General features: G+C 41.0%; 1 protein-coding gene across 1 annotated transcript; it reads left to right on the forward strand.

Annotated features, from left to right (window-relative positions):
- The first annotated feature begins 34,548 nt into the window (after nucleotides 1-34,548).
- LOC110604434 (AP-4 complex subunit epsilon) lies at nucleotides 34,549-48,865 on the forward strand. The gene is made up of 11 exons (XM_021742591.2): nucleotides 34,549-35,390; nucleotides 37,221-37,406; nucleotides 38,948-39,163; nucleotides 39,276-39,386; nucleotides 40,244-40,441; nucleotides 40,540-40,671; nucleotides 41,771-41,827; nucleotides 41,922-42,038; nucleotides 44,151-44,228; nucleotides 46,598-46,741; nucleotides 47,221-48,865. The coding sequence occupies exons 1-11, from the start codon at nucleotides 34,788-34,790 to the stop codon at nucleotides 48,307-48,309; spliced, it is 2,931 nt and encodes a 976-aa protein (XP_021598283.1). The 5' UTR covers nucleotides 34,549-34,787; the 3' UTR covers nucleotides 48,310-48,865.
- Nucleotides 48,866-55,308: the final 6,443 nt, after the last annotated feature.

The raw sequence follows: 55,308 nt of genomic DNA on the forward strand, positions 1-55,308 counted from the left end.
ATTGTAGGCGAACTCTACTAAGGGTAGATGTTGCCTCCAAGAACCGTCAAAATCTAGCACACACATTCTAAGCATATCTTCTATTGTCTGGATGGTCCTCTCTGACTGCCCATCAGTCTGGGGATGGAAGGCAGTACTGAAGTCTAACCTGGTACCCATAGCACTCTGCAGACTCCGCCAAAACCTGGAAGTGAACTGGGGCCCTCTATCTGACACTATAGAAACAGGAACCCCATGCAGCCTGACAATCTCATCCACATACACCTGCGCCAACTTGTCCACAGAGTAGCCACTCCTGACAGGGAGGAAGTGAGCAGATTTGGTGAGTCTGTCCACAATCACCCATATGGAGTCCAATCTGTTGGACGTCACCGGTAACCCTACTACGAAGTCCATAGCTATGTTTTCCCATTTCCATTCTGGAATCGGTAGTGGGTTAAGCATTCCAGCTGGCTTCTGATGTTCCAGCTTCACCCTCTGACACACTTCGCAGACTGACACGAACTGTGCCACTTCTTTCTTCATCGCTGGCCACCAATAAACTTTCTTCAAATCTTGATACATCTTGGTGGCTCCAGGGTGAATGCTGTATCTTGCATTATGAGCCTCTCTCATAATGTCTCCTTTCAGCCCTATGTCATCCGGTACACATAATCGACTCCCATAGCGGAGGATCCCCTTGTCGTCAAATCTGAACTCATCATTCTTGCCTGACTGAACAGTCCTGGCAATCTTCACTAACTCGGGGTCCTCATGTTGTTTCTGAGCGACTTGCTCAAGGAACACGGGTGTCACTTTCATTTGAGCCAACAAGGCACCTGTACCCGACAACTCTAACTGTAGCCCTTCTTCGATGAGCTTGTAGAACTCCTTTACTACTGGTCTTCGTTCTGCTATGATGTGGGATAGACTGCCGAGTGATTTCCGGCTTAAGGCATCAGCTACAACATTAGCCTTACCCGGATGATACTGAATCTTGCAATCATAGTCACTTAGCAGTTCTACCCATCTTCTCTGTCTCAAATTCAAATCTCTCTGACTCAGGATGTACTGCAGGCTCTTATGATCTGTAAAGATCTCACATTTTACCCCATAGAGGTAGTGCCTCCACATCTTGAGTGCAAAGATTACTGCTACCATCTCCAGGTCATGTGTGGGGTAATTCAACTCATGCTTCTTCAGCTGCCTAGAAGCATAAGCGATCACCCTCTCATTCTGCATCAGTACACAACCCAGTCCCACACGGGACGCATCACAAAAGACTGTAAAGTCCTCTCCACTAGATGGCAGTGCTAACACTGGTGCTGAAGTCAACCTCCTCTTAAGCTCTTCAAAACTCTCTTCGCATTGGTCGGTCCACAGAAATTTCTGATTCTTCCTGGTTAGTCTGGTCAGAGGAGCTGCTATCTTTGAGAAGTCCTGAACGAACCTCCTGTAGTAACCTGCCAAACCCAAGAAACTCCTGATCTCCGTCACTGAAGTGGGTCTAGGCCAGTTAACCACAGTCTCTGTCTTCTTGGGGTCTACCTCTATCCCATTCTCTGACACTACATGCCCCAAGAACGAAATGCTCCTTAGCCAGAACTCACATTTAGAGAACTTGGCATACAAGCCATGTTCCCTCAGAGTCTGCAAGACCAACCGCAGATGATGGGTATGCTCTTCTGCATTCCTGGAATACACTAAGATATCATCTATGAAGACAATAACGAAGTGATCCAGGTATTGACTAAATACTCTGTTCATGAGATCCATGAATGCTGCAGGGGCGTTAGTTAACCCGAACGGCATCACAAGGAACTCAAAATGCCCATATCTGGTCCTGAATGCTGTCTTTGGCACATCTTCATCTCTGATCCTTAGCTGATGATACCCAGATCTCAGATCTATTTTGGAGAAACAACCTGCTCCTGCTAGCTGGTCGAATAGATCATCGATCCTAGGCAACGGGTATTTGTTCTTGGTAGTAACCTTGTTCAACTGTCTATAGTCGATACAAAGTCTGAGGGATCCATCCTTCTTTTTCACGAACAACACTGGAGCACCCCAAGGTGAGGCACTCGGTTGGATGAAACCCCTGTCTACCAGCTCTTGCAACTGTTCTTTAAGCTCTTTCAGCTCTGCTGGCGCCATCCTGTAGGGAGGGATAGAGATCGGTCTGGTTCCTGGCATCAATTCTATTTCGAACTCTATCTCCCTAGGAGGCGGTAAACCTGGCAGCTCGTCTGGGAAAACATCTAAGAACTCTCTAACCACAGGCACTGAGGCGGGCTCTCTGACATCTCTGTCTAGCTCTCTCACATGAGCTAGATAACCCTGACAACCCCTCCTGAGCAGCCTACGAGCCTGTAGGGTTGATATCAAACCTCTAGGTGTACTCCCCCTGTCTCCTCTAAAGACAACCTCTGACCCATCCTGACATCTGAACTTAACTACCTTGTCTCTGCAATCCAAGGTAGCACCATGGGTAGATAGCCAATCCATCCCTAGAATGACGTCAAAATTTGTCAAGTCTAGAACCACTAGGTCGGCGGATAGGCATCTCCCCTCTATGAAAACTGGACTGTACTGGCAGACTGACTCTACCACTGACGGGTCACATTTGGGTCCGCTAACCCATAGGGGACACTCTAACCCAGAGACCATCAAACCCAACCTCTCGACCGCTCTCGGAGAAACAAAAGAATGGGATGCACCCGGGTCCATTAAGGCATAAACATCTGAACAACCAATGATGATATTACCTGACACCACGGTGTTGGATGCGTTTGCCTCCTGCTGCGTCATTGTGAAGATCCGTGCTGGAGCTGACGGACCTTCCCCTCTGTAAACTGATGAAGAAGAGGCTGACCCTCTCCCTCGGCCTCTGCCACTAGCCTGTGTTGCGGCTGAAGCTGCTGGCTGTGCTACGCTACCAGAAGTTGTCTGCTGGGGCTGTGCCGTAGAAACTGCCCTCGGACACTCCCAAGACATGTGTCCCTCTTGCCCACACCTATAGCAGGCTGTTGTCCCAAACCGGCATACCCCCCTGTGTAGCCTACCACACCTTGCACACACTGCATTATCAGCACCAGAGCTTGAGCCACTTCCTAATCCCAGACCTGATTTGATCTTGCTCCAGAACTTATTCTTCTTTGGTTTCTTAGTGGTACTGCCCCACTTCTTACTAGCTGAACTCAAGGATGAAGGGTCTATCCTTCCCCCACCTGGGGTCTTAGAACCAGAAGGCTGTGCCACTGACTGCTTGACTTTTCCCTCTATTACGGCACTAGCCTCCATTCTCCTGGCCATGTCTATAATGGCATGGAAACTTTCTCTATCAGCTGACTGAATCAAAGAGGAATACCTGGAATTGAGCCTCATGACATACCTCCTCGATTTCTTCGGATCTGTGTCCAGATGTTGCCCAGCAAACAGCAACAACTCTAAGAATCTATCGGTGTACTCATCGACACCCATCTCATCTGTCTGCTTCAGCTGTTCAAACTCAATCACCTTCAGCTCCCTGGAACTGTCAGGGAAAGCCCATCCTGCGAATTCATTCGCAAACTCCTCCCATGACAAATTGTCCACCTTTGGTTTCACATAGTTCTTGAACCACTCTCGTGCCTTCTTGCATTTCAGAGTGAAACCAGCCATCTGAATGGCTCTACTGTCATCAGCCCCTATCTCATCTGTAATTGTTTTGACCTTCTCCAGGTACACAAACGGATCATCACCGGTATCAAACTGGGGAGCACCCAACTTCATATAGTCGGTCATCTTGGCCTTGCTCCCCCCAGATGAGGTAGGTTGAGGTCTTTGGTTTTCTGTAACTGCGGTTTCTGCTGGTGGTGGAGGTGCGGCATCCCCTGGGATAGGGTTTGCTGTGCCTGGATGGAAGGATGGAGGTGGGTACATAGGGTACTGTGGATACTGTGGGTAAAAAGGTGGGTATGGCATGTGAGAAGGGTAAGGATTAACACTGGGGTAATCCGATGTACCTCCCATCGAATACCCGGGGTATGGTGAAAAAGGTGGGTACTGGGGTGGTGGAATAAACCCCGAGGCCTGAGTGCCTCCCTGAGACTCACCCATGCCCTCTTCTGGCATGCTCACACCAAGACTACCATCCCTCCTCTGGTCCACATCCATCTCTTCTCCCACATCCACTGACCTGCCTCCTTGAACCGTTCCTCTTACTGATCTGTTTCTACCCAGATCCAGAGATCTTCTAGGATCTCCCACTGCTCTGTCCCTGTGGGACCTACTTGACATTGCCCTTGGCAACGCTGGAGGACGGGCGCTCGTGCCCTCATCCTCCGGTGGTACTCTAGCCAATCTAGCTGATCGACGAGTTCCTCGCATTCTGTTTACTGAAACACAGCACAGATAACAAAACATTAGCATCCAATGGTTCATGTGGAAACACATGAACCCACATCATATACATAGCATATCTCATGGCATATCATACTTTCATTCTAGACAGGACTCTACATCCTATCCTAGTGGACATGATTTCCTATTGTGCTTGACTTTCTATCACATCTATGAGCCCGTCACTCTAGGTCCGACCATATGAACCTAGGGCTCTGATACCACTCTGTAACGACCCGAAAATCAGGCCGCCACCGGCGCTAGGATCCAGATCGGCTTAAGGCCGCCGGGACCCGTAGCAAGCCAAACATACATCCTGTGAACCTGTTTAATCCCATACATGGTCAACAACATACATAAAAAAATTAAAAACTTTTTCTTTCATTCAAACATTTCTTTGCCAAGCCTAGCCTGTGCATGCACAACATAACATAAATCTCTCATTGGAGTCCTCATCAAATACTCCAATGGGGTAACATAACATAACATAGGCTTGGATTACATAATCATCATAGAAACATTATATCTCATACAAGACCATGTGTACAGGGAATACAACAGACTCTAGTCAAGCACATTATCAAACTTACATTACATTACCAACAAACCATGTCCACAGCTAAGCTATTACATAAACTTCTCTTACTCTGATGACTCCTCTAGCTACTCTGCACCTGCAAAACTGGGGTTAGGGGAGAGGGGGTGAGCTATAAAGCCCAATGAGCGGAAACTAAAAATATTTGCTTTAATTCCACCCTTTTTAGGTATATTATTATTCATTTTATTGTTATTATAGTTCCTCCATTTTTAGGTATATTATTTTTCTTTTTATTATTATTATTATTAAACTTTTTCTTTCTTTTTCTTATTCATGCTTTCATGAAATGCAACACATCACAGCTAATCACATAAAGGATGGTATTGTCACCATTAGTCCTCAACATCTCCAAATGCCAGGGGCGTAGAATGGGCCTCACTGGTCTTTCTCTTACATATCATAACATTCCAAATGCCAGGGGCGTAGAATGGGCCTCGCTGGTCTTTCTCTTTCATAGTGCCAGGGGCGTAGAATGGGCCTCGCTGGTCTTCCATACATATCATCATAATATATCATCAGAGGACTATGGATCACCCAACAACCATCCACATCAACATCAATTTATGCAATGCAGCATATTCGTGAATTCTAATGCAAACATCCTGAAATATTGCATGGCATAATGATGCATGGGCAATGCTTTATGATTCATTCATTTATTCATTTATTCATTTACTTTACTTTAAAACTTAAGGAGTTGTTCCACTCACCTGGTGACTGAAGCTGTAACAACGAACTCTGAACGACTATCTCACAACCGGGGGTCTCGGTTCCTCGGGTCCGAACCTACACAGGTGGACTCAAATGAGGCACCAAACAACAAGAACATAACTCTAAACATACCCCCAAAAACCTCCTAAAAACACCTCAAAACACTCCTAGGAAGCATGCAAGAAAAGGCTGGACAGGGCACTTTCGGCGGCACCTTCGGCGGCCGAAAGTCCCTCCAGAGACGAAAGTCAGGCAGGTTCGGCGGCACCTTCGGCGGCCGAAACTCCCAGACAGAGACGAAACTCATGCATGTTCGGCGGCACCTTCGGCGGCCGAAAGTCTCGGACAGAGCCGAAACTCAAACTTTCGGGGGCAAGCTTCGGCAGCCTAAAGCTGCCTCTCAAGCCATGTTCGGCGGCCGAAAGTGCCTTCGGCTGCCGAACCTGGTTTCTGCCAAAGGGCAGAAACTTTGGCTCCTCAATGCACATTTGCCTCCCAACTCTCACATCATGCATATACTTCACCCAAATCAAGCATACAAGTTCCTAGGGGCCTCAAAACATCAAATACCCCAACTACAACACTTCAAGCATACTCAAACATCATACATTGATCATAAATCACTTAAAACCTAACATTTGCTTAAAAACTCATACAACCCTATACATGCCATTCTACCCCATAAAATCACTTAAAACTTACTTAAAACACATGAGGAGCTTAAGATCGGCTCTTACCTCTTGAAGATCGAGGGTTGAGGAGATCTAAACTTGGAGATGGGAGAAGTTTCAACTTTTGGTCTCCAAGCTCCAAAACTCATTCTAAGCTCAAAGATCTTCAAAACCAAAGTTATAAACTTGTAAAGATCATGGAAAAAGGAAGGAAAAACTCAAGATTGGAGAAGGATGGCGGAATGCTCACCTTGGCCGAAATGGGGAGAAAAAGCTCGCCCATTTTCGGCTAAGGGACCCTTTTATAGTGGCTGGCCAGGCCACGTTCGGGGGCCGAATGTGCCTCCGCATCCATGCAAATGTTCGGCGGCCGAACTTGACTTTCGGCGGCCGAACCTGAACTTCCCTAACTCATGCTTTCGGGGGCCTAACGTGCCTCCAAAACGCATGCATGTTCGGCGGCCGAACTTGACTTTCGGCGGCCGAACCTGGGTTTTCCTCCAATGCTATTTTCATGCAAAACTCATTTAGTTTCATACTTTAAAACCATTAAAATCCTGAAAACATTTTATAAAACATGTCTTTACCCTTCTAGAAGTTCCCGACATCCGAAATTCCACCGGACGGTAGGAATTCCGATACCGGAGTCTAGCCGGGTATTACAGGTGCGACCTCAGCACCAGCTTCTTGGATGCCCTCACCAGCTTCTTGGACACCCTCACCAGCTGGGACGACCTCCATCTCACCCTCGGAAGCCCTCCTTTCAGATGGAAAGACCTCGAACTTCTCCTCAGGGACATCCTCAGAAGATGGAGCAATATCTGCCCTCGCAAGCCCCAGGTCCTCAATTGGCTTGTCAGTTACCTTGGGCACAACCTCCATCCTCGCGATAGAGGCCTGTTGGGATCCAGAGGCCGGGGAAGATCGAGAAAAAGAGCTAGACCTGCTGTGGCTGGAAGCCTTGGAGGCCCTAACAGCCCTGGAGCTCGGCTTAGGAGCTCGAGATGGAACTAGAGTTGGGGATACAGATCGGCCCGCCGACCTGGAGGAAATAACCTGGGCCACTTCCTGAGTAGCTTCAGACATGGATCGCCCAGCTCGGAAAGCGTCTAGGGCGGCTTTCATGCTCTCCCGAGACAGAGTAAAATTCTTGGGAGGCTTGATCTTGTCCATTGGTACTTGAAAAGCTGCAGAGACCCAAAACCAAACAAGTTAAAAAAAAAAGAAGAAAAACAAAGCAATTAAACGAAACGAAATACCCGCATCCCTGCAGTCCTGACGACTAGACACAAACATGCATTTTTCGACATCATACTTCTTCTCAACAGAAGTCAGTCGAAGGTACCCGACTTGTTTAGAAAGGCTTAGTTGGGGCAGATCATTGCAGCCTAAAGGGACATCCTCCCAGGAGAGCTCCACCTCCCAAGACAACTCGGAGTTCTTTTTCAGCTCTACCACTGTGAACCCCTCTACCCAGCCTTTTATTGAGTCCTTGTGACCTGAAAATATGGACAGCCCTCCGAGAGGGGCAAAATAGTAAAAGTCCTGACTCGCCCTAACTAGCCGAAAGAAGGTAACGAATAGACGCGCTGTGGGCGTGAACCCCCAGCTTAGGCAAATGGACTCGAATGAGCACATGAATAGAATAGAATTAGGAGACAGCATCCGAGGGGTTATCCCAAAATATCGGAAGACCTCAATGAAAAAGGGGGAGAAGTGAAAGGTCATACCATACTCTCGTTGTTTCACAAAGAAGACCAAACTGCGGTCTCTCTGAGTGTCGATTAGACCAGAGGGAGGAGGATCGGGAAGGACGATCCTCTCATTTCGATAGGGAGCCCGGATATGAAAAAGAGGGGTATCCAGATACTCCCGAGAAAAGAAATTTTTTAGGGTGGACGGAGTAATATAAGACTCTTGATTAATGACATCATGAAGTTTCGGGCTATCCATGGTGAAGTAAAAAGCGCACCTTGAAAACGATGGGGGCAGAAGGACAGAGCAAGCGGAACGCGCAGAGAATAGAGAAGAATAAGAGTTCTGTGAAGGCTAAGCAAATTCGAATTTTGAAACAGTAAAGAGAAGAAAAGACGTTTTAAGGGGGATAGTCCTCGGGCCGCGCAGTCATAATGGGTTCTCGATATTTACCTCCTCATCATTCATGTAGTAACTAATGAGAAGGTAAATGGGCAATTGATGACAGCCCTAGTCCAAGGTTCACGAAGTCTCTTAAATGGGCCGGCCTAGACCATTCGGCCTTGAGATTAGGCCTCTCTTGGACCTCAGCTCGGTCAGGATGCCTAGCAGGAGAAGGGATAACCGGCCCACTCACCTAATATATCTGTTTACACGCGTGCCAAGGAGAGAATTAAATGGTCGTTCAGTATGGAGCAGACGTCTGACGCTTTTGTACGTATGTATCCATTTGATAGAGACAGTTGGCCCAGTAGCAGCGAGGCCATTGGACGTCACTAACAGAAAAAAGAAAGGAATAAAAGGGGAGGAGCACCCTCCTCTCAGACTAAACTTATTCAACCATTGTAAACCCTATTTTCTCTGGATCTCAGATTATCAGGTATGAAATCAAGTGAGTCCTTATTGACATGAAAAGCTCGATAAACCTTCTGATATGAGCACAAGAAGGTTAATTATTTTCAACAATTAAAGGCTTCAAAATATAGAAGATCAAAGAGTGCTCTAGTTATTCATACTGAATATTATGCTTGGAAGACAAGAAAAAAAGAATGGGACATATTTTTCTTAAAATTTATAGGTCCCATTTCAGCCATCATTTATTCACCTTTATAAACTCATATATGACATATTTTAATTTTTTTTTATGTCTTTTATGATCTTATATAGATTAGGAGTCAAATTGATATCATTGACTAATAAAATTCTCCTATATGAAGAAAGATTTTGGTTTACTAAAAGGATGGACGAATTTCGAAGTCCTAAATCAAGTCGAAGAATTTTAATATTTTCTTATCCTTCTAGAAGTGGAATTTATGAAAGAAAGTGGAGTTGATTTGTATCTTAATTAGGTTATAGTTTTATTTTTATTATTATTCTTGTACTAGTAGGATTAGAATAATTTCTAGTTTAAAAAGGATTTCCTATTTCAACTATAATTTGTTTTATTTTTCTTTTTCAATTAAGATTTATTTTATTTTTCTACTAGGATTAGGAAGATTTTTTTACTATCAATAAACTTTATTCTATACATAAGTGGAATAAGTTAAAGTTAATATTTTCATTATAATGAGAATTTCCTATAAGTTGAATTCATGTTCTTCTTTTATCCATCATAAAGATGGTTAATCCTTTGTGTCTCCATGTTTAGCAGCTTATCAAGATTTAGCTTTGTGACATTCTAATATGAATTTTTATAGTTTGATTATCTTCATCTCTAGTCACATTTATTGATTAAGGGTGGAGTAGAGCGACTCTTGGAAATTATCTTTGCCTCGTTCGTTGTCAACTCGTGTGATGGATTTTTTTTTTATCATAAGTTGACCTTGAGCTCTGCATCACCTTCTTGATCTTGAGGTTTTTGATAAGTTAGATTTAGACAAAAATAATTTAATCAAGGTCTCCTACCCTTTAGTTGGATTAGGAGACAAAACCTTGACTGTCTAGGGAAGTCATTCTTTTGGAGCAGCATAAAGAGATTTAAAATAACATTTCAAGATGGTACCAAGGACAAGCTAATATAAATTCTGAAAGAGATGAAATCCACCTTTTCTTAGAGCCTAGAGGAAATGAAACTTTTAAACCAGTCCAGCAAAAGAAAATGAGGTTTACCCTTGAAAGACAATAGGTAATTAAGGAAGAAATTGATAGACTTTTGTTTGCAAGATTAATTAAGGAGGTGCAATATACCACACGGTTGACTAATGTAGTCCTAGTCAAGAAAGTAAATGAGAAATAATAGAGGTATGTAGACTTCATAGATCTTAATAAGGCCTACCTAAAGGACCATTTTCCACTCCCGACCATTGACAAGTTGGTTGATTCTACAGCTTGACATCTTGAAACTGCATTTGTAATACCCGGCTAGAGTCCGGCATCCGAATTCTACTTTTCGGTGGAATCCAAGATGTCGGAATCCTCTAACAGGGTAAGATTTATGTTTTTCTAAAGAGTTTTGGTATGTTTTATAGTTTTAAAGTAAAAAGAAAATGAGTTTTCAAAAGAAAATAACCAAGGCAGAAATGCCAGGTTCGGCCGCCGAAAGTGAGGTTCGGCCGCCGAACATGCATGAGTTTTGGTTTCACGTTTGGCCGCCGAAGGTGGTCTGACCAGCCACCTATAAAGGGCCCTCAGTCGGTGAATGGATAAGAATTGCTTTTCATTTCACAGACAGAGGTGAGACCATGTCTTCCTTGGGTAATCTTCATGTTTTCATCAAATCTTGCTAAGTTTTTATTAGTTTTGATGTTGTGTTGAAGCTTTTGAGCTAAAACCTCAAGTTTTGGAAGTTGGGAGACATTGGAAGAGAGTTACTCCATATCTCCACATTGGGATCGCTCATCTTCTTGTTTTCAAGAGGTAAGTGAAGATCCTGAACTTCTTTTCATGATTTTTTGAAGGTTTTATGGAGTTTTATGGGTAGAGATGCATGATTAGGTTAAATAGAGTTTTTGGTGATTTATTGATGAAAGCATGGATAGATGTTGTGTTGTGTTGTTTGTTGGGGTTTTAAGGTAGTTTTGGACCCCTTTGTACATATACTTGAGTATATGTATGTTAAGAATTGTGGTTTGCATGTTTAGGTAGGTTTTGGTGAAGGTTGGCATGAGGCAGAGCAAGGTTTTGCCATACTGGAGAACCCAGCTTCGGCCGCCGAAGGAAGGTTCGGCCGCCGAACATGCTGAGGAGGTGGCTTCGGCTACCTAAGCTTGCCCCCAAAAGTTTGGACTATCGGCTCTGGAGAGGACTTTCGGCCGCCGAAGGTGCTGCCGAAAGTGCTTGAGTTTCGGCTCTGGAAAGGACATTCGGCCGCCGAACCTGCCGCCGAAAGTGCCCTGTCCAGCCTTCTCTTGCATGTTTTCCTTGATTATTTTAGGATATTTTAGGGGGTTTATGGGGAGTATTCTAGAGTTGTTCTTGAGTTAGTTTGGTCCCTCAGTTGAGTCCATCTGTGTAGGAACGGACCAGAGGAATCGAAGAGAGCAGCAGTGAGCACTGCTTCAGAGTTTGCAGAGTTAGGTCAGAGTCAGGTCAGAGATAGCCAGAGGTGAGTGGAACTAAACTCAATTCTTTTTCCTTGAGAACTCAAATGCTTTTAGCATGTTTCATGCACCATGAATATGCAATAGGTTGATTGCATTAGAACACGAATATGTTGCATTGCATTCTTTGTTATTGATGTGGATGATAGTGGATGATCCAATAGTCTCTGAGAAAGACCAGGTGCCCATTCTATGCCCTGGCACGGTATATGAGTAAAACCAGGTGCCCATTCTATGCCCTGGCACGGTTATCAGGTAAGATAGGAAGACTAGGTGCCCATTCTACGCCCTGGCATGGTAGAGCCGTCGGGACTATTGGTGATATGTTCATCCTTGTTGTGAATTGTCTGTGATATGATGCATTTCATTTGAGCATGTTTCATAACATGGTTTACTGTTCGACTCACTGGGCTATAGTAGCTCATCCCACTCCCTTAACCCCAGTTTTGCAGGATTAGAGTGCAGGGGGAGTCTAGTGAAGGCATGAAGAGTAAAAGAGTTTTGTAATAGCATAGTGTGGACATGTATTATTTGTAAAGCGATGTATAGAGTTCAGTAGTGTGCTTGACCTATTTGTATTGTCAATCCCTTTTTATGCTTGGTCTGTTTATTTTATGCAAATGTTTTGATGAATGTAAAAAATCAGGCATAACATCGTATGAGATTAACCCGTCTAGAGCATTGATGAGAGCTCTAGTAAGGGGTTACAGAGAGCCTTGGTACAGAGTACAGTTTTATGTTTTTTAGAAAATGCATGACCATGTATGGGATTTTACAGGTATTCAGAGAGTATAGCAGGCTTGCTACGGGTCTAGGCGACCTTATGTCGACCCGAATCCTAGCACCGGTGGAGGTCCGATTTTCGGGTCGTTACAGATTGGTATCAGAGCCCTAGGTTCATATGGTCGGACCTATAGAGAGTGTCGGGCTCATAGAGGTTAGAGGAGGTCAAGCACAATAGGAAATCATATCCATTAGGATAGGATGTTGAGTCCTATCTATTTGATGCTGTGAAATGCATTGTTGTTATGTGTTGTTTATATGCTAATGTGTTATGTTATGTGTTGTTTTCCATAGTGAAGATGAGAGGAACTCGTCGATTAGCACGATTGACTGGAGTCCCACCAGTGAATGAGGGTTCAGATGCTCGTCCTCTTGTGTTGCCAAGGGCGATGTCTCAGAGAGCAAGCAGGGAGGGTACGTCAAGGGACCTTAGAAGGTCTTTTGACGAGAGCAGAAGAGGAACAGTTAGAGGAGGGAGGTCAGAGGAAGTGAGGGAGGCTATGGCTGTTGATCAGCAAGAAGAGGAAAGTATGGGTATGGGCAGATCTGAAGAGGGTATGGGCAGATCTGAAGAGGGTATGGGAGAATCTCAGGGAGGCGCTCAGGCCTCGGAATCTGGTTATCCACCCCACTATCCACCCTTCCCACAGGGCCCAGGGTATCCGCTGGGAGGTACGTCGGAGTACTCGAGTTTTGCCCCATATCCTACGTACATGCCTTATATGCCTTATCCTCCTTTTTACCCACCATATCCCATGTATCCACCCTCACCTATCCATCCAAGTACAGCATACCCAGAGCCAAGTGATACAGTACCTCCTCCACCACCTGAACCAGTAGTCCCTATTGTCCAAGCACCTCAACCTAGCTCATCTGGGGGAAGCAAAGTGAAGATGACAGAGTACCTGAAATTGGATGCTCCTAAATTCAATACGGGAGATGATCCATTTGAGTACCTCAGAACAGTTAAGATGATAACCGATGAGTTGGGAGCTGATGAGAGCAGAGCCATTGAAATGGCAGGGTTCACACTAAAGTGTAAGAAAGCTCGAGAGTGGTTCAAGAATTATGTGGAACCCAGGGTGGACAGCATGTCATGGGGAGAGTTCGTTGGGTGGGCTTTTCCTGACAGTTCCAGGGAGATGAAAGTCATAGAATTTGAACAGTTGAGGCAGACGGAAGAGATGAGTGTTGATGAATTTACAGATAAGTTCCTGGATCTGCTTCAGTATGTGGGTCAGGCTTATGATACTGATCAGAAGAAGGCAAGGAGATATACTATGAGACTGCATCCCAGGTATTCCTCCTTGATTCTTCTAGCAGAGAAGGAGAGTTTCCACTCTATAGTGGATGCCGCCAGAAAAATGGAGGCAAGTGCCATCATTCAGGGGACAGTTAAACAGTCCAAGGCACAGTCTTCAAGATCCAAGCTCGATCCCTCTTCTCAGAATACAGCAGCTGCGGGCAGCAAGAGATGGGGAAAGGCAAAAGTTAAAAAGAATAAGTTCTGGAGCAAGATCAAATCTGGTCTGGGTTTGGGTAGTGGTTCGAGCTCTGGCACAGATAGTCCAGTATGTTTGAGATGTGGGAGACCACACAGAGGAGCTTGTCGGTTGGGATTTACAGCTTGTTATAACTGTGGGCAGGAAGGGCATTTTGCTCGGGAATGTCCGCAGGTGACCTTAATGGCACCATCCCAGCAGATGACTTCTGGTAGTGTGGCTTAGCCAGCAGCGCCAGCCATGACTCAGAGTAGTGGCAGAGGTAGAGGGAGAGGGTCAGCCTCTTCTTCAGCAGCAGGTTCCCGAGGTGGAGGTCCGATAGCCCCAGCACGGATTTTCACTGTGACTCAGGAGGAAGCAAACACTTCGAACACAGTGGTGTCAGGTAACCTCATCATTAGGTGTTCTAATGTGTATGCTTTGATGGACCCCGGTGCTTCTCACTCTTTTATTGCTTCGAGAGCCATAGAGAGATTGAGTCTGATCATTTCTGAGTTAGAGTGTCCTCTCTGGGTCAGTGGACCCAAATGTGACCCATCAGTGGCAATGTCAGTCTGTCGCTTCAGTCCAGTGTTCATAGAGGGTAGATGCCTTCCAGCTGACCTTGTGGTTCTAGATTTGACGGATTTTGATGTCATTCTAGGGATGGATTGGCTATCTACGCATGGTGCTACTTTGGACTGTAGAGACAAGGTAGTTAGTCTCAGAGACCAGGATGGGTCAGAGTGTGTCTTCAGAGGAGACAGGAGGGGGACACCTAGAGGTTTGATTTCAGCCCTTCAGGCTCGTCGTTTGCTTAGGAGGGGTTGTCAGGGGTTTCTAGCTCATGTCAGGGAGCTAGATAGTCAGATTAAGGAACCAGCCTCAATACCAGTAGTCCGAGAATTTCCAGACATCTTCCCAGACGAGCTTCCAGGACTACCACCTGATAGGGAGATAGCGTTTGAAGTAGAATTGCTGTCTGGTACCAGACCTATCTCTATTCCTCCCTACAAGATGGCGCCAGCAGAGTTAAAAGAGCTGAAAGAGCAATTGCAGGAGTTGGTAGATAAGGGTTTCATCCGCCCTAGTACCTCACCTTGGGGTGCTCCAGTGCTGTTTGTCAGAAAGAAGGATGGATCCCTCAGGCTTTGTATCGACTACAGGCAGTTGAACAAGATCACTACCAAGAATAAGTATCCTCTACCTAGGATCGATGATCTGTTCGACCAGCTAGCTGGAGCAGGTTGTTTTTCTAAAATAGATCTGAGATCTGGGTATCATCAGCTGAGAGTTAGAGAGGTAGATGTACCAAAGACAGCTTTCAGGACCAGATATGGGCATTATGAGTTCTTAGTAATGCCGTTCGGGTTAACTAACGCCCCTACAGCATTCATGGATCTCATGAACAGAGTTTTCAGCGAGTATCTGGATCACTTTGTTATTGTTTTCATCCATGATATCTTAGTGTATTCCAGAGATGCAGAGGAGCATGCCCAGCATCTGAGGATAGTTCTGCAGACACTGAGAGAGCATGGTTTATATGCCAAGTTCTCTAAGTGTGAGTTTTGGTTAATGAGCATTGCGTTCTTGGGGCATGTAGTGTCAGCAGAAGGGATTGAGGTAGACCCCAAGAAAATAGAGGTTGTAGCTAGCTGGCCCAGACCCACTTCAGTGACAGAGATTAAAAGCTTTTTGGGACTGGCAGGCTACTACAGGAGGTTCGTTCAGGACTTCTCGAAGATAGCTGCTCCTATAACCAAACTGACTAAGAAGAATCAGTGGTTCGAGTGGTCGGACCAGTGTGACGAGAGCTTTGAAGAGCTAAAGAGAAGATTAACATCAGCACCGGTGTTAGCTCTGCCCATCAGTAATGAGGACTTCACAGTGTTCTGTGATGCGTCTCGTGTGGGATTGGGTTGTGTTTTGATGCAGAATGACAGGGTGATTGCTTATGCTCCGAGACAGTTGAAGAAGCACGAGTTGAATTACCCCACCCATGACCTAGAGATGGCGGCAGTTATCTTTGCACTCAAGATGTGGAGGCATTACCTTTATGGGGTTAAATGCGAGATGTTCATCGATCACAAGAGTTTGCAGTACATCTTGAGCCAGAAAGAGCTGAATTTGAGGCAGAGAAGATGGGTAGAACTGCTCAGTGACTATGATTGTAAGATCCAGTATCATCCGGGTAAGGCGAATGTTGTAGCAGACGCCCTAAGCCGGAAATCACTAGGCAGTTTGTCCCATATAGCAGCAGAGAGAAGACCAGTGGTGATGGAGCTTTATAAGCTCATCGACGAAGGGCTACAGCTAGGGTTTTCTGGTACGGGTGCATTGATAGCACAGATAAGAGTGATCCCAGTGTTTCTAGAGCAGGTGGCTCAGAAACAGCATGAGGACCCTGAGTTAGTTAAAATTGCCTGGACTGTTCAGTCAGGTAACCGTGCCGAGTTCAGATTTGACAGCAAAGAGATTCTCCGCTATGGGAATCGACTATGTGTACCAGATGACATCAGATTGAAAGGAGACATTATGAGAGAAGCTCATAATGCAAGGTACAGTGTTCACCCTGGAGCCACCAAGATGTATCAGGATCTAAAGAAGGTGTATTGGTGGCCAACTATGAAGAAAGAAGTGGCACAGTCTGTGTTCGCCTGTGAAGTTTGTCAGAGGGTGAAACTAGAACATCAGAAGCTGGCTGGAATGCTTAATCCACTGCCGATTCCAGAGTGGAAATGGGAGAGCATAGCTATGGATTTTGTAGTGGGCTTACCGCCAACGTCCAACAGGTTAGACTCCATATGGGTGATTGTGGACAGATTGACTAAATCTGCTCATTTCATCCCTGTTAGGAGTAGTTATTTGGTGGATAAGTTGGCACAGGTTTATGTGGAGGAGATAGTAAAGTTGCATAGGGTTCCAGTGTCTATAGTGTCAGACAGAGGACCTCAGTTCACCTCCAGGTTTTGGCGGAGTTTGCAGAGTGCTATGAGCACCAGGTTGGATTTCAGCACTGCTTTCCATCCACAGACTGATAGACAGTCAGAGAGGACCATCCAGACCATAGAGGATATGCTCAGAATGTGTGTATTAGATTTTGGCGGTTCTTGGAGGCAGCATCTACCTTTGGTGGAGTTTGCCTACAATAACAGCCATCATGCTAGCATAGGCATGGCTCCTTATGAAGTGTTGTATGGGAGGAAGTGCAGATCACCTGTTTGCTGGGAGGAAGTGGGAGAAAAGGCTCTTGCAGGGCCAGAGTTAGTGGAGATTACCAGCAGAGTGGTGCCTATTATCAGAGAGAGGATCAGAACTGCTCAGAGCAGACAGAAAAGCTATGCAGATATTCGCCGGAAGCAGATAAAGTTTCAGGAAGGAGATGTGGTGTTGCTGAAGGTGTCTCCAATGAAGGGAGTGGTTCGGTTTGGCAAGAAGGGTAAGCTAGCTCCACGATACATCGGACCCTTTGAGATCTTACAGAAGATCGGAAATGTGTCATATAAGCTGGATTTACCTGCTTCTATGGAAAGAATTCACCCGGTATTCCATGTTTCTATGCTTCGAAAGTTTGTGTCAGATCCGAGTAAGGTTTTTAGTGAGCCTAATATAGAGATCCTTGGAGATCTCACCTATGTAGAGCAGCCAGTGCGGATCCTAGACACGCAGATCAGGCAGCTGAGGAACAAGGAAATTCCAATGGTGAAAGTCCTTTAGAACCACCACAACTTAGAAGAGTGCACGTGGGAGACACGGGAGTTTATGCTCCAGCAATATCCATATCTATTTTGAGGTTAGGTTTCTTCCTTTTATGTGTTTAATTGTTTGAGGAACATTCGGGGACGAATGTTCTTAAGGGGGTAGAATGTAATACCCGGCTAGAGTCCGGCATCAGAATTCTACTTTCCGGTGGAATCCAGGATGTCGGAATCCTCTAACAGGGTAAGATTTATGTTTTTCTAAAGAGTTTTGGTATGTTTTATAGTTTTAAAGTAAAAAGGAAATGAGTTTTCGAAAGAAAAGAACCAAGGCAGAAATGCCAGGTTCGGCCGCCGAAAGTGAGGTTTGGCCGCCGAACATGCATGAGTTTTGGTTTCACGTTTGGCCGCCGAAGGTGGTCTAGCCAGCCACCTATAAAGGGCCCTCAGTCGGTGAATGGATAAGAATTGCTTTTCATTTCACAGACAGAGGTGAGACCATGTCTTCCTTGGGTAATCTTCATGTTTTCATCAAATCTTGCTAAGTTTTGATTAATTTTGATGTTGTGTTGAAGCTTTTGAGCTAAAACCTCAAGTTTTGGAAGTTGGGAGACTTTGGAAGAGAGTTACTCCATATCTCCACGTTGGGATCGCTCATCTTCTTGTTTTCAAGAGGTAAGTGAAGATCCTGAACTTCTTTTCATGATTTTTTGAAGGTTTATGGAGTTTTATGGGTAGAGATGCATGATTAGGTTAAATAGAGTTTTTGGTGATTTATTGATGAAAGCATGGATAGATGTTGTGTTGTGTTGTTTGTTGGGGTTTTAAGGTAGTTTTGGACCCCTTTGTACATATACTTGAGTATATGTATGTTAAGAATTGTGGTTTGCATGTTTAGGTAGGTTTTGGTGAAGGTTGGCATGAGGCAGAGCAAGGTTCTGCCATACTGGAGAACCCAGCTTCGGCAGCCGAAGGAAGGTTCGGCCGCCGAACATGCTGAGGAGGTGGCTTCGGCTGCCTAAGCTTGCCCCCGAAAGTTTGGACTTTCGGCCATCGAAGGTGCCGCCGAAAGTGCTTGAGTTTCGGCTCTGGAAGGGACATTCGGCCGCCGAACCTGCTGCCGAAAGTGCCCTGTCCAACCTTCTCTTGCATGTTTTCCTTGATTGTTTTAGGGGGTTTATGGGGAGTATTCTAGAGTTGTTCTTGAGTTAGTTTGATCCCTCAGTTGAGTCCACCTGTGTAGGAACGAACCAGAGGAACCGAAGAGAGCAGCAGTGAGCACTGCTTCAGAGTTTGCAGAGTCAGGTCAGAGTCAGGTCAGAGATAGCCAGAGGTGAGTGGAACTAAACTCAATTCTTTTTACTTGAGAACTCAAATGCTTTTAGCATGTTTCATGCACCATGAATATGCAATAGGTTGATTGCATTAGAACACGAATATGTTGCATTGCATTCTTTATTGTTGATGTGGATGATAGTGGATGATCCAATAGTCTCTGAGAAAGATCAGGTGCCCATTCTACGCCCTGGCACGGTATATGAGTAAGACCAGGTGCCCATTCTATGCCCTGGCACGGTTATCAGGTAAGACAGGAAGACCAGGTGCCCATTCTACGCCCTGGCACGGTAGAGGCGTCGGGACTATTGGTGACATGTTCATCCTTGCTGTGAATTGTCTGTGATATGATGCATTTCATTTGAGCATGTTTCATAACATGGTTTACTGTTCGAATCACTGGGCTATAGTAGCTCATCCCACTCCCTTAACCCCAGTTTTGCAGGATCAAAATACAGGGGGAGTCTAGTGAAGGCATGAAGAGTAAAAGAGTTTTGTAATAGCATAGTGTGGACATGTATTATTTGTAAAGCGATGTATAGAGTTCAGTAGTGTACTTGACCTATTTGTATTGTCAATCCCTTTTTATGCTTGGTCTGTTTATTTTATGCAAATGTTTTGATGAATATAAAAAACCAGGCTTAACATCATATGAGATTAACCTGTCTAGAGCATTGATGAGAGCTCTAGTAAGGGGTTACAGAGAGCCTTGATACAGAGTACAGTTTTATGTTTTTCAAAAAATGCATGACCATGTATGGGATTTTACAGGTATTCAGAGAGTATAGCAGGCTTGCTACGGGTCTCGGCGACCTTATGTCGACTCAGATCCTAGCGCCGGTGGCGGTCCGATTTTTGGGTCGTTACAGCATTGTTGTCCTAAAGATCATCAGGTGACTCCTGAGATCTGCGATTCCATCGTATTTGTCCAAACTTAGAAGTTTGAACTTGACGAGAAATATTTCTGCCAATATCTCTTCTGATAGGGGTAAAACATCGTGTAGCCCATAAACTTCCTCTTGCTCTTTCTAGTACCTTTTCATGGCTCGTATCAGCTTCTAGTCGACATCCTTTGAAGTCTCGTCCAACAACTCCTCTTTCTCCAGCTTTGCCTTCCTCTTGGATTGCGTTTGGATTACTTCTGTCCGAGTCCTTGGAGTGTTAATGGAAACTTCCTCCATTATCCTGGGAGCCATGAAAGAGGCTTCCTCTCGAGTTTTATACTACTCGATAGTGGCCTGTAGCCTTTTTATGTATTGAAGTATCGATGGGGTGTTTTTTCCACTATCAGGAATGGAGAAAATATTTACGTCCTTGTTGGTAGCAGCCTTAACAGCATCTCGTGAATAGTCAGCCATTTTAGCATATAGAAGAGGGAAAATATTACTTTTTTAAGAGAAAATAAAAGATCGGTTTCTAATCCAATTGAACAGAGATAATCCAATGGAGATCTCGGTAATGGAATCAAATGATGTGACTGAAAGGAAGTTATGCTAGGATTGGCCAGTCTGTGAAAAAGAGAATGTGAGGTGTGTAACGACCCGAAAATCGGACCGCTACCGGCGCTAGGATCCAGATCGGCTTAAGGCCGCCGAGACCCGTAGCAAACCTAACATACATCCTGTATACCTGTTTAATCCCATACATGATCAACATATACATAAAATTTTTTGAACTTTCTCATTCATTTACCAAACTTAACCTGTGCATGCACAACACATAAGCATAAACATCAAACCCCACACTGGAGTCCTCATTAAATACTTCAATGGGGTAACATAATATATGTTAAGCTTTGTAACGACCCAAAAATCGGACCGCTACCGGCGCTAGGATCCGGGTCGACTTAAGGCCGCCGGGACCCGTAGCAAGCCTAACATGCATCCTGTGAACCTGCTTAATCCCATACATGATCAACAACATAGATAAAAATTAAAACTTTTCTTTCCATATACATCAACCAAACTCAACCTGTGCATATACATATACTTAACATGATCATAACATTGATCCCTCAATGGGATCTCATCAGTGCCCCCAATGGGTGACACAACATATGCTGAGTTGGTTTACATAATGACATAAAATAACCAAGATCATGTATTAAGAGGGATTACAACATCTATGGTCAAGCACACCTCTAATTATCTATAAACATCAATACATAACTATACTGTACTTAAGACATTACATTACAATTTGATCATGTCCATTGCTAGCTATTACATAAGCAAGACTTCTTTACTCTATCTGGACTCCCGCACTATATCGTACCTGCAAACTTGGGGGTAAAGGGAGAGGGGTGAGCTAAAAGCCCAGTGAGTAGGACTATAAAATATATTAACACTATGCTCTATGAAATGCATCATAACACAGACAATTCACATAAGGGTTGGGTGAACTTGTCACCAATTAGTCCAAGCTAACATTGTGCCAGGCCGTAGCATGGGGTCCTGATCTTCCTGTCATAACATACATTACTTACCATTGCCCCAGGGCCTCCTCTGGGCTCCTGGTCTTCGAGTCCCATAACCGTGCCAGGCCGTAGAATGGGGTCCTGGTCTTTCCTTACATAGTGCCAGGCCGTAGAATGGGGTCCTGGTCTTCCTGTCATGGACTAATTGGGTCATCCAACATTCACCCACATCAACAACAATCGATGCAATGCGGCATATTAATGAAACTAATGCAATCATCCTATTGCATAATCATGATGCATGAAACATGATAAAACATTTAATTTAAAAGATTAAGTTTAGTTCCACTCACCTCTGGCTGACTCTGACAACACCGAAGCAGCTGAACTCACTGCTGTGGTCCTCGGTTCCTCGGGTCCGAACCTACACAGGTGGACTCAAATGAGGGACCAAACATACTAGAACATATCTCTAAACTACTCCCCAAAAACCCCCTAAAACAACATGAAACAACCATAGAAAAACATGCAAAGGAGGCCTGGACAGGGCACTTTCGGCGGCAGGTTCGGCGGCCGAAAGTCCCTCCAGAGCCGAAAGTCAGGCAGGTTCGGCGGCACCTTCGGCGGTCGAAACTCCCAGACAGAGACGAAACTCATGCATGTTCGGCGGCACCTTCAGCGGCCGAAACTGCCAGACAGAGACGAAAGTCTCCTTTCGGGGGCAAGCTTCGGCAGCCGAAAGACTGCCTCCCCAGCCATGTTCGGCGGCCGAAAGTTCCTTCGGCTGCCGAACCTGGTTTCTGCCAAAGGGCAGAAACTTGGCTCCCAATGCACATTTCGCCTCCAAACTTATCAAACACGCATCAAACCTATTCTACAACACACAAACGCAAGCATACATGTTCCTAGGGGCCTCAAACCATCACAAACCCCATCTACAACACATCAAGCATCCACATTGTTCAAGAACACACATTTATACCCATAAACATAACCATAACCTAAACATGCATTCTAACCCATAGATCTTGCATAAAACTCATTCAAAACATAAAACGAGCTTAAGATCGGCTCTTACCTCTTGAAGATCGAGAGAGACGACCCAAAAACTCGGAGTTGGGAGAGATTTGGTTCTTGAACCTCCAAGCTCCAAAACTTTGCTCAAAAGCTTAAATCTTCAAAACCAAGTTAAAACAAGTGAAAATCTTGAAAGATTTAGAGGAAGAACATCAAAAATGGGTGAGGGACGGCGGAGAGCTCACCTTGGCCGAAAATGGGGAAAAGCTCGCCCGTTTTCGGCTAAGGGACCCTTTTATAGTGGCTGGCCAGACCACGTTCAGGGGCCGAATGTGCCTCCGCATGCATGCCATGTTCGGCGGCCGAACTTGAGGTTCGGCGGCCGAACCTGGACTTCCCTCACTTATGCTTTCGGGGGCCTAAAGCACACCCGCAACGCATGCATGTTCGGCGGCCGAACTTGAGGTTCGGCGGCCGAACCTGAGTTTTCCTCCAATGCTATTTTCATGCAAAAACTCATTTTCTTTCATGCTTAAAACATAAAACACATTAAAACATTCATAAAAACATGGTTCTACCCTACTAGAGGCTTCCGACATCCGAGATTCCACTGGACGGTAGGAATTCCGATACCGGAGTCTAGCCGGGTATTACATTCTCCCCCCCTTAAGAACATTCGTCCCCGAATGTTCCTCAACTAGCACATGCAAGGCATACAACATAAAACACATAGAGACTAACCTTAAAAGAGATGAGGATATTGCCGGAGCATGGACTTCCGTGTCTCCCAAGTGCATTCTTCCATATTGTGGTGGTTCCACAGGACTTTCACCATCGGGATTTCCTTGTTTCTTAGCTTTCTGATCTGGGTGTCTAGGATCCGTACTGGCTGTTCAACATAGGTGAGATTCTCTTGGATCTCCATATCAGGCTCACTAAGAACCTTGCCCGGATCTGACACAAATTTCCTCAACATAGAAACATGGAAAACCGGATGGATTCTCTCCATTGAAGCAGGTAAATCCAGCTTGTACGATACATTCCCAATCTTTTGCAAGACTTCAAAGGGTCCGATGTACCGCGGAGCCAGCTTACCTTTCTTCCCGAACCGAACCACTCCTTTCATTGGAGACACCTTGAGCAATACCAGATCCCCCTCCTGAAACTCTACTAGTCTTCTGCGGATGTCTGCATAACTCTTCTGTCTGCTTGCAGCAGTCTTGATTCTTTCTCTGATTAAGGGTACCACCCTGCTGGTGATCTCTACTAGCTCAGGCCCTGCCAAGGCCTTTTCTCCAACTTCTTCCCAGCAAACAGGTGACCTGCACTTCCTTCCATATAAAGCTTCATATGGAGCCATCCCAATGCTAGCATGATGGCTGTTATTGTAGGCAAACTCCACCAAAGGTAGATGCTGCCTCCAAGAACCGCCAAAGTCCAGCACACACATTCTCAGCATATCTTCTATGGTTTGGATGGTCCTCTCTAACTGTCCGTCTGTCTGTGGATGGAAGGCAGTGCTGAAATTCAATCTGGTACCCATGCCATCCTGCAGACTCCGCCAAAACCTGGAGGTGAACTGGGGTCCTCTATCTGACACAATAGAAACAGGAACCCCATGCAGTCTGACTATCTCATCAACGTACACCTGCGCCAACTTGTCCACCGAATAGCCACTCCTGACAGGGATGAAGTGAGCAGATTTGGTGAGTCTGTCCACAATCACCCATATGGAGTCCAATCTATTGGACATCGCCGGTAACCCCACTACGAAGTCCATGGCTATATTCTCCCATTTCCACTCTGGAATAGGTAGCGGGTTAAGCATTCCAGCCGGCTTCTGATGTTCCAGCTTCACCCTCTGACACACTTCGCAGGCTGACACAAACTGTGCCAATTCTCTCTTCATAGCTGGCCACCAATAAACCTTTTTCAGATCCTGATACATCTTGGTGGCCCCGGGGTGAATGCTGTACCTTGCATTATGAGCCTCTCTCATAATGTCTCCTTTTAGCCCTATGTCATCTGGTACACATAAACGACTCCCATAGCGGAGGATCCCCTTATTGTCGAATCTGAACTCACTGTTCTTGCCTGACTGAATAGTCCTGGCAATCTTCACTAACTCTGGGTCCTCATGCTGTTTCTGAGCCACCTGCTCCAGAAACACGGGTGTCACTTTCATCTGAGCAACCAAGGCACCTGTACCAGACAACTCCAACTGAAGTCCTTCCTCAATGAGCTTGTAAAACTCCTTCACCACTGGTCTCCTCTCTGCCGTGATGTGGGATAGACTGCCTAGTGACTTCCGGCTTAAGGCGTCTGCCACGACATTCGCCTTACCCGGATGATACTGAATCTTGCAATCATAGTCACTCAGCAGTTCCATCCATCTCCTCTGTCTCAAGTTCAAATCTCTTTGACTCAGGATGTACTGTAGGCTTTTATGATTTGTGAAGATCTCACATTTTACCCCATAGAGGTAGTGCCTCCACATCTTGAGTGCAAAGATTACTGCTGCCATCTCAAGGTCATGTGTGGGGTAATTCAACTCATGCTTCTTTAGCTGCCTCGAAGCATAACCCTCTCATTCTGCATCAGTACACAACCCAGTCCCACACGGGACGCATCACAAAAGACTATAAAGTCCTCATCACTAGATGGCAGAGCTAAAACTGGTGCTGAAGTCAACCTCTTCTTAAGCTCTTCAAAACTCTCTTTGCACTGGTCAGTCCACAGAAACTTCTGGTTCTTCCTGGTTAGCCTGGTCAGAGGAGCTGCTATTTTTGAGAAGTCCTGAACGAACCTCCTGTAGTAACCTGCCAAACCCAAGAAACTCCTGATCTCTGTCACTGAAGTGGGTTTAGGTCAGTTAGCCACAGCTTCTACCTTCTTGGGGTCTACCTCTATACCATTTTCTGACACCACATGCCCCAAGAAGGAAATGCTCAGCCAGAACTCACACTTGGAGAACTTGGCATACAAGCCATGCTCCCTCAAGGTCTGTAGAACCATCCTCAGATGATGGGCATGCTCCTCTGCATTCCTGGAATACACTAGGATATCATCTATGAAGACAATAACGAAGTGATCCAGGTACTGACTAAACACTCTATTCATGAGATCCATGAATGCTGCAGGGGCGTTGGTTAACCCGAACGGCATTACAAGGAACTCAAAATGCCCATATCTGGTCCTGAAAGCCGTCTTTGGCACATCCTCTTCCCTGATCCTCAGCTGATGATACCCGGATCTCAGATTTATTTTGGAGAAACAACCCGCTCCTGCTAGCTGGTCGAATAGATCGTCGATCCTTGGCAATGGGTACTTGTTCTTGGTAGTGACTTTGTTCAACTGCCTGTAGTCGATACAAAGCCTAAGGGATCCATCCTTCTTTCTCACAAACAAAACTGGAGCACCCCAGGGTGAGGTACTCGGTCGGATGAAGCCCTTGTCTACCAGCTCCTGCAATTGCTCCTTCAACTCTTTCAATTCTGCTGGCGCCATCCTGTAGGGAGGGATAGAGATCGGTCGGGTTCCAGGCATCAGTTCTATCTCGAACTCTATCTCCCTAGCAGGTGGTAGACCTGGCAGCTCGTCTGGGAACACATCTAAGAACTCTCTAACCACTGGCACTGAGGCGGGCTCTCTGACCTGACTGCTAAGCTCTCTCACATGAGCCAAATACCCCTGACATCCCTTCCTAAGCAACCTACGAGCCTGAAGAGCTGATATCAGACCTCTAGGTGTACCCCTCTTGTCTCCTCTGAAGACGACCTCAGACCCATCCTGACCTCTGAACCTGACTACCTTGTCCCTGCAGTCCAAGGTAGCACCATGGGTAGATAACCAGTCCATCCCTAGAATGACGTCAAAATCTGTCAAATCTAGAACCACTAGGTCGGCGGACAAGCATCTTCCCTCAACAAACACAGGACTACACTGGCAGACTGACTCTGCCACTGATGGATCACACTTGGGTCCACTGACCCAGAGAGGACACTCTAACCCAGAAGTCATCAGACCTAACCTCTCCACGGCTCTCGGAGCAATAAAAGAATGAGATGCACCAGGGTCCATCAAGGCATACACATCTGAACAACCAATGATTAAGTTACCTGCCACCACGGTGTTAGATGCATATGCCTCCTGCTGTGTCATTGTGAAGATCCGTGCTGGAGCTGATGGACCTTCACCTCTGAAACCCGCTGAAGAAGAGGCTGCTCCTCTCCCTCTACCTCTGCCACTGGCCTGAGTCATGGCTGGAGCTGCTGGCTGTGCTACACTGCCTGAAGCTGTCTGCTGGGACTGAGCCATCGGGACTGCTCTTGGACAATCTCGAGCCATATGCCCCTCCTGACCACATCTGAAACAGGCGTTCGTCCCAAACCGACATACTCCCCTGTGTGGTTTACCACACTTCGCACAAATTGCATTATCCGCACCAGAGCTTGAGCCACTCCCAAATCCCAGACTAGACTTGACTTTACTCCAGAACTTATTCTTCTTACCCTTGGGTTTACCCCATCTTTTACTGCCTGAAGCTGCTGCACTCAAGGTAGAGGGATCTAACCTTCCCCCACCCGGAGTTTTAGAACCAGAAGGCTGTGCCACTGTTTGCTTAACTGTCCCCTGAATGATGGCACTGGCCTCCATTTTCCTAGCCATATCTACTATGGCATGGAAGCTCTCCCTGTCCACGGACTGAATCAAAGAGGAATACCTGGAATGAAGCTTCATGACATACCTCATTGACTTCTTCGAATCTGTGTCCAGACTCTGCCCAGCAAAAGGCAACAGCTCCAAGAATCTGTCGGTGTACTCCTCTACACTCATTTCCTCTGTCTGCCTCAACTGTTCAAACTCTATCATCTTCAGCTCCCTTGAACTATCGGGAAAAGCCCATCCTGCAAACTCATTTGCAAACTCTTCCCAGGACATGCTATCCACTCTCGGGTTCACATAATTCTTGAACCACTCTCGTGCCTTCTTGCACTTAAGCGTGAACCCAGCCATCTGAATGGCTCTACTGTCATCAGCCCCTAACTCCTCTGTAATAGTCTTGACCCTCTCAAGATACACAAACGGGTCATCACCTGACTCAAACTGGGGAGCACCCAGCTTCATGTATTCAGTCATCTTGACCTTGCTCCCACTGGCTGAGCTAGGTCTAGGTGGCTGAGCAACTGGGGCTGCTGGTTCTGTAGGTGGTGGAGGTGGTGCAACATTTTCTGAGGTAGGGTTTACTGGATTTGGATAGTAAGGTGGGGGTGGATACATTGGGTACTGTGAGTATGGTGGGTAGTATGGTGGGTATGGCATCTGTGTGGAATAAGGAGTGAAGCTAAGGTAATCCGATGTGCCTCCCATCGAATACCCGGGGTTTTGTGAGAAGTGTGGGTAGTGGGGTGGCTGAACAAATCCTGAGGCCTGAGTGCCTCCTTGGGACTCTCCCATACCTTCTTCCGACATGCTAACTCCTAAACTGCCATCCCTCCTCTGCTCTACATCCATCTGGTCCCCCACTTCCTCTGACATTCCGCCCTGAACTGTTCCTCTAACTGATCTGCTCCTACCCAGATCCAAAGACCTTCTAGGGTCTCTTACTGCTCTTTCTCTGCTAGACCTACTAGACATTGCCCTCGGCAATGCTGGAGGACGGGCGCTCATGCCCTCATCCTCAGGTGGTACTCCAGTCAATCTTGCTGATCGACGAGTTCCCCTCATCCTGTTTTCTGAAAAAAAAACATTACACATCACAAGCAAACATTAGCATCGTATGGTTCATGTGGGCACACATGAACCCGCATCACACATCACATATCATAGCATATCATCAATGCACATGCATATTATCATGGCATTTCACGTCATCATACAAGACAGGACTCCACATCCTATCCTAGTGGACATGATCTTTCCTATTGTGCTTGACCTTCTATAACATCTATGAGCCCGACCTCTAGGTCCGACCATATGAACCTAGGGCTCTGATACCATTTTGTAACGACCCGAAAATTGGACCGCTACCGGCGCTAGGATCCGGGTCGACTTAAGGCCGCCGGGACCCGTAGCAAGCCTAACATGCATCCTGTGAACCTGCTTAATCCCATACATGATCAACAACATACATAAAAATTAAAACTTTTCTTTCCATATACATCAACCAAACTCAACCTGTGTATATACATATACTTAACATGATCATAACATTGATCCCTCAATGGGATCAAATCAGTGCCCCCAATGGGTGACTCAACATATGCTGAGTTGGTTTACATAATGACATAAAATAACCAAGATCATGTATTAAGAGGGATTACAACATCTATGGTCAAGCACACCTCTAATTATCCATAAACATCAATACATAACTATACTGTACTTAAGACATTACATTACAATTTGATCATGTCCATTGCTAGCTATTACATAAGCAAGACTTCTTTACTCTATCCGGACTCCCGCACTATACCGTACCTGCAAACCTGGGGGTAAAGGGAGAGGGGTGAGCTAAAAGCCCAGTGAGTAGGACTATAAAACATATTAACACTATGCTCTATGAAATGCATCATAACACAGACAATTCACATAAGGGTTGGGTGAACTTGTCACCAATTAGTCCAAGCTAACATTGTGCCAGGCCGTAGCATGGGGTCCTGGTCTTCCTGTCATAACATACATTACTTACCATTGCCCCAGGGCCTCCTCTGGGCTCCTGGTCTTCGAGTTCCATAACCGTGCCAGGCCGTAGAATGGGGTCCTGGTCTTTCCTTACATAGTGCCAGGCCGTAGAATGGGGTCCTGGTCTTCCTGTCATGGACTAATTGGGTCATCCAACATTCACCCACATCAACAACAATCGATGCAATGCGGCATATTCGTGAAACTAATGCAATCATCCTATTGCATAATCATGATGCATGAAACATGATAAAACATTTAATTTAAAAGATTAAGTTTAGTTCCACTCACCTCTGGCTGACTCTGACAACACTGAAGCAGCTGAACTCACTACTGGGGTCCTCGGTTCCTCGGGTCCGAACCTACACAGGTGGACTCAAATGAGGGACCAAACATACTAGAACATATCTCTAAACTACTCCCCAAAAACCCCCTAAAACAACATGAAACAACCATAGAAAAACATGCAAAGGAGGCCTGGACAGGGCACTTTCGGCGGCAGGTTCGGCGGCCGAAAGTCCCTCCAGAGCCGAAAGTCAGGCAGGTTCGGCGGCACCTTCGGCGGCCGAAACTCCCAGACAGAGACGAAACTCATGCATGTTCGGCGGCACCTTCGGCGGCCGAAATTGCCAGACAGAGACGAAAGTCTCCTTTCGGGGGCAAGCTTCGGCAGCCGAAAGACTGCCTCCCCAGCCATGTTCGGCGGCCGAAAGTTCCTTCGGCTGCCGAACCTGGTTTCTGCCAAAGGGCAGAAACTTGGCTCCCAATGCACATTTCGCCTCCAAACTTATCAAACACGCATCAAACCTATTCTACAACACACAAACGCAAGCATACATGTTCCTAGGGGCCTCAAACCATCACAAACCCCATCTACAACACATCAAGCATCCACATTGTTCAAGAACACACATTTATACCCATAAACATAACCATAACCTAAACATGCATTCTAACCCATAGATCTTGCATAAAACTTATTCAAAACATAAAACGAGCTTAAGATCGACTCTTACCTCTTGAAGATCGAGAGAGACGACCCAAAAACTCGGAGTTGGGAGAGATTTGGTTCTTGAACCTCCAAGCTCCAAAACTTTGCTCAAAAGCTTAAATCTTCAAAACCAAGTTAAAACAAGTGAAAATCTTGAAAGATTTAGAGGAAGAACATCAAAAATGGGTGAGGGACGGCGGAGAGCTCACCTTGGCCGAAAATGGGGAAAAGCTCGCCCGTTTTTGGCTAAGAGACCCTTTTATAGTGGCTGGCCAGACCACGTTCGGGGGCCGAATGTGCCTCCGCATGCATGCCATGTTCGGCGGCCGAACTTGAGGTTCGGCGGCCGAACCTGGACTTCCCTCACTTATGCTTTCGGGGGCCTAAAGCACACCCGCAACGCATGCATGTTCGGCGGCCGAACCTGAGTTTTCCTCCAATGCTATTTTCATGCAAAAACTCATTTTCTTTCATGCTTAAAACATAAAACACATTAAAACATTCATAAAAACATGGTTCTACCCTACTAGAGGCTTCCGACATCCGAGATTCCACCGGACGGTAGGAATTCCGATACCGGAGTCTAGCCGGGTATTACAAGCTTGGTTTACATAAACAATGATAAATCATTTTATAGACCATGTACAATGGGATTAACCAACATACTAGGGTCAAGCACAACTCTAAACTTTAATAAACATCATTACATTACATTACTGTACTATACTTAACATTTCATCATTCTCACGTCCACAACTAGCTATTACATAAAACATGACTTTTTATTCTCGCTGACCTCCTGATTCTATCCCGTACCTGCAACCTGGGGGATTAAGGGAATGGGGTGAGCTACTAGAGCCCAGTGAGCAGAATAGTAAAACATTATATTTAAAACATATGATCTCATGGAATGCATCACATCATAAACAAATCACATTCAAGGATGGGTTTGTCACCAATAGCCCTCTACATAGTCCAATCATGCCAGGGGCGTAGTGCAGGCCACACCTGGTCTTTCCTTTACACATGACATATCATACATATCCAATCGTGCCGGGGGCGTAGTGCAGGCCACACCCGGACTTTCTCTTACATTATGCCAGGGGCGTAGTGCAGGCCACACCTGGACTTCCATATCATACCATACCATATCATCATCATATCATATCATACGAGGACTAAAGGATCATCCAATACCCATCCACATCATCATCATATTATGCAATGCAACATATTCGTGAATTCTAATGCAAACAACCTAATATATCTCATGGCATTCGTGATGCATGAACATGCTCAAAAACTGATTTATTTACTTTGGAATATAAAGAGTTATTCTACTCACCTCAGGCTAGCTCTGAAAAGACTCGGGAGCAGCTATCTCACTGCTGAGGTCCTCGGTTCCTCGGGTCCGAACCTACACAGGTGGACTCAAATGAGGAACCAAACATACGTGAACATGACTCTAAAATACTCCCCAAAAACCCCCTAAAACACCTTAAAACAATCATATAAATCATGCAAAGGAAGGCTGAACAAGGCACTTTCGGCGGCAGGTTCGGCGGCCGAAAGTCCCTCCAAAGCCGAAAGTCATGCACCTTCGGCAGCACTTTCGGCGACCGAAGGTTCCTTCCAAAGACGAAACTCATACATGTTCGGCGGCACCTTCGGCGGCCGAAACTCCCTTCCAGAGCCGAAAGTCCACTTTCGGGGGCAGGGTTCGGCAGCCAAAGGCTTGCCTCCACAGGCAGGTTCGACGGCCGAAAGTCCCTTCGGCTGCCGAACCTGAGTTCTTCCAAAGGGCAGAACTTAGCCTCCACAATGCACATTTGCCTCCCAACACCTTCCAACTCAAAACCAACACTTCCACAACATGCATACACTCATAGGGGCCTCAAACTATCCTAAACCCCAACTAAAACACATCAAACATACATATACAACACACATTGCCCATATACTCAACATTAACTAAAAATTCAACATTAACCTAAACATGCATTTCTACCCCATAAACTTTCATAAAACTTGTTTAAAACATGAAATGAGCTAAGGATCTACTCTTACCTCTTGGGGATTGAGAGGGGAGGCGATCTAAACTCGGAGATGGGAGAAATCTAGCTCCTTGGGTCTCCAAGCTCCAAAACTTGATCTTAGCTTCGAAACTCTTCAAAACCAAGTTATAACTCGTTAAAACTTGAAAGATTTGAGAAAAATCAACAAAACCAACCATGGGAGAGTATGGACTCACCGTTGCCGAAAATAGGGGAGAAAGCTCGCCCTTTTCGGCCATGGAGCCCTTTTATAGGGGCTGGCCAGACCACCTTCGAAAGCCTAAAGTGCCTCCAAAACTCATGCAAGTTCAGCGGCCGAACCTGAGCCACTTTCGAAAGCCTAACTTGCCCCCCTAAACTATCCAATGTTCGGCGGCCGAACCTAGAAATGCCTCCATGGTCCTTTTCATTTAAAATTCAATTTCTTTCTTACTTAAAACTTTAAAATACATTAACACATTTTATGAAAATACGATTTTACCCTTCTAGAGGTTTCCGACATCCGAGATTCCACCGGACGGTAGGAATTCCGATACCGGAGTCTAGCCGGGTATTACAAGGTGGTTGACACCTAGCAGCCACTCTGACACTCAAGTCAATAAACTGAAGAGAATGACGAGTATAACGAAATGCTTTTACCTCAAAAGTAGTTATATAAGAATTGTGTATTTTGATCTCTGAATTCATCTCCTTTATATTGTAAGAGGATGAAGTTGGTTATTATATCTCCCGAAAATCCAACTAGCACTAGTTAGTGGATATGAAATTCTGCGATTATAGATGTAATGGGGATCTACTGGATTGAGTTTTCTATGATAACTTCCTATGGAGTCTCACCCTATAGTTGAGAGGGGAAGTCTTGACGAATAGTTGAAACTTACGGTATTCGAGTCTTCTTTTTCGCCAATTGAATCGAGTATCATCTGATCAAACTCTTGATATATGACTTTATTTTCGAATTACAGCTCATACCTTATTTTGAGTGATTATTGTGTTATATGAGATTACAATATATTTGATTTAATAAAAAATTTAGATGAAAAATCTAAATAATTATGTGAATTTACTTTTATAATTAAAATTTTAATTTATGTAATAAAGCCAGTTCAATTCTAGCAAAAAATTAAATAGAATTTAAAAAATTATAGAAAATTACAATATAATTTCAAAAGTTTATAAAATAGCCTGTTAATTTAAATTTTGCATTTAAAGTAAATATATTTTATCTTTATTATAATAAATATATTGTAATAAAAATATTTTATATTTCTAAATAAATTCTTATTATAATGAATATATTACATTACACATAAAAATATTTCATTAAGCTTTACACTAAAAAATTAAATACACAATAAAGTAAAGCCCTACTAAAAAGTATTCATAACCAAATTGAAAAAATTAAAAATTTAACCTCTCTTTCTAATTTTTCTTTCAAGAGTTTTCTGTCAAAAGAATCTTATATTTAAGAGGTCCATATCATTAGTTTCCATTGTTCATTAAATCATTAGTTTCTATTGTTCATTAAATCTTTTTTATCTTATTTGAATAGAAGGAGATTTTATCGAATCAAGTTGGATTATAATATTTGATTTTTAAGTCGAACTCGAGTTCGAATTTAGACTTATAAAATTTTTTAATAAATAAATTTGAATTTTACAAAATTCGATTCGATTACACTCATATTTGAGTATATTGAGTAACTTGTATAGTTTTTATTTTTATTTTTTTCAATATCATTAATATTCCGGTAAAAGAAAAAGTATTTCTATAAACTGTCTCCATTCATATTTATTATAAAAATAATGCTCAATCTCTACTTACTAATAAAATAATCCTTTTAATTGTGACATAAAAATATGATACATGCTTTCAACACGGATGAATATAAACACTTTTCTAATTAAATATTTAAATACTTAATATGGTATGTTATATATATATAATAAACATATATTATACTTATTATAAAATAAGTTCTTTATAATAAATATTTATTTGCTATATTCTATAATTTTTATTCATTTTATTTTTTTATATATATATTAATAGAAATATTTTTTTTGATTTTTTAATTATATCATTTTAAAATATTAAATTTTATTAAAATATTAAAAGATATTTTAAATATTTATTTAAAAAATAATAATTAATGAAATGTTGTTTTGAAAAATGTTATAATAATTAATTTATATATTAAATACGGTGTAAAAAAGAAAGCAACAATAGATTTAAGCCTTTATTTATTTATTTTTTTACATATATTGAAAAAAAATATTTTTAATTATATTATTTTAGAGATATTAAATTTTATTAAAATATTTTTTATTAAAAATAATGGCTTTTATATTTATTATGTCTTATGATTTGACCGTATACGGTTTTTTCAGAAAAAGAAAATGCTCAATTTTGCTTCATTCACTTTAACTGATTTTATAAAATAAAAACATGGAGTTATTTTACAAAGAAAAAACAAAAAGGTTAAATTGAAGTTACCTGAAATTGATGCTCCTATCCTTCTCCGACGCCGGATCGTCTAATCTCTATCATCTATCAAGCCCTTTGTTACTTTACATTCACTCTAACCCTTTTCTTTTTTTCTTTAAAAAAATAAATCATCAGATCTAAAACTCACTTGTTCTTGTGTCTTCATCTCTGAATACCAAAGCGACTGATCACTGATGCTTCAATTTCCAACTCCAAAATCCTAATTCAATAAAATCTTCTTCCCTTTTCACCCATCACATTCAATCCAATGGAGCAACTCAAGACCATAGGAAGGGAGCTCGCCATGGGCTCACAAGGCGGCTTTGGCCAATCTAAAGAATTCCTCGATCTCGTCAAATCAATCGGCGAGGCTCGATCCAAGGCCGAGGAGGACCGAATTGTTCTTAGCGAGATCGAAACCCTCAAACGACGTATCGTTGAGCCTGACATCCCTAAGCGGAAGATGAAGGAGTACATCATCCGTCTTGTCTATGTCGAGATGCTCGGCCACGATGCTTCCTTCGGATACATACACGCCGTTAAAATGACCCACAATGACAATTTGCTCCTCAAGCGAACTGGGTATCTTGCTGTCACGCTTTTTCTCAATGAGGATCATGATTTGATCATCTTGATAGTTAATACCATTCAGAAGGACTTGAAATCGGATAATTATTTGATTGTGTGTGCCGCCTTGAATGCGGTTTGTAAGTTGATCAATGAGGAGACTATTCCTGCCGTGCTCCCGCAGGTGGTGGAGTTGTTGGGGCATTCTAAGGAGGCTGTTCGGAAGAAGGCGATTATGGCTCTTCATCGCTTTTATCAAAAGTCCCCTTCTTCCGTTTCTCATCTCGTTTCAAATTTTCGCAAGGTTAGATTTTTTGAACTTCTGACATTGGGAATTTTAGGTGATGTGCTGTGTGTTTTTCTGATGTTCTTTTGTGGAAATGCTCTTAGCATTTGAACTCTTGAAAAGCTCTGCCAACATGGGCCTGTTTGGATTGTATCTGGGTGAGCTTAAAATCGAAGTCCAACTGAATGTTATGGATCCAAATGAAGAAGTAATCAATTAATTCCTTAATCAATTCAACCAAAAGTTACTATTATGAATTCAATTGGAAATTAATAATTGATTAGTCAAAGATAGAGAGGAGAGAAATATAGAAAATTGATATGAGATTGAACCACCCAATCTAATCATTGCATAGTATAAAGGATGGACAATTTGTTTGCAATTTCCTTTTTTTTTATACAATTTGATCCAAGTATAGGGAATCTGCAAAAACTAAAAATGTGCTTATTATTCCTTATTGATTCAAAATATAACATGGAAGTTTACGCTGAAGTTCAATTATATGCTAACAATGCATGTGATGTTAACCATATATTTTGAAAAGATCATTTCAAATATTGTATAATACTGAGTATTTAATTTATACCAAAACAAATTATGACTTTTTGTTCAAACATAAGCACCAAAAAGATAAGTTCAAGCATAAAGAATCTATGCAAGGCTTTAATCTCATTTGTCAAATTATCTGCAAAAGAACCAGAATTTTGAACCTCAAATTTTAGTTCAAATAATTGTTAAAAGATCATATTTTAAAGTGCACATACTTATAATTTAAAAAGCAACTTTACTTTTGAATCAACTCAAGGAGAATAACATAAGCAACAAAATAAAGAAAATTTAATATATAATGCAATAAAAGGAAATAATATGCAAAAAATTTCAAAAACATAACATTGATTTAATGGTTGAAAAAGACGTTAACATTGTGTGATAGTGAATAGAAACAATCTTTTGGATAGAAATGCTATCATAACTTTATTAATCTACAGGGGGAAAATTAAAGGAATGTGGTGTAGGAACCATCTACAATGAACAAAAAGATTCTAGGTACAGATTCTGCCACCCAACATAATCAATGATCAGTTAATCTAATCTCATGTATCTCAATTTAGTTTCAAGTATTATAGGTTTCCGTGAGTTCTTTTCTTCTCAGTTTCTTTTCTCTTTCTGTGAACAATTTCAATTTAGCTTTTGGTAATGGGCCAATTTTTTTTAGCAGTTATTAAATTTTAGCATTTTACTTATTAACATTATAGAAGAAGAAAGTCAAAACTGAGGAGGATACTTGTAAGAATTGCAAGGGATTATTTTAGTGATAATTTTTCCATTACTGCTTTGCTATGTGGCTTTTGCCTGATATTTCTGACAACTAATGGAAAAAATGTTATGCAGGATAGTTGGAAAGGAGCATGCAGAAGTTTATATTTTAGGTGTAATAGAAATTATAAAAATTAATGACTTGAGAAGCTTTTAAAATTAAGAATAATTATTTTTTTTTAATAATTCTTGATATTCCAGGTATAATCTGCATTTTCTGAATTACCAAAGATAAGATTATTTATCTACATTTGATGTGAATAGATATGAAAAGAAAGGAATAATATCTCACTTAAGCTAAATTCCAAATATTTGTGATTCTGGAATTTTTAAGATTGTGTTTCTGAGAAGAATCTACATTTGGAAGAAGGATGAGGGAGAGAGAACAATGTACTGGAAGCGCTGTTAAGAGTTTTCTTTCCCATTGTTCTTCATTATTGTTTCCATCAATTTCTTCAGTTCTTGTGCCACTTTCTATATTTCCTCTTAAGTATCCAGTTTGAGGATAATAACGTGGATTTTACTTTGCAGAGGCTTTGTGATAATGATCCTGGAGTCATGGGTGCAACACTTTGTCCACTTTTTGATCTAATAACTACAGATGTTAGTTCTTATAAAGATTTAGTTGTAAGCTTTGTAAGCATTCTCAAACAAGTAGCCGAGCGTAGATTGCCAAAGAGTTACGATTATCATCAGATGCCAGCTCCATTTATACAGGTATTGCATTAGTTTTGTGCTTTTCAACTTTGTTTCTGCTGGTGGCTGATTATGTTGAATATATGAGTTTATACTGAAGTATGTACCCTGTGGATTGCATTCATAGCATTTGATGACTATGCATTAGTCGTCATGTTGCAGCTCACCTTTGCCTTAATCAATGCTGGCTGTAGATTGAAGGTGCATTTGGTATCATTCCAGTTGTCTGTCCATATTTTGGAATACATATATGACTACTTGTATCATAACTAAAACTGTTTTCAGCAACAGAGATAAAAAAAAGTAGACATCATTAACCTCTATAACCAACCATCATTATCGTTCTGATTCTACTCTGACATTGCTGCTATAACCCTTTCCCTTCTTCATCTGGATGAGTGTGCTAGTGATACCAACTTAGCGCAACTGTTATCACCATCTTGCCAGCCCAGCCCACTAATGCCAACCCACTCTTCTACCATGAAGGCACCATAAATGTGTTATCACTATTGCTGCTGCCACTATGTGACCATCAACTTGCTGCTATCACCACTAAGGCTGTCACTATCCTGGAGTAATCTTACTGCTACTTATTATCACTTTACAAGCCTCCATTAATTTATGATATACAAACTGGAAACTGCTATCATCATCATTCATAAATGTTCCACCATCCTAGAACCATTTTAACACTACTAGCATCTCACCATCCAATTATTAGTATTATGGTGTTGTCCCATCCCACCTTCAGCAATACTATCATATACTGCCATCACCTGCTACTATCTGCTAGTACCACCATGTTTTATTTGTAGCTTCATAGGTTGGAGGAGAATGTGTTTTTTTTTTAAATTAAAAAAAATAGAAAAAAGATATCCAATTTTTCTAAATGATGCTGGTATCAAAATGTAGTGTCAAAGGACTTATGTGGCTTGAATATTAATAAGGACTTGGTGTTTAATAGCGCTGAATGGTTTCAAAGGATCCATATAGTCAACCCCAACTAGTTGATGATTAAGGCTTAGTTGCTGTATTGTATCAAAATTTGGCCTAGCATTTGATTGTTGTTTTGATGCTCATTAAATGCTAGAGAAAGGGTAATTGTTATGTTTGCAATATTGATGATTACGCAAAACAATTGTTCCTTCACTTCTAGTGGTCGTCCTTTATATGATCTGCATATGCTACAACTTATAATGTCGCAATTTGGTGTGATGATAAGAATATGTCCTTTAAGTTATGGGACATTTGAGCCGTACTGAAAGGGAATGTGAATACATACCCATCTGCCCTTAGTCCTGGACAAACACATGCAGGTCTAGTTGTTTAAAGTTGATTGTGATATTTATTTGAATGGAGAAGTTCTCAGCACTGTTTTTGTTCTTTACTAAAAAATATATTTAATTTTCCTCTTTTGTTCCTAAAGACACAACTGGCTTTAAAATAGGTGAGAAATGACAGTCCTCTGGAGATATCTTCACCTAATTTGTTAAAATGTTTTTCTTCTGTTTCTATAGTTTGTTTTGTCATATGAGTAATTTGAGTATGGTTTATTTCTGCAGATCAAGTTGCTGAAAATCTTGGCATTGCTAGGAAGTGGTGATAAGCAAGCAAGCGAGCACATGTATACTGTTGTGGGTGACATATTTAGGAAGTGTGATTCATCGAGTAACATAGGAAATGCTGTACTTTATGAGTGCATATCCTGTGTCTCTTCAATATATCCCAATCCTAAGCTGCTAGAAGCTGCTGCAGATGTAATAGCAAGATTCTTGAAGGTTTGTCATTTGCTGCCTAAGGACTCCTTTAGAGTTTTTGGTTTTTTGAGGTGTGCTATTTTTTGGCTTTTAATATGTAGCAGCTAGTATGATCATTTTCATCTTGTGGCAGAGTGATAGTCATAATTTGAAATATATGGGCATTGATGCGCTAGGTCGATTGATAAAATTAAGTCCAGAGATTGCTGAACAACACCAGTTGGCTGTGATAGACTGCCTAGAGGTAAGACTTTGAAGTTTGTCCGATTACTTTAAAAAGTTATTTTGTTGTATCATGCAACTATTCAATGTGCTAACTGGCTTATGTTCTGTTTATTTGTTACTTTTCCAATCTTCTTCTTCACAATGTTCCTTGTGTGGAGTTGGGAAAACATGAATTTCAAAAGTGTTGATGTTGTATAAATACGAAGAAGAAAGAGTATTGTTGGTTATGATATTGTAGAGAATGAATTAATGGTGATTGCTGTTGGCTGACGATGGTAACCACAGTGATCATGTTATCAGTGATGGTCAAAGTGAATATGGATTGGTGGTGTTTGAGATAGTGGTAGTTATGATATTATATTAAAGTTGTTGTGTGGGGGAAGGGGGGTGGGAGGACAGTGGTTTGTCATATTTAGAAAAAAAGTAACAATAGAATCTGCTTTACAAGTGTGTGATACAATTGTTGTTTTTGCAAGTTTGTAGATATGACTTTTCTTTTGTGTTAACTGTTTGTGCAAATTTTTTATTCATTTCAATAAACTGAGAGTAGGATAAACAAACCAAGTGCTGATATTCTTTCTTGAAGTCACAGTTGCTTGGTTTAGCCAAAGGCATGACCTTCTTTTATAATTTAGTGGATGATATCAAGTTGTGAGGACAGCTATCCAAATTGTTTTTAATGTTTATCATTGGGAGATAGGTAGACAGATAGCCAGAGAGAGAACTGTATGTATAAAGTTAGCTGAGTGAAATACAGTCCATTAGTATTAGTTGTGATACATAATTTTTCAGCATATATTTTGTCGTTGTTCTTCACTTGCAAATTAATGTCATTCCACTGATCAAAGAAGTCCTTAATGCTGGCACATGACACAGGACCCAGATGATACTCTAAAGCGAAAAACGTTTGAATTGCTTTATAAGATGACGAAGTCCTCCAATGTCGAAGTGATTGTTGACCGAATGATTGATTACATGATCAATATCAACGATAGTCATTCCAAAACTGAAATAGCATCTCGATGTGTCGAACTTGCAGAGCAATTTGCACCTAGCAACATCTGGTTTATTCAGGTAAATACAATATTCCCTTTTCTGTTGTTGCTATTTTTAAAATTATGTTAATGTTTTTAATCTTGTCTTATATTTTTCTTTGACATGCAATTCCACAGGCCATGAATAGAGTCTTTGAGCACGCAGGAGACCTAGTGAAAAGTAAGGTGGCTCATAACTTGATGCACTTAATTGCTGAGGGATTTGGGGAGGATGATGATACTGCAGATAGTCAATTAAGATCTTCAGCTGTATGTTACTCTCTCAAGTCTCTCGATGCACTTGGTTACTAATTTATGTTTGTGTTTATATGTTGACCGGTAATGAAACATTGTAAATGGACATGAGAACATGGTTTTAAATCGCGGTCACGGGTAACGAAAATAGACTTGTAACAGCTGTAACTTAACGGTAATGGACCGGCGCTACGCAAATCTTTTAAAAAAATTTGCAAAGTTCATAAATGAAATGATATTGATTAGATTTATTTCAGAATAATGTATACAAATGCATAATAAATATAAATTCATAAAATATAGATTATTTAATTTAAGTTAAATATCATATAGTTCAAAATAAGAAAAATCAACATAATCTTTATAGATCGAGTAAACTAATAGTTCAAAATACAATTTTAATCCAAAACTAACGCTTTAATACACAAAAAAAATTTTGAAAAAGGAAAAGAAAAAACAATTAAAAATTAAAATAGATAAAATTTAACTAACTTTTTTTTAGAAAAAATAAGCTTGAAAATGGAGTAGTTTATGGTAGATCTAAGCTTATATGAGAAATATGCAGGGAAGATTAAAATTTGAAAGAGAAAGGAAGAGAAAACATAAAAAAATATAGTCTTTAAAGTTGTTGGGAAGTGTAGAAACTAATAAAAATGAGAATAGGGGCAGCAGAGGAAGGATATAAAAGAATTTTAATTACCGGTAACGGCAGTCAGTAACAGCCGTTACCGTTCTATAATGGCCGTTACGCCTACAAATCAAGGGGGTCATTGTATAACAGGGTTACGGGTAATAGGTAACGATCTCCCCAAAACCTGTTACATAACGGGCCGTTATTTAAAACCATGCATGAGATGTTATACAGGAAACACAAAAATTCTGATATGCATTTGGATGGTTCTATTTGAATCAAACTGATCTGAAATGGTTAGATATGAGAATCGAATCAAACCAAATACATGGAGAAATTATTTCATGACCCATGAATTTTCATTCAATTTTGCTGATTTAACCCTTTTTTCCATACAGCCCTAAGGACAATTAAAGTTATAATTTACTTCTATCCGTACACCAATAGCAGATCTCTTATTGTTCTATTTCTTCTGTGTTTCAGGTGGAGTCATATTTACGTATTGTTGGGGAGCCAAAGCTTCCATCTGTATTCCTTCAAGTATGGTTTACTTGTACTCCTTTTGGACCTGTCTTCATGCATGTGGATGTTACTGAAATAATCCACCTTTTACTTCATGGATTCTTGATTACAGGTCATTTGTTGGGTCTTGGGGGAATACGGAACTGCTGATGGAAAATTTTCTGCTTCATATGTTGCTGGGAAGTTATGTGATGTGGCGGATGCATACTCAAATGATGAAACTGTTAAGGTATCTATTAATTTCTGATGCATCTTAGTGCACTTGAGATTAGTAATTGTCTTGCATGTTAACTGCTAGATTGATCCTGTTCCAATATACTCGGTTGCTTTTTCTTTTTGAATATCCCTTTCCTGTTCATGCTTTCTAATTTCTATCATGTTTCATGTATTTCAATATGGCCTTCATGCGGATTTTCTATATCTAGTTTATTACCTATATAGAGAAATCCTTTTGTAGATATGTCTTGTGTGTATCCAGTATAGGATTTCTTTGTCAAGTTGCATGTAATTGCTTGGTTTTGTGTATCATTGGTGTAATGTGTTCCATAGAAGATAGGACAATTTATTATGGACTGCAATTACCACAGTAATTTTGGTTAGAGAAGTATTAGCAGTGATGAGTTTCCAATGTGCATGATACCAACTAAATGATCAACATTACTGTAACCTAGAGCTGTCACTATTGGTCCTACTTTGGCCTTTTTAAAAAAATGGTATAATTGGCCAATTGGGTTATCCTATTTATGGTTCAGTTAATGCGCGTGGCAAAGGAGCTTTATAATGGTCTTAGTTCTTGATACTCTCTACAGAAGATAATAAGAAAAACTGGATTCATGTAATAGAATAAAGATTTTTGTTAGAGGAAGGAAAAGAAAATACCAACAAGAGAATTGAAAATGGAAAAGAGGGCTTCTTATATTAAGCAGATGATAGAAAATGCAGAACTTAGTAACTCGGTCTTTACAATAATGAATATTCTAACTGAAATAAAGCTAAGAAAGATAAAGGATAATTGCAGGTTGATTCCATTGACGATACTTCTTAGTTCATTCTTCACTCCCTATGTTCAGGAGCTGAATCTCTGCCACCCACAATATTCCATCCATGTGTCTGCACCACCGTCATTTCTTCTAACAACCACAAGCACATGCAAACATCATTTTCTAATGGCTTCCTTCAATTTCTCTGGATCCTTTTTTCTTCTGGAATGAACTCTAAATGGTCTTGGGCACAGCCTTCCTTAACAGTCTTCTTTTCCATAATATCTGTCTTGTATTTTCTTCTGCCCAGAAATTTGAATAATTGTCCTAGTCATTGGTTAAATGAGACATTGATAAGTAGTTAATTAATTTGGTTTTCTTTTGTGTTATTTTTCCTTATATTCTTCCAGTATATAAGATGATACTTTCAATGGCTTTTTCTACAATAACCTTCAGTTACCTTAGAGTATTTAGCCTTGTAATATTGTCCTTGCTAAGGATTCCATGTTCCTGTCCTACATGAGGCCATATCTCATTGAGCGAGATCAAATTTTATTGTCTAATTACGTTCCTTTTTGTTGGAACTTATCTGTGTACCACTCACAAGTTTCAATTTGTATTTTCCTTTTCCTATCTGTCCGCAACTGTGTCTATTGACAGATTGTTGCAGAACAACTCATATCAAATTGATAAGCCATACAAGTTTATGAGAGATGGCCACCTGAGATCATAAATAATGTATAATCATTTCCCAAAAATACTGACAAGTACTAAAATATTGCTTCTGCTTTGTTCTCATCAATAACCTCTTATTTTAGTAGAATCTCCAGGCGTTGTGGAGGTATTATATATGCGAGCCTTGACATTAGTTTCTTGGCAAGAATATTATTTTGGATAAAGCACTTGTCTCTAAATAATGATTAATGAATTATCTTTTTGAAATTAGCTTTTTGGGATTAAGGCTTGATTGAGTTATCCTCAACTCCAAACTGCTAGAAAGTTGTAGACACCGATTTTGTGTTTTTTAAATGCTTATTCCTCTAATTTATGTTTATGAAGTATTTGTTTTAGGTCTCTGTGTGTCTGTACACGCATGAATGCTAAAAGGGATTTTGTATTTTACTTGTTTTATAAGCTTGAGTATCATAAATGTGGTTTCTTATATTATACTTGTCTGATGACTTTTGAGTGATTAATTACTTAATGGTGGAGTGTGATAGTCTGATAGTTGATAGAACTGAAATTATTATGGTGTACATCTCTCTTGCACTCTTGCACACATACACAAAAACCCACACGCACACTAAAGGATATTTTGTTAAGATGAGTATTGATCCTTTGCTCTTTTTTTCCCCCCGAAGGCATATGCAGTTACCGCCCTCATGAAACTATTTGCATTTGAAATAGCTGCTGGAAGAAAAATGGATATTTTACCTGAGGTAGGTTTCTTAAACTTATGCTAATAGCTATTTTTCCACTATCTATATTGATTTTTGTAATTGGCTAGTATGTTTACTATATCTGGATTCTGGATGCCCATCTAAAATCAATCCATCCCTTGATAATGTAGAGTTTAATCGCATTTTTGGATTGCATTTGTGGAAGTAATACCATGAGTGCATTCTTATGTCTGCATGTGTAGATCATCTTTTTAAACTTTAAACCATGGTTTTAAATCGCGGTCGCAACCTAGCACTTCGCAAGTTTTTCAAAAAAATTTGCAAAGTTCATAAATGAAATGATATTGATTAGATTTAATTCAGAACAATGTATATAAATACTAATAAATATAAACACATGAAATATAGATTATTTAACTTAAGTTAAACGTCATATAGTTTAAAATAAGAAAAACCAACATAATTTTTATAGATCGAGTAAACTAATAGCTCAAAGTACAATTTTAATTCAAAACTAACACTTTAATCCATAAAAATAAAAAAAAAAAGGGAAAAGACAACAACTAAAAACTAAAATATATAAAATTTAACTTACTTTTTAGAAGAAATAAGCTTGTAAATACTGGAGTATATGATGGATCTAAACTTATATGAGAAATATGCAGGGAAGATTGAAATTTAAAAGAGAAAGGGAAGAGAAAACATAAAAAAATATAGCCTTTGAAGCTGCTGAAAAATGTAAAAATTAATAAAAATGAGAATAAGGGGCAGAGAAGGAAGGGTATAAAAGAATTTTAATTACTGGTAACGGCCGTTACCATTGTGTAACGACCTTTACGCCTGCTAATCAGTGGGCCGTTGTTTAATGGTGTAATGGCTAACGGCCCCCCAAAACCCGTTACATATCGGCCATTACATTAAAACCATGCTTTAAACCCTGTGTTTAAACTTTAAATTTTAAACCTTACCTCTTTTTACTATATTTTACTTCTTGGTGTTTGAAATTAGATTACCAATTTGGTCCCTAAATTTTTAAAATGTAATATCCCTTTAGTCCATGAATTATTATAAAACGAAACACTTTGGTCCTTTAAAATCTAAAATGTATTTTAAGGTACAAAAATGTTATATGTTCATGTACTCCAACTTAACTCTGGGTTCATTTCTTAGAAAACCTGTTCTAAAAGGTTTCATTCATATAATTTGTGTGAGCACGCGCATGGGAGGATGTGTTTTTTTGCTCTTAACTCCTGGTCAAATTATCATCTTCTAGTTAATTAATACAGTTTTAATGTTTTCTCCAATACTTTTTTTACTATTTGTAAGACATAATGGCCATATATTTATGATATATAAAATTTTTTGTTTAAATATATTCAATTTTTCTTATTAGAGAGCCACAGAATCGGGGATACCTTGAGGTAATTTTTTTATTTCCTGTAATCCCTACATGATCTGAATTATGTAAATTAGCTTTTTTATTTAGAATTTGTATTATTTACCCTATTTAATGAAGAACCAGTACCATTTACATTCAAGGTGTATAAACTAAAGGTATAGATCTTATGCTTCACTTTATGCTGCCACTCTCTTCCTTTGCCATTATCTCTCTCACAGTTTCATTGAAATTCCTTGGCCACTGCCCTGCACTAAAACTTATTACTTTGCCATTGATATCGACTCTTAACTCCAGCATTCCAACTTCAACACTCTAGTTATGGCTGCCACGTCTACCTTTAACCAAGTTTCATCTGTGTGCTTGAACCATTTTATATTTTGCTAGTTCAAGGTACTTAATCAGTTATTTCTTTCCCCATTATAATTGATGTAAACCATTTGTGGAAGGTTTATCTGAAGTCTAAACCATTGTTGCATCATTCCTGTGAATCTAATTGTGCTCAATTTTGTCAATTGGATGTTTGATTGATGCAAAATTTATTTTTCCTTTTAGGTATGATTCTGTAGGTCATCAGTGGATAAACATTATTGTTTTTTTTTCCTCGTGAGCACTTTTTGTGTATTCTTTTATGTGTAATTAAAATTTTCTTTTAGCTTGTGATTCTTGATGTGAATTTGATCATATTTTTAGCTGTTTGTGGACTGTGGGGGGAGGGGGGAGGTGTGTAGTTTGCAGTTGATTGATAACTTGTACAGATTTGTTCCCTTCAGTTGTTGAATTTTAGATCGTTATATTTTTTCTCTCAACATGCTACAAATAAAGTATAAAATTCAATATATTGTATGTTGGGAGAACTTTTAGGTGTCTTTCTATCATGTATTGCTCTTCTGGGATGTTACAAGCTTTCTCAGCTGCTCATCTGTTACATGGTCAATAGTCAATGTATTCAGCGCCCTGATTTCTTGGAAAAGAACATGCAGTTCAATAAGTCTTAGTTTGTATCTTGCAGTGTCAATCTTTGATTGAGGAATTATCAGCTTCCCACTCAACAGACTTGCAGCAGCGCGTATATGAACTTCAAGCAGTTATTGGCTTGGATGCTCATGCAGTTGAATGTATTCTGCCATCAGATGCGAGCTGTGAAGATATTGAGGTCATCTTTACATTATGTTTTTATGAATAATAGGCTTGTTCTTCTGAGTCATATAATCTGCATAATTGTGCACGACATTGTCTGTTTCGCTTTTATGCGATATTAAAAGCCGCGTGCTTCAAGTTTAAGTCATCATCTCATTAATTCTTGTGACACTCATCATTTGCTTATTATCTGCTTTTTTCCCCATTGTAGTTTTCAAACAAATTGTCTGATTGATAATTTGATTTGCTGATGATTAATAATTAATAGCCTTGAACTGCAGTTACTCTGGGAACTTTTCAGTGAAAAAAAGGGCTACCATGGCATACATCTTGTATAGGAACCATTACTTCAATTTTTATTTTTTATTTTCTAGATATGCTTTTAATGCTTAGCAATTAGAGCTATGGTTTCTTCGTTGCCATTTTACGCATGTTTCTCACACTCTGACATTGGGAGGCACTAGAAATACTAATACCTCCAAATATTGTTTGCAGATTGATAAAAGCCTCTCTTTCCTTGATGATTATGTTCAACGATCTCTAGAAAAAGGAGCTCAGCCTTATATTCCAGAAAGTGAACGCTCTGAGATGTTAGATATCCCCAATTTCAGGAGCCAAGTTCAGCATGAAGCTTCAACTCATGGTCTTAGGTTTGAGGCTTATGAGCTTCCGGTGCCATCTAGGACAACTCCAGTATCACTTGCACCATCAACAGAACTTGTTCCAGTTCCGGAGCCATCTTATGATAGGGAGGTCCGACAGGCAGCTACCGTGCCATCCTCATCTAATTCTGGATCATCAGAACTCAAGCTACGACTTGATGGAGTCCAAAAGAAGTGGGGTAGGCCAACTTACAGTTCTGCAACATCTACCTCAAATTCCAGTTTGCAGAATACTGCAAATGAGGGTACTCATGTTGATGGGTCGGGCAATGTAAACTCAAAAGCACGTGAAGCCTCTTATGACGCAAGGAAGACACAAGTTGATATCCCGCCAGAAAAGCAGAAGCTTGCTGCATCTCTTTTTGGAGGTTCATCAAAATCTGAGAGAAGGGTGTCTTCACCAGGCCATAGGCTTCCCAAGGGAAGCAGCCATGTTTTGAAGTCGGCAGCTGTATCTACCACTGATGCTGTAGTAGAGAAGACAACTCCTGTTCAACCACCTCCAGACTTGCTTGACCTGGGTGAACCAACCGGTAAAGAAGGCCGTTCATCAGTTGATCCATTTAAGCAATTGGAAGGGCTGCTTGGCCCAACACAACACAAGTCAAGTGCTAATCCTGGCATTGTTGTTTCCACTAGCGCACCTGATATTATGCAATTATATTCAGACGCACCTGCAAGTGGGCAGAGTGGTGGTTTCATGTATTCTTTGTCATCTAATAGGAGTGATGACAATCTTGTCGCTGCATTTGCGAATGCTACTACCAACTCTGCTCAGAGTACAACTACAGCTACGCACCCCACTCAATTTAGTAGAGGTCCAAATCTTAAGGATTCATTGGAAAAGGATGCACTTGTGAGGCAGATGGGCGTCACCCCTACCGGTCAAAATCCCAACTTATTCAAAGATTTGTTAGGTTGAAATTGAACGGACATTGAAATTCCCATTCAGTAATGTTAAGAGTAATTACCATGCATCCAGTTGGCCGGCTATGCAATGTGCAGTTATTCAATGATAAGAGTAGCAGAGAGTGGAGTAATACAGCCTCCCTTCACGGTGCTAAAATCAGGAAAAGGATCGTATTTGTTGCTGCACATCATTGTAGTTGATAATTTAAGAGAACCAAGGTTGATGTACATGGGGTATTCCCTCGATGAGTTTCTTTTGAGTGCTTGTTAGGACCCTTATTTTGGGTGTAGATGATCTCCACAGGTAAATGCGTTTTGACGAGCTTTGTTTGTTTATTTGCTTCTACACCAAATGACATCCGAGTCATTGTGTTGTTCTGGTAATGCTGTATCATTGAATTGCCCTGTGTCTCTTTTTTTCTTTAGTTGTCGTCTTGAATTCATATAATGGTTTTCCCATATAAGTCGAGGAAATATGAACTTGGAGTTGCCGCAGTTATGCTGTGGAACTAACAAATGCTCCAGAAAATGGCATCCAATGCATATTCGCTATTTCTCACTTTCTCAAACTGGATTTCTCTCTATTTTTTCATAGTCATTTGTGATTTAATCACAATTTCAGAGCATCAAATTATCCATCCGATTATCTAAATGCGTATCTTAGCATCATTTTTCTTTATTTCAAAGCTTTATTGATTGCTTGCTTATTTCTCTTATTTAATTAAATTAGTTTTATTAGTAAATTCTTAATTTCAATTCATGAAATACAGTCCTAGTTTCGGTGGTTAATAGGATTAGCTTCTTTTCTTTGTAACATGCTTCTCCCCAGAAGAATTTTCAAAAGTGAACCTTTTTTCCCCTTTTTCGCTAGTGTCTAATTGAGTAATAACACAACCCCTAGAATTGTAAGAGAGACTTGCATCACAACACCACATTGCTACATGTAAACATTTTATGGTTATTGAGTATTTTGAGTGTGATGAAAATGAGAGGAAATGAACATCCTTTTTGAGGCCATATATAAAGAACCAGTTTAATTAATATTATGCATTTATTGTGAACTTAACTTTGTTATAGTTATAATTAATTAAATTAATTAATTACAATATGTAAATTTTGATATAAATATTTAATTTTTTTTATCAAATATAAATATTTAATGGCAGAATTCAAAAAAATACATCTTAACAATCACATCTTTTTTTTTATTGATTTTAGGCCTATAATTAGCTCAAGCAACAAAATTTTGGTTGATACATTCAAATATTAATAATTTTCGAGATGTTGATACGTTTATCACTCGGTTCGAAATTATCCTACTAATCAATATATCATTCTGACCGAGTACCTTATGTTCTGCCAATTTAAGAAATGACTCTCCTTGAGTCGAATTTACTAGTGTTACGTGCCGAAGATGACACTCTCAAGTTCTCCCAAAAGGTGGTGACTGAAGATGATATTTCCAAGTTCTCCCCAAAAGGTGGTGGTCGGTCGGTTCGGTTTTGACCGAACCGAACTGAATAAACCAAAAATCGAAATTTTAGTGTTTATGCAAACCGAACCGAATTGATTTTGGTCAGAAATCGAATCGAATCGAACCGGTCTGATTCTGTTCGATTCGGTTCGGTTTGTTCGGTTTCGATTTTTAATAATTTTTTTTATTTTTTACACTTTATTTTTAGTATTTTAAAATTTTTTAATCTTAATATGATTTAATTTCTCTATATTATTAAAAAAACATATTATTATCACTAATCGGTTCGATTCGGTTTTTTCGGTTTTTTCTGATTAAAACCGAACCGAACCGAAATAACCAAAATTTCTAAAATTAAAAATCGAACCGAACCGAAATATATAAAAATCGAACCAAATTTTCAAATCGGTTCGGTTCGGTCGATTTTTTTGGTTTGAAACGAATACTGCTCACCCCTGCTGCTAGCAGTGGGCATTGGTGGCAGCTGGCTGGCGCACAGGCAGTTGGCTGGGTGTGGTAGGCCTCCGGGGGAGGCCTCATTGGCCAACTGAGCCTGCGAGGTGCACAAGAGCTGCGGGGCACACAGGGGCTGCGGGACATGCAGGGGGCATGGAGTGCTACGGTGATAGGCCTGCGAGACGCCTATAGGCGCAGGGGGCGCAATAGATGCGTGGCATGCAGGATGCGCAAAAGCTGTTGCGAAGCGCGCAAGGCAAGCGCGCAAAGCTGGCGCAGGCAAGGAGCGTGCGAGAACTGCCGAGGGGCATGCGCTGGTTGGTCTATGGAGCTGCGCAAAGTGATGTTCGAGTCTGCAAACAATGGGAAGATAGTGTAAGGTGTTAGGACGTGCTGGAAGGCGCACGAAGCTTCCAGAAGGACCTGGGGTGCGCGGGAGTTCGCCAGAGGAGTCTGGTTGGCTATTGAAGGTTTTAGATTGATCCAAAATTGGCCAAGAGCAGACAGGGGGCAGCCAGACCAGTCTAAAAGCTTCCAAAAATCTACTAAGCATCAAATTTCCTCCAACCAAGTGGGTCCTACAAGTAGTTTGGCCAACATATCCAGAATTCTCCCCAAAGTGTAAAATTATGAAAAGGTCCCTGAAAGTTCTGGAAGGAAAATTTTGGCCACATATTGGAGAGTGCATTTCCACCACATGTTGAGGAAGCGGAATGCTTATAAATAGGGGATATGAGTCATTTGTACAACACATGAGAAGAGTGCTAAGAGAGCCTATACTTGTGAGATCTCTTGTAACTTTGTGAGGCATTCTTTGTGAGAGTTTTTGTTAGGCACTTGTACATAGTTTTGCTTTGTTCCTTTGTACTTTCCACATTGTAATAGAGTGTTTTGGCTATTGTTTTCCAACTCTTTTGGCTTGTTTTAACTTAGGTTTCGCAACACATATCTCTTATTGCCTTGGTTAGCATTCTTGAGGAGAAGACTAACTAGTATTCTCAAATTGAGGTGAGTTAACTAGTGCAGCACGGGTACTTTGGTTGGGGAAAGCATTTTGCCCATGACAGTTGGTATCAAAGCTAATTCAGCCTATTTTTGTCGTGAGCTTCATCTTATGGAAACGAAGCCTACTGATACCATTGACAATTGGTATCTTAGCAGCTTTTGTGAAGACACTCTTGTGTTGGGTAAAGTGGGAATTGTCTCCACCAAAGTGAGGTGTCTTTGGTGAGGATTGAAGCAAGCTTTCTGAGGGAATAATGTTGTCTTACCGAAGGGTCATGCTAGTGAGTTCGTGCAAGGGAGTATAGCGTTGTTCATAGTACAAGTGTCTACAATGTCTTGCAGTAGTGGTATGGAGACCACCACTAGTTCGCAACCTCCGAAGGAAGGGAGGGGACATAGGGAGAAGTCTTATGATATGTTGGCTACATTAGAAGAGAGGCTAGTGAGGTTAGAAGCCACCATGTCCAAACAAAGGGAGAAGTGTGAGGACATGGACCTTCACATTTCTGAGCTCGAGTCTAAGGGGGACGTGGTGGAGCTTAGGGATGAAATGCAAGGAGCCTTGAATGTGGCAGTGGACTTGGTGTCCAAGAGGGGGGACAAGTTGGAGGAAACCCTACATCGATTGCGAAAAAAGGTGGACCAGCTCGATGTGGAGCTGAACTTGTGCAAGGCCGTAGTGGCAAACGATAAGGCTGCAAGAATAAGTGGGGTTGCTGCCAACATCAGGTACAATGCTCCTAAGCCTAAGCCTTATAGTGGTGAGTGTAGTGCTAGAGAGATAGACAATTTCTTATGGACCATTGAGAGGTAGTTTGAGGCAGTGGGGATCCTAGATGATGATGTGAAGATTCGCAGCGTGCCTCTCTATTTGAATGATATTGCAATGGTGTGGTGGAGAAGAAGGTGCGAGGATATCAAGAGAGGGACATACACCATTACCACATGGGATGACTTTGTTAAGGAGCTAAAGGGGCAATTATATCCGAAAAATGCCGAGAGTGAGGCAAAGGCCAAGCTAAGGCATCTTCAACATAGAGAGGGGCATATTCGGGAGTATGTAAAGGAATTTTTTGAATTGTTGTTGGAGATTCAGGATATGGGAGAGAAAGATGCTCTCTTCTGCTTCCTTGATGGCCTAATTGGATGGGCCAAGTTGGAGTTGCAAAGGCGAGGGGTGTAAGATCTCGCCTCTGCAATGGCAACAGCTGAGTCCTTAATAGAGTTCCAAAGGAAGAGTTTCAAGGACAATAGCAAGAAACCTGATCGCGATAACGATAGTGAATGGGACAGCCCGAGGCATCACAAGGACTCAAGGCGTGATGAGACTACCAAGGAGAATGAGGTCAAGAGGGACAAGCCGCGGGTGGATAGAGGCAAGGAGAAAGTGGGTGATTCTCCTAGACCGCTGATCAAGTATTTCATCTGCGATGGACCTCATAGAGTTTTCAACTGTGCAAAGTGTAATTCATTGGTTGCCTTAATCAAGGAGATGCAAGAGGAGGAGAAAGAGCAAGGGGGAGTTGCTTCAATTGGTCTCCTCTCTACCATCAAGACTGAGAAGAAGGACTTGCTCAAAGGACGAATTTATGTGCAAGCTAAGGTATTGGGCAAGAAAATTAAGGCCATGGAAGACTGGGGCTAAGAAAGTCTACATAGATAAGAGTCTTGCTGTGGATTTGGGGCTTTTATATACCAAGCACAAGGGCTATGTGAAAGGCTTTGATCAGCATAAGGTGTCCATTGCTAGAGTCGCAAGAGTTGTTGATCTACGTATTAGGCAATTCCAAGATGAGACCGACATAGTGATCGTGCCTCTGGGTAGGAAGCTAATGTACTTGGGGATAGACTTTCTCAAAGAGAATGGAGTTTTCCTTATGCTACATAACAATACCATGGGCTTTATGGTTGAGGGGTAGCCACAATATATGCCAATCCACAGGGAGGATTGGGATGGGAGGAGAATTCCTATAGTGGATTTCTCTTCTAACATTTGAGCTATGTTGGTGATCAATGGGCAGGAAGAAAGCAAGGGACATGAGTGATGAGGACGTCGCCAAAATGGGTGGGGGAGGATGTTACGTACCGAAGATGATACACCCAAGTTCTCCTCAGAAGGTGATGGTCATAGGCCTATGGGAATTGCCAAATGACCCAAGGGATATAAATGTCTAAGTAATGAAAGGGACGGACAAATAATTAGGAAAAAGTAGCAAAGAGGCTATTGGATTGGCCAATATTGCCAAGGGGGCAATTCTGCCAGCAGTGGGTTTGGTGGCAGTTGGCTGGGAGTGATAGGCCTACTATGAAGGTCTCATTAGCTAACTGGGCTTGCGGGATGCGCAAAAACTATGAGGCACGTATGAGCTATGGGATGTATAGATGGCGCAGAGCACTGCGGCGACAGACCTGCGGAACACCTATGGGCGCAGGACGCTGTGGGGCGCTCAATGAGTGCGCGACATGCAAGACATGCAAGACGTGCAAGAGCTGCTGCAGAGTCTTATAAACTAATGGGAAATCTTCATTTTGAAAATTAAAAATTATTTTTTAATTAAAATGAATTTAAAATTCAAGTAATGCAACTAATATTATTATTTTAAAAATACTTTTTCTAATTCTTATATTCATCTTGAATTGATTAAAATTTAAATCTATATTTTAAACTTATAAAATAAAATATTAAATAAAATATAAATCAATAGATAAAAGTATACTATATTGATTAAAAGGCTAATTGGATGGAAAATAAAAACAAAAATTTTTTTTAGTTAACTGAATATTATATTTAAACAATTTAATTTTAAATTAAATACCTCAAACTTAAATAATTGTATCAAACCATCCATGTCATTCCTGTCCACATATGCAAACATTGAAATGGAATAATATATTAGATCAAATTAGCACAAATAAGCAATATTTTATTTTCTAAATTAATTTTGAGAGTTAAATACAACTACTATTGATCTTAAAATTTTGAAATATTTAATCTAAAATTAGATTTCTTTAATATAATTATCAGTTAATATTGTTTTTTTTTAATAAGTGGTTGAATTAGTGGGGTGAAATTATTAATGAGAGAAATTTATTATTAAAATTTAATGAATGGAATTGATTATCTGAATACCGCTTTTGTGAATTAATTTCATTATTATATATGAGTAGAAATACTGTGAAATTAGTAAATAAAAAAAAAACTTGAAAAGTAGCATGCTGGTGTGAATGTAAATACAATATTAGTGAAATCAATTGAAAATTAGACATGACAAACTTTAACCGTTCAACAATCCAATAGATATAATTATATATATATATATATTTTTTAAAAATAATTATTTTTATTAATGAAATTGAAAAATTTTAAAAATCTAGAAAAACTAATAAAAAAATGGGACTATATATAATATAAATTTCTTAATAAATATAAATTTCTTAATAAATAAATAGACAATTATCGCCTGATTCAAGATAAAAAACTAATAAAATCTTTATTAAAATAGAAATTTACAATCATAAATAAATTTACCAAACTCTGAGTAATTTTCTTGCATAGATTAGTCAATTCAAAAATTTACGAAAGGTAGTTACCCCATATATTAGACTGCATACTGCCATGTGACTAGTCAAAGAATACCTAGTATAAAAGCCTATGTGGAGTCATGTAAGAAAACACCAAAACTAATGAGCTGAGATTAGTTAAAAACTTCTACATTCATATGTATTTCATTATACTACTAACCAGTGCCCTCGTAATGCAACGAGGATGAAGCTTCCTTATGTGAACTACTATGAGGATCATAAACACTCGGCCCGATTTGATTAAAAAAAAAAAAACTTTGCATTCGCAATAGTTTGTGACGGAATATATATTTTCCTTATCAAATGAATAAATTTTTGCAATTTCAAAAGTTTTAGAAAAGTGTACAAGCGTTTCCGTGTAAAGAAGTATCAGAAATATCAAAAACAAATTGAAACAAATTACTAGTACTAGAAATGGCATGGATAGGTATAGGAATATCCAAAATCTGCCAACATTCTATAGCCACTAAGAATTCAATAATGTAATGTTGTCCT

The sequence above is a fragment of the Manihot esculenta genome, chromosome 17 (genome assembly GCF_001659605.2).
Source record: "Manihot esculenta cultivar AM560-2 chromosome 17, M.esculenta_v8, whole genome shotgun sequence".
Taxonomy (NCBI): Eukaryota; Viridiplantae; Streptophyta; class Magnoliopsida; order Malpighiales; family Euphorbiaceae; genus Manihot; species Manihot esculenta.

Excerpts from the sequence above, each read along its gene's own strand:
- LOC110604434 (XM_021742591.2), top strand. The coding sequence starts at position 34,788 with ATGGAGCAACTCAAGACCATAGGAAGGGAGCTCGCCATGGGCTCACAA. Across the intron at positions 39,164-39,275 it reads TAATAGCAAGATTCTTGAAG|AGTGATAGTCATAATTTGAA; the intron begins GTTTGTCATTTG and ends ATCTTGTGGCAG. Across the intron at positions 39,387-40,243 it reads CTGTGATAGACTGCCTAGAG|GACCCAGATGATACTCTAAA; the intron begins GTAAGACTTTGA and ends CACATGACACAG.